The sequence below is a fragment of the Molossus molossus genome, unplaced genomic scaffold (genome assembly GCF_014108415.1).
Source record: "Molossus molossus isolate mMolMol1 unplaced genomic scaffold, mMolMol1.p scaffold_m16_p_15, whole genome shotgun sequence".
Classification (NCBI taxonomy): domain Eukaryota; kingdom Metazoa; phylum Chordata; class Mammalia; order Chiroptera; family Molossidae; genus Molossus; species Molossus molossus.
Window position 1 is genome coordinate 19,472,695 of NW_023425350.1, and position 70,768 is coordinate 19,543,462.

Consider the following 70,768-nt stretch of genomic DNA (forward strand, 5'->3'; position numbering starts at 1 on the left):
TCTCATCATAAGAAAAACAACGTGTAGCTGTGTGGTGACAGATGTTGACTAACTTCCTGTGGTGATCACTTCACAACATAAACATATGTCGAATCATTGTTACATACCTAAAACTAACATAATGTTAAATATCAATTATGCCTCTATAAAAATAAATTCCTTTTAAAAACCGAATTCTAAATTCCTCACCCATGACTTTCAGGGCACGCTCTTGTCATGAACCCCAGCCCCCCCCCCACACACACACACCAATAAGGGCTCTGCAACCTCTTGGGAGTCTGCTCCCGGGGGAGAATCCTGTGTGCAGGTGAAGAGGGACTGTGCCCCCAGGAAGAACCGACCCTCAAGTTGCCATGTCTTACCTTGACTCTGGGGTCTACTCCTTGCTTCAGTTGTACATGACCAGGTTCATCCACTAAGAAATAAGCATGATCATTACAACCTGTCTTTAAACTTATTAGCTTAACACAGATGAAGGCAAACGGTACCCTCCTTTCTAGAAAGATCTTTCTAATCTCATCAACCTTTTCCAGCTAATTCCAACCCAAGCAGGAGGTCCCAGCCCCCTGTCCCAGCGTGTCTTCTGCTACTCCCTGAACAGCCAGCCAGTGGGAGGGATAGCTGAGGTTGACCAGCTGGCTGGGCCAGGAGGCTCTTCCTAAAACTCAATGGGAGTACGTTTAACGTACAGTGAGCTCAGCAGGTGTTCTTCAGTTCCCACTTGGATTTATGACTCCCACATAATCCTCTGCTTTATTAAGCTATCGGAAAAAAAATAAAATCTGTCTGCCAAGATCCTAAAGCAGCGTGGCAGCCAGCAATATATAAAGGCAGTAATTGGAGGAGGGGGGCCGGCGGCTTGGCTGGCCTTGGACGGACTGCCAAGATGCTCCGGTGGAAATGCCCCCTGGGACCAGGGAGAAGAGGAGGACTGGGCTCTGCCCGTCTCCTGTCTCCGGGAGGGCAAGGCAGCTCACCTCCACTTGCGTCAGGTAGAGTCCTTGTCCATCCTTGGAGAGGTTCTGGAAAGTCTCTAAGTAAAGAGGTGGAGGGGATCAGGACAGGTAGACATGAAAGCAACTGCGGTGATTCTGTGTGAGCACTCTGTCTCTCCACAGGGGGTGCTCGCTGGGCCTCCTGGTCTTTTTCCAGCCAAACTCTGTACCCAGGGACCACTTGGGGTTCAAGTCCTCAAACCAGCGCTCTGACTGCCCCCAACCCCACCTCTCTCCCGCTGTCTCCCTGCACCTCCACTTGGCCCTCGCAGATGTGAGCTTGTCTCAGGAAGTATTTCAAGGGCATAGTTTGGGGAACCTCCCTCTTCCAAAGGAGAACTTTCTGGATCAAGATTTATGCCCCAGGCTTCCCACTGACGCCCCAGGGCTCTGTTCTGCTACGTGAATCGCCTAGCTCAGAAGAGAGTTCTTCCCATGGACCCCCCAGGACTCTTCTGCTACGTGAATGGCCTAGCTCCGAGCTCAGAGCAGAGTTCTTCCCACTGACCCCCAGGACTCTGTTCTGCTACGTGAATCGCCTAGCTCAGAGCGGAGTTCTTCCCATGGACCCCCCAGGACTCTTCTGCTACGTGAATGGCCTAGCTCGGAGTGGAGTTCTTCCCATGGACCCCCAGGACTCTTCTGCTACGTGAATCGCCTAGCTCAGAGCGGAGTTCTTCCCACTGACCCCCAGGACTCTGTTCTGCTACGTGAATCGCCTAGCTCAGAGCGGAGTTCGAAGAGATGCGCAAGGCAGGGGTGGTGGGAGGATCAGAGGGCAGCCACACTCCACCACCACAACCACAGCAGCTCCACTCTGAGCCTCCTTATAGCTCGGGGTTTCGTGTAACATTTCATTCACAACGAAGGGGGATGCTGCTGCCAAACAGTGTCAACCCCCTGGCCTGCGCAGCTGAGTTTCTGAAGCGGGGGAAGGCCCCTGCCCCTAGCTGTGCTGTCATGGGGCAATTCCTTCATTCAGGGCAAGACTGAAGAGTAGGGTTAAACCAGAAGCACAGTCCGCTGACCCTGGTGAATAAACAGGGTGGTGAGGAGGTGACAGCCCCAGGGTAGGGAATCCTGGGAAGAGAAGGGTGCAGAAGGGAGGCTGGGACACAAGCCAATGACACCCCTACACAGGCTAACATGGGCTCTGTCTCTTGGGGCAACAGCTCAGGCAGGACTCCAGCCCCCCACCCCACCCCCCCAGGCTGTGGCAGGAGTGCATCCCTGGTCCTCTCCTGAGTTCCTGGTTGCTGCGAGCTCTCCAGGATGTCCCCACGGTGACACTTACTTGCCATGGCTTCCAGCCGCATCAGGAAGCAGACCAGGCTGGGGAAGCTGACTCTGCCGGCGCTGTCGCCGTATCTGAGGACCATGAGATCCAGCAGCTCACCACTGACGGAGATCCCTGCGAGGAAGTCTGGGCCACCGGCGAGCAGTGAGCGGGGAGGGGCCGGAAGTGGGGCGGCCCGCTGCCTTGCAAGGGCTAAGACACCCTTCAGAGGGCCCGGTGACCTCGGGGCCCTCCACCACCACTCCCTACTCAGCCTGGCTCAGTGGCCAGTGTCCTCCTCCTCTTTCGTGTTTTTATGATTCTCTAGTTGCCTCTTTCTTGGTGTCTGGCCAGAGGCCAACTCAAGGTTCTCAAGACCCTGACTGCTCTGGGGACGCCTCGGCCTTCATAATCACCTGATAATGCCGTGTGAGATGGGAGGTGCCTGGACACCTGAGGTTTGCGCCCAACCCTGCTGCGGTCAGACCTGTCTCTACCGGTGGCCTTGGGAACCACCTCCCCCGACTCCGTGACCACATGGAGGTCTTACATGTGGTGCCGCTAATGTGCGTCACTGGTTCCTGGAAGGGGGGGTTCAGTCCCAAATCGGTCACCCAGAGAACAGGCTGGTCCTCAGAGGGAGCCCACCACTCAGGAGGTGCCTCGGGCAGGCAGGACAGAGGTGCCTTGCCCACTGTGGGTCTTGTCATCTCGTGTGTCTAGCTATGAGCCCCAGGGAGGTACCAACCACAAGGTTGACCTTCGAGCTCTAGAGAGCAAGCGGAAACTTCTGAGCCAGCCCACCCGTCTACCAAGGGGACCAGCCCAGTTGTCTGAGGGCCCCACACAGCCAGAGGCTGTTTCTCCAGCAGTTAATAAAATGTGGACTTGGAAGCCTTTAAACAGGGCATGCGCTCTCCAGCTTGCCACGCTCGGCCCCTGAAGGCTTTTGAATTGAATTCCAACTATTCTCTTTCTTTCTTCCTTTTATTATTCTGGAGTCACTAGTGAGGTCCCTTCAGGATTTCATCTGTCACTGGCTCTTCAGAGGTTCTCAGAGTCACCCCCAGACCAGGAGCTTGGCCTCACCTGGGGGCTGCTTAGAAAAGCACATTCCTGAGCCCACCCGGCCTTCCCGAACCAGAAACGTCGCAGGGGGTGGGGGGGGCGGTGAGCCCTTACAGTCCGTCTCAGCGAGCTCTTACACTTGGTGCGGAACCAGCCGGAGAACCCCGCTCTGGGCTAGGAAGAACGGAGGGGAGGCTAGATCTAAGGTGGGCAGGGGCAGCCCGTTTCTACCCTCTCTCCAGGCCAGGAGCCACGGGAAGGAACTATGAAGACTGTGGGACCTGGGGGAATTGATTTCACATTTTATTAAGGAAGCTGCAATTTCCTGACTTAACCTTTTTGCGATCCATTTCCCCCACTGGTGCAGCGGAGGTAGTGACTCCCGCCCTTCCCAGGTCCAGAGCAGTAGAAACAGCCGATGAGAGGAGATGATGGGGGTACAGGTCCTGCGGGACCCCGATGCACTCCTGCACCCTACGGCACCACTGCTATTGGCCGGGGATGGGCGGCTCCTGCGCCCCTTACAGCAGAGACACCGCCGATTTCCCTGAGCCCCAAGCCCTCTGTGAGGACAGCGTCAGCCTGCCTGTGGGTATTAACCCTGATGGCCTGGGTGCTGGGATGGAAGCGTCTCCAAGGGGAGGGTTTCAGTCACGTGGGGTTACTGTCTCACTAGGGCTGTGATGGGGAGAAGGGCAATCGGCCATGAGAACTCAGGAAGATGGAGTCTGAGCCCCAGCCGGAGGCCCGCAGAGGCGGGTGTAGGTCGGGGGAGGACACAGAGCCGCAGCTCGGATCTGTCCCAGCTGCCCTGGCTGTGGCACCGGCTTGCCTACAGCACGCGAGGGCTAACACACACATCACCGCCACCCTCCCTGTCGAGGCTGACAGCGTCCCTGCGTTACCTGCATCCTTTACGGCCTTCCCCAGATCCGAGCTCAGGAAAACGCCAGACTTCTGAGTGTTCTGGAAAACCCTCTGACGTGGGAAAAAGCAAGAAGCCCTGGTGAGGCCCAGGGCCCACCTTGAGGCGGATGTCCTGGGTGGAGGGAGGTCCCGGAAATCCCTTTCCATCCCTGGAGGCCGCTTCGCTGAGACTCCAGGGGCTCAGCTCAGAGGCAGGCAGGGCAGGGCAGCTCCTTTCTTTCGCACCCTGAACCCTCGCGCCGCAGCAGGCCCCGGTAACATCTGCTAAATGGTGGAACGCGCGGGCCCGGCCAAGGAAACGCGCTGGTACCTGGCAGTGGACGAGCCGTCTCCACAGCCTTGAGAACTCCTCTGGGTCGAGCTGCCCATTGACTTTCAGCTGCAGGGAGTTAAGGGTTAACCGTCCAGCGTGCAGTAAGCAGAGGGCCGGCCCCACCAGCAAGCCCTCTGTCCATCAGCTGGTGACACGGTCAGCCCAGCACCACCCGATGGGGACGGGGCCTCACGCCAGCTGGCTCCCGCTGCCGCCGAAAGGGACCTGGCTTAGATTTATTTTACAAGGGAAAATGGAGACTTGGAAGAAGAAAGCCCTGAGCAGAGGGGTGGGCAGCATCTCTTGCATCCGGGGGAAGAGAGCGAGCCCACAACACAGCGTTCGCCAGCCGGAGTGGGGGAGCGCGAGGTCCGAGCCGTGCGCCCGCCAGGTGCCCCGCGGAAGGAGCGCTTGCCGCGGGCTGAGCCAGCCCCAGTCAATCCGGAGCCTGATGCTCCACGAGCACTGATGAGGAGGATGGGTCTCCGAGAGCCTGGCGTGTGAGCAGGAGGAAGGCAGAAAAGACCGTCTGCTTTGCAGCGGGTGTTTCTCCCCTGGGGTCACCTGCCCCAGCCTGTGGGGCTGTGGTGGCCATTCTGATTCATCTGTGGGGATGGGTCGTGTCTCTGGGTGGTTCCAGACCACGACTGGCAGAGATGGGGTCTGATCCAGGATTTCATCAAGAAGCCTTCTGATCAGGCAACGACCATCTTGTTAAGAGTGAGGGAGCTGGTCCGCCGTCCCCCGGAGAGAGCCCACACTGGGGGAACAGCTACAGGCAGCTGGGGCCACGCACACAGGAAGCCGTCTTTCCTGTGTGCCAGGGACGGGGCCACACGGCTCAGCGGAGAGAGGCCAGGGCGGGAGTCAGGAGGCCTGTGCTTGACTCCCAGCTCCGCCCCTGTGGCTGTGGAAATCAGACGAGACTGGACGGCCCAACCCTTGTCCCCCCATCTGCACACCGGGCGGACTGCTGTGCAGACTGGGGGTTCCCCACAAGTTTCAGTAGTTGTTATCTTTGCTGCAGCTTGCTGAGTAAGATATTTCAATAGTGAAGTGTCCCCCGTGACCAGGGAAGGAGTGGAATAGTTCCTATCGGTGCTACAAGGAGACAGAAATCCAGGCACAAATTATGACTAGCTGTGTGATCTGGGCAAATTACTTAGCCTCTCTGAGCTCCTGCTTTCATGGTATGATAGTAAGTCATCACAGGGGTTGTTACACGAATTACAAGGAAAAAAAGCAGATGTACCAGTATAGTTCTAGGCACCGAGTAGTTGCTTGACAGATGGTAACTGTGGTTATTCTGGAGAGTTAGGGAGTTAGTCTAGAATCCCCAGAAACCCAGCCCTTTGGCGAGCTCTTAGAACCAAGATGAGAAAATACTGAGAAAAAGGTTCTCCAGCACCCGAATTAGACTCCCGGGGAAGCCTGCAGAGCAGCGGGGAAGGGCTGGGAGAAGACTGCAAAGGATACATCCATCAGCGCCACGACGCTCCGGCACTCGTCCAACGAGAACGTGTCCCCTGGAGGTCCTGAGATGGGGCAGAACAGGAGGGGCTGCAATGTCAGGGCGGGTGACGGCGGACTGGCTGGGCGGTGGGGATGGCTCTGGGAACAGCAGGTCCTTACCTTTCAGGAATTCCTGGTTGAGAAGTCTCTGAAGCTGGGTGGCATCAATGCCTCGTCCCTGGTCCAAACAAGGGCGGAATGCAGGGGTTATTCAGTGCCCAGGAGCTGAGGCCCAGCGCCCAGCGCTGTGAAACACAGATTTCCCATCCCAGGTCCCACCGAGTGCCCACCTCACCTTCGTCACGAAGCCCTTCCGGCTGGCTCCGGGCCGCAGTGATAGCTCCCTCCCCTGAACATCAGTGGTGCTGACTACTCCTGACCTTTGATACCTTGTGTGAGTACCTTGCTTTTCTCTCTTTACCCGTTATCGGACGGAAAGCCGTGTTTGCTTCCTCCCCACCACGCTTTGCACTTGGGAGCCCCTCGGGAGTGTGCTGAATGAATCAATTGGGCCCTGTAGGTGTGTTTCCCCATCTGCTTCCAGAAAAAGACTAAGAAAATATGGTGTGTGTGTGTGTGTGTGTGTGTGTGCAGTGAGAGGGGATTAATGCTGGAAATCTAGGCTAAGAGAAGGGCTCTGAGCATCAGTCTCCCCAGACACTGGAGCAGAAAGGGGACGTGATCGAGGGTAAGGGGAGAGAAACATTTTCGGGTCTAAACTTATGGAGGCGTTAACTGAATTCCATTGTCTGCTGGGAACACTGAGCGGCTTTATGGGCGGTGTCTTCCATGATGCTTTTACAGGCAAGGGCTGTTCAAATGCAGCTGTTTCTTATAGCAGCCTGGTCAACGCCAAGGGGACGACGTGACCTCAGCACCCTGGAAAAGTGTCTACACGGGGAAGGACTTGGAGTGAGGTTTCCCAGCAGGTGGCTTTGCAGAGCCCCGCTAGGTCAGGGGTAAGAGGGTGCCTTCCTGGACAAGCATCCCGTGGATGACAAACATGCTGTCCCCAGGCTTGGCCTCATCATAGAAACAAAGTAAAGAACAATCCTGTAGCCTGTCCTTATGGGAGTACTTTAGCCAGAAGGATGACCCCTCATGATGCCCCAGAGGAACACATTCTGCCAGAGCCTGCACGTGGCCCTCGGTCATCCATTCCATGTCTCCTGCGTCGGTTACGTCAGGGAAGTCTGTGTGGCATGCCCACCACCAACTGCACGTTTTCCTCAGCTGAATTGTGGCAGCTTGCTTGGCAGAGCAGTTGGCATGTCGACCAGGAACTCGAACAACAAGGAGACGAGCAGCTTCGGGCATTCATCGTATCTCTTTCCTTCTGCGTGTCTCCCAGCCCCCCAGCACAGCCTCTGACCTGGACCGGGACCCAGTAACCACCAGAAGGTTTGAGATGAGGATAGAAATGGAGATGAAATTTGCCTCATAAAATTCCCAAAGAGTTGGATTCTGTGTCTACACCTCAACGTTAGATTCCCAGGACTGACACTGTTTTCCCAAAGCTTAGCATGGTCCTTGGACAGTCCTAGGTATTTGGGACAGGTTTACCAGCTGAATCAATGATAGATAGGTGGACCTGGCCTGTCCCAGAGGCGAACTGCGTCCTTGATTGCCACAGGCAGCCACAGGATTATGGCACCATCCCCACTACCGTGGCCGATGAAGGTGACTCGTGGCACTGGGAGCCTTCCTAGCAAGTCACTGTGTTCGTTTAGGCTAGACGGACACAAGAGATCAGGAGAGAGGACACAGTGAGCCCAAGAACAAATGTTTTGTTTTCAACTTCTCTTGGAGGGCACAACCTCTGAGTATAGCTGGCGGGTTTTGCAGAGTGAGGCCAAGTTGGTCTGCTCGAGGGTGCCCGCGTGAGGGATGAGAAGGGGCTGGAGTCCAGACTGGGTTCTACTTCCCGGCCGTTTGTCATAAAGATGCATCTGGCCCTCATGTGGGCTCCAGTTACCCTCCATGAGAGACATTTGGTTGTTTGGAAAAGTCCTGATTGCAGAATATGTACCATTTATCATCTCATAGATTATAATTTTTATTTCAGATTTGTAGGTGCATAGACCGTATCGAGGATTTGGCCACCTGCCCCTGAAGGAAGCTTGGTCTCAGGAATCCTAGTCAGGCCCTGCTGATCACCTTGGGGCAGTGACCGCGCTTGGGCATCTGCTCTGGGGAAGCTGATCTGTCTTAATTCAATGCAAATTGATAGAGCACCTTCTCTGTGCCAAGGGCAGTGCTAGGTCTTAGGAACGAGGAATACATACGATGTCATCCCTGCCTTCTGGAGCTCACAGGCTGGGACAGTCATTTTGCATCAGGTGAAGAGGCTTTGGAATTCACTCAGATGTGGACCTGAATCCTGGGCCCATATTCATTTCAGGGAGGTTCATACTGAGCTGCTCCTTGCAACGTGTACCCTGCATGCCAGCCACCTTCTCCATTTCTCCTTGTGTTTTCCTCTGAGCCCAGGAATTTTCCTCTGGGCTGCCTCCTGGTCACCACTGCCCCATGGGCTATCTGAGTGGCTGGCATCTTCCTGTCCTTGGCCTCTGCCTGGCCCGAAGCTGGCACCATGCACACACTCATCTGTATCGCTTTCCGCACCAACATGATTGCTAATGGTAAAACGCCCGTTGTGCTGAGCCCTTGGCAGCTGTTTTTATCCTGACGTGTCAAGGCGTTCTTTATAACGGTTTATAAAACCATTAAGGGAACCCCCTGTGCAGGAAGAGCGTGATTTCTGCAGCTGGCCAGCTCCCGGGGGGAATGACGCCAAGGCTGGTGGGAGCTGGCAGGCCAGGAGAAGGAACGATTTCAAGGGGTGTTGCCAACTGCTTGTTTACAGATTTAAAAAGCACTCCCCCCGCAATGAGCCCCTCCCTTTCCAAGCTCTACATTCATCCTGTGTGTCAGCCAGGTGGGACCTCACTTCTCTCCAAGGTTTGGTAGCCAGATCAGTTCTGGAGACGTCCAGAGAAGGAGGCTGATAAATAACCCATCAAGTCACTTTTCCTCTCAGCATCCTGCTAAAAGCCTGGGAGAGAGTCCCTCTCTCTGGTCCCCCCATCACCGGTCCCCATGCTAAGTACTGTACCTGCTGAGCGTATTTGTAGAAAATGCTTTGTTGGGAGTTGTTTTCTGGAAGACTTGCCTGGGTCAAAGAGAATATAGCCATTATCAAATGTCTGGGGAAGGAGGGCACCTGTCTGATTCAGTGCGGGCAAAAGACACCCCCCCCGCCCCGGGGTCTGAGACAGAGGCTTTATCCAGCAGCCAGGGAAAACCTTTAGGGGAGGGGAAAATGGAAGTCTGTGGAAAGAAGATGGTTGGGTCCAGCCTGGCCTTGGAGGCCTGGTCTTCTCCCTTCTGCCCTGCCCCTGTGAGCCATTATCGGCTCATTATGGTGTCTCTGCTTTCATTGGTCAGTGGTGAGACAAGGGGGAGGAGACAGAAGCTCCTAGGGATGGAAGGTGGCCAGTGAAACCCACCCACTGCCTTGCTGCCCACCTACCTTCAGGGCTCTGAGGTTGAAACTGCTGCCCGGGTTCCTAGGAAGTCAGGGGACAGTGTGAGAAGAATGACCAGCTCACTGTTCAAAGGAGACTTGCCTATGGGGGGCACCTTAGGGGGCATTTACGCCAAGGACTGGGTGCAGAGCCCTCGGCATAGAGCAGGATGGGAAGTGGGCAAGGTGACAGCCAGCAGACAGATGAGCATCATGACCCAGTGTTCAGTCTTTTGGGTCATCTGGTCCTTAACCATTTAGGAAGTGGTTCCTTTCACAAGGTGTAGTAACCCCATCGTCAGGATGGCAGAGAAGCTTCGTCCCACGTCGCAACTCTGATTGGGAGCACAGTGGCTGTCTGGCTTGCTGGACCGATAAGGCTTCATCCATGCTCAACTGTAAAGGCTGCCGTGACTACAGTGATGTGTGCCTCGGGTCCGAGAGGGGTGGGGGGCCCGGCAGCCTGTGTACTTGTTGATCCCAGTCTTGACCACTGACATGGCATTAAAGACCCTCCACAATGTGTTTTAATAAAATGAGGTAGGATTTTTACTTAGAATCCCAGAGGTTCTTACCCGTCAGGGTCTGACGTTCTCAGGAAGATTCGAAGCAAGAACTCCACCGCTTCTGTGCCTGCAGACACCACCACCACGTAGGTTCCCGGGCTCAGCGTGAAGCACTTTGTGAGATTGCACCTGGTTTTAGTCACTATGCCCTTGTCCGAATTTCTGAATCGGGAGAAAAAGGTGGATGGCAATCTCTCCCGGAAGTGCTGAAACTGGAGGAAACAGGACCGTGAGAACAGGCGGGTGTGTGCGTCCCAGCTGCGGGGAGAGACCCCGCCTCCAGGAGAGACCCCGCCTCCAGGAGAGACCCCGCCTCCAGGAGAGTCCCCGCCTCCAGGAGAGTCCCCGCCTCCAGGAGAGACCCCGCCTCCAGGAGAGACCCCGCCTCCAGGAGAGACCCCGCCTCCAGGAGAGTCCCCGCCTCCAGGAGAGACCCCGCCTCCAGGGGGAGACCCCGCCTCCAGGGGAGACCCTCCTCCAGGGGAGACCCCGCAGCCAGGAGAGACCCTCCACCTCCTGGACCCCTCCGTTTACCAGGAGAGACCCTGGAAAGGGAGCCGGTGCTAACCCTGACCCTAGGAGGCAGCAGGGTTTAGACTGTTATTTCACACAGATACTGACTCTGCAGTGAATGCAGAGAAATGTGACAGGCGGTTTTACCTCATTGAGTCTAACAGCATCCTGGGCTCTGGGTTTACCTCTCTGCTTATATGTAAAGACGAATCCCATGAAAACGAGTGAGGTCGTTTTAACACTGGATTAGTCTTGGAGCCCCCAAGGCCCCTTCTGTCCTGCACTTTTGCAAAGTGCTCTCGGGTCCTCTGGACTGCTACAGGCTGCAGGGTGGGGCCCCCTTGGCTCCCTCCATGTCATCTTTCCAGCGGAGCCCTGAAATCTTTTCTCATTGGAGAATAATAGGCCCTGATCATTTTCCTTTTATTTCAATATTTTCTTAGAGATAAAACAATAAATATAACGCAGTTCCTATTACTGGATGTCACATACAAATTACATAATAAAAACCCCTTACTAAATAAATTTTCCCCAATACAGCCGAGCATGGGCATTCTATTTAGAATGGTTATGCTGCATGAAATGATTATTTGTGAGCCCTGCCTTGGAGGGAAACGGAGAAGGGGAGATGTTTTTTCAAGGGGTGGGGACAGGGCTGGGCTACACGATGAGTTGGGAGATAGGCCCGTGTCCCAGGAATGCAGCAGGGTTCTGGGTGGAGTCTCCAAAGTGGTTCTGTTGACATTACAGCAGCCCCAGCGGGTTTGGAGCCTGACCTACTGGAGCCCTTCTGGCAAAAGTAACGATGAGATCAGTTCTCCAGAGTCAGCACTGCCGTGCGTGTATGTGCGCGCGCACATGTGTGTGCTTGCATGCACACACGTACACATGTGTGGGCATCATGCCCCATACAATGTAGAAGATAAGGTTTTTCCTGCATCCCTGCTCTCCTGCCCTCCTCCCTCCACTGGACCCTTGTCACCCTGCCCAGGCTCCTGCTCCTGCAGAACAGACTTGCTCAGTGGCAGTAAGATGAGTGCGTGTGAGGCATGACAGGGGCGCCTGGTCCAGCACTCAGCAGCCCCAGCATCAAATCAACACCGGACCTGACCCTGAGGTTCTAGGGATGGGGCTTGTGCCTCTTCCTGGACCAGTTCCCCACTCCATTCTCCAGTTCTGGGAACTAAACACTGACCTGTTCCTTGCACCTGAGTGCTTCCCTTGGAGCCTGTCCACAGGTCCCACTTTTGTGCCGGGGCACCAGGGATCACAGCCTTATCCTAAACCCAGCTCCAGGGCTGGGCCACTGCTGGGACAGACGCGTCCTTGCTGCTTGCTTTGTGCCCAGGGTTCTGAGCATTCCCCACTTGGAGACACCCTGTCTGGCTTCTGTTTACCTGTTGGGACACCCCTGGAAGGCCTGGAGGGGGTATTCCTGTACTTACCAGACTGCTCCAGTCACCACCTACTGGCTGTGGCTACCCGCTCCCTCCCTTCCATCCTCAGTTCCCGGGCACGTGCATGTCTCCCACTGGCAGCAACAGCACCGTAGAGCCCACAGCCATTTACAGGGTCTGAGTGCCCTTGAGCTAGGTTTTCCAAGCTCCATCTGTTCGTCTCCATCCTTACTCATATTTTAAGCCATCTTTCACTAATGAAAACCAGAATATCTACTTAGGACGTAATTTGGTACCTTGAAATTGCATTTACATAGTACACATTCTGCCCAGCCAGTGTGGCTCAGTGCATCAAGAGGGTGCTGGTTTGATTCCTGGTCAGGGCACATGCCCAGGTTGTGGGCCAAGTCCCCAGTGGAGAGCAATGCAGGAGGCAGCCAATCAATGTTCTCTCTCATCGATGTTTCTATCTCTCTTCCTCTCTCTCTCAAATCAATAAAGAAAAACAGTAAAAAACAAATATAACTGGCTATATCAGCCTCATCTATTAGAAGCCAAATGCTCGAGGGTGGTTTCATGGTTGCAGCCCTTCTTGAAGGTTAAACCAGAGAACAGCTCACAGGGTCCAACCTTTAGAACAGTGTAGCTAAAACATTTCCCTCATTATTGACCTGTTTGGAGTTCCCAAGCTTGTAGCTGTGATGGGATGTAGCAAGCCTGAATTTGCAGACACTGAACAGTGAGAGACATATTCAGGCCATGGGTGTTGACAGGAGCATAACACTTTACCGACAGCAAGAGAGGCGTGAGAAGCCCAGTGAGGGAGGTGGTGAGCCATACCTGAGGGTCGACCTGTGGGGAAGAAGAAGAAAGGCAGGTTCAAGAACCCAAACCAATACACAAGGGCAAGCAGATCCCAGCAGGCCGGCTCAGGGCTCTGCGTTCCTTCTGCAGCGTGGGCAGCCGGTTCCCTGGCACACCTGGGGATGAACAGGGACCACTGCACATTCCCTGTGTGGACTGTGAAAAGGAAACCAAACCATTGTAGGGAGCATGAGGGGAAGAACATGGAGGAGGGGAAGGTGCCTGAGAGGAGATTACTCATCACTGCAATGATGAAAATACTGGGAGGAAAAGCAAGATGTTGATAGGGACAGGAGGTAAGACAGAACCTGGATCAAATGTAAATTCTCCAGCATCGGAGCTCCAGTGAGATGTAAACTCCTTTTATCCCATCAGACCAGTGTAAAATGCGATGGGACTTTGTTCCAGGCTCCTGGGGTTCGTAGAGAACGGATGTGTGCATCTGAATGGGGAAATGCCTGCGTTCCAGTCTTTCCGCGTGGCAGAAGGAGACACCGAGCATGCAGACCATTTTTAAGCCTCTCCACAGTTTGCAGAGCATGTAATGTGGGAGGTTGTCAGAGTAACCTTGCAGACAGATGCTGGGCTCCTTATTTTATGGATGTGGAAACCAAACCTCAACAGTGTAAATAGCAGGGATCAGAATAGAGAAGTGGCTCTTTTGTCATTAAGACCCACCACCAGGCATAGGTTGGCACAGCTGGCATGGGTTTCAGTTCCTTTCCACTGCTGCTCCTGGGCCCACCTATGAGTATGGACCACTTGATTTGCCCAGGCCGACTTCTCTGAGACAGGGGTGAGCTGGAAGGGAGGTAGAAAGTGCCAGCCTGGGGAAGGAGCTTTGGGGTGAAGATGAAATGGCGTGTCCATCCTTGTCCGTTTCCTCTGTGTTCTTCCTGCCCACTTGTACCCACCCATGTGCAGGTTGATGCAAGCAGAGCAGTGCTTCCATAGCAGTTGGGGAGCCCCAGGTCCATGGCAGGGCCAGAGCACCATGTGTGGTGTCATCTGGGCAGCACTGTACCCACAAACACCATCAGAGCCTGGAGACTTCTGAGAGCCTGGTTTCTGGCACCAACATAGCCTGTGTTTCAGCCGAACTGTGAAAGGAACCCAACTGTCTCTTGAGTTGTCAAGGTCTGGACAGTTTCTTGGTGTTTAATCTCATCAAGATCCTATCTGAGAAGATCTGGGGTCTGAGTTGCCCCCTTAGCAAAGTGGGCAGCTACGAAATAATGCATCTCTGACTGAAAAATAGAGAAATGGGCTTGGCAGCCTTTAAAAAACGAATCTGATCACAATCTTGCGAAGGCTCCTGAACCACAAAGACTTTGGGCAAATCAGTCAACACAAGCTGCTGTGTCACCAGCTCTGGGGCGCCAGACTCACAGATGACATGGCACACAGCACCCCGGTCGCTGTGCACCGGGGCAGCCCTCACACGCTCTCTGAGCTTCTGCTTCTCATCAGGAAAAGGAAGAGTTGGCTGAGATATCTTTAGTAGTTCTGTCTGGCACCCTGAACTTGAATCCTGGCTGGGTAGACCAGATGCCTCAATTTCTTCCCAACCTGACTTGATTTCTTTTCTGTCTTTGGAGGTGAGAGTTGGGGATCTCTGAGGAGAAGGTCCTCTTAGAAGGCACCTGAATCAGTCAGGATTATTGGCTGACAGCAATGGAAACCAATCAGGGTGACGTGAGCAGAGGTTATCTGTGAGAAGGCTAGCTCACAGAGTCCGTAAGTCTAGAGAACGCAGCTTGGATGGTAGGCAGGACCCAGACGAGACAGCTCCGCAGCTGGGCCCCACCACCGGGCAGGCCCACACTGCTGCCGGGCCCAGCGATTTGCTGTGAATAATCTCTCAACTGCTCCCACCTCCTTTGGTTACTTTTTCAAGAGTCAAAGCCCAGAGTAACAGGGGAGAGGCGGGGGGAGGGGGGAGCACGAGGGGAGCATCTAGTTGGACAAGCCTGGGTTCCTATCTTCCCCTTTGCATCCAAAGGCTTCTCTGGGTGCTGCAGAGGGAGAGGGGTCCTGCCTTCCCCTTGAAGAGAGTTCAGGGGCCTCTGGTGATGGAAATGAAGACTGGCCACTGTCCGGCAGATGTTCTTTGATGGCCTCAGCAGGTTTAAGGCACCTCCAACTATTGCGCTAAACCCCAGTGACTTCTTTTCCATTGATTTCATGCAACTAGAAAGTGGAAACGTGCTCAGACAGGGCAGAACCCAAAGGGGTCTGGAGCCGGAATTACTGTTTTTCTTCAAGCTGTCCGCATCACCAGCAAGGCAAGTTCCTGAGTCCTGCCGAGAGCCCTGGACCGGGACCAGAGGTCCTGGCGTCAAGCAGACACGTGTCACCTCCTCGCTGCACATTGGGCAGGTCATCCTGCTCCCGGCTTTGGCTCCCACAGTTCTAAAGGTGGGGATACTAGGCTTTTTGAGACAATGAATGTGAACATGCCTGGGACTCTGAAGTGTTACCTCAGAGGACCCCTGATTAGAGTGAAATCCACCCCGCACACAGGGCTGTTCTGCCCTGAACGGAGTGCCCGGGGCCCTGCCGGTCCACACACAGGCCCAGACCATGGTTGTCAATGTCACCTCAGTCTCACCGAATAGAAACTGAGGTCATTCCTACAGATAATCAGAGCCCATCCAGAGAGGTGATGCGTGTGTCCGATGACTTGGGGAACATCTGGTACCCTGTCCTGGCTCTGCCATTAACTCTGACCATGTCACTGCACCCCACCGGGCCTCAGTGTCTTCGATTCTAATGCAAAGAGAGAGAATCCCAGCATTTGCTGGTTGCATGATCATCACTGTCCAAGTCATTGCAGAGGCTGTGGGGTGCAGGGCTTAAGAGCATTCACGTTCTCTTTGGGCTGCATTAAATTCTCTGGGGAAGAAGAGGGAGCAGAGGTATCAGATTTCCTTTTGTCACTCTTTTATTTTAAATGGTATTTAAAAAAAACAAATTCCCTGATTACCTACACACAGTTGGAATGCGTGCAAGCTTACAGGCAGGGAGGGCAGCCTCACCAGGAGCTGAAAGGCTGTTGGGAGTGAGGCTGGTGGAGGGGACACGGGCCTTGGAAGTGGCCAAGCAGGTGCGTGCAAGCCAGCCACTGAGCTATGACTGGACTTGGGTGAAAACATGAGCGAAAAACATACCTCCTGGCTTTATACCCAGGATTGTTTCTTTCCTGAAACTTCTCCCAAAGTTTAGCTAATGATTCTCAAGTTTTCATTCCACAAGCATCACCCAGGGAGCTCATTACAATGCAGATTCTCAGACTCTGTTGGCGGAGATTCTGACTCAGAAGGTTTGGGGCGGTCCCAGGAATCTGCAGTTAGGACAGCTGATCTCGGACCAGACCACCTTTTCCGCAACAGGCATTAGAGCCTGCAGCATACCAGGGAAGGCTGACGGGAGCAGGGCGTGTCCCCTTCTAGACTTGGTCTAGTCCAATCTCCTCCCTGTCTCAGGTTTTCCTGCAAATTCACAGAGCTGGACCAGATGATCCCCATAGTCCCGTTGGGTTTTCTCTCCGAGGCTGTGGTTTGGTGAAATCTCCCAGCCTGGCTGGCTGCTCTCTCTCCCAAGGGCGAGCCCTGAAGCAGGCAGCCTTACCTTGAACACCTGGAAGTTGAGTGGAAATTTTTCTTCTGCCCTTAAATTCTGTGGCATGATGTTGAAAGACACAGCGACATTGTTGCTGTCCATGCTCTCGGGCACAGAGAAGATGTACTGGGTGTTCTGTGGAAGTCCTTCTGCAAGAGAAAGAGCTGGTGCTGGAGCTCAGCTCAGCTCCTGGGGCTCCCTGGAGGGGCCAGGTCAGTTCATAGACCCCGGGGGGCAGGGCCAGTTCATAGACCCTGGGTGTTCATAGACCCTGGGTGGGGGTGGGGGGACCAGGGCCAGTTCATAGACCCTGGGGGGGCAGGGCTAGTTCATAGACTCTGCGAGGAGGGGGGGCAGTTCATAGACCCTGGGGGGCAGGGCCAGTTCATAGACCCTGGGGGGGCAGGGCCAGTTCATAGACTCTGCGGGGGGGAGGGGTCAGTTCATAGACCCTGGGTGGGGGTGGGGGGGCCAGGGCCAGTTCATAGACCCTGGGGGGGCAGGGCCAGTTCATAGACCCTGGGGGTGGTTACAAACTTTGGATTTGGACACACAAGGCCTGGCTCCCAGTCCCTACAGTTACTGGCTGTGGAACAAGCTTCTTTATTTTGTGAGTCTCTCCTTTTAAAAACAGGGAGGAGAAGTATATTCACCACTTGGTGAAAATGTTTCTTAAACTATAGATATGAGGACCAGCAGAGTGAAGAGCCTGGGGGTTGCAAAGAGGAACACCCTGGGGGATGGGGTCACTCAAGCAAACCATTCAGACAGGCAGGTGCCAAGGAGCGGGGTGCACATGCTAGGTGCACACGTGCACACACACACATTCACACCCATGTTCTGCACACAGCCTCCTCCCAAGGACGTGTAAGCATCCTCGGGTTCATCTTCACAGGGAGCTATTCTGGTCACTCTCGTGGCCCGCGGGGAGTGGGAGGGGCAGTGAGAACACGTGATACTCCTGAGGTCACAACCAACATGGTTTCTCTCAGGGGAGCCCAAAGCCAGGTTCCGGGGCCTTCCTGGGATCAGCACGCTGCTGCAGGACACACCAGCCGAGGGGGGGAATGTTCTCCCTGGCGTCTGGTGGCTTTGTGGTCTCTAGGGGCAGATAGAGTTTCCAACTCCACTGTTTGCAGGTGGGGGGGCTGAGGACAGAGAGACCTGCTGCACCCCCAGAGTCTCACAGCCAGTATGTGGCAAGGACAAGGGTTTAACCCAGCCGTGACCTTTGTCCAGTGTCCTTTCCACGCCGTCCCTCGTCCTGGAAATTGCTGAAGAGCAGGGATGTGCTTCTGCCCCTGGGCGGTGGGTGGTGGTTAGCTCAGGACCGTGGGAGAGCAGAAGGGTGGGGGGGCACCTGTGAGACTCTCCTGCCCACCCACCAGTGACCATTCCCCTTGCAGAAGTGTAGCTGTCCCTTCAGGCGACAAATCCCTCTCCTTCCAACTTCGGGTTGATGATCCAGAACCAAGAGCCACTGAGACCTGGAGCCAGGACGGGATTGGGGCCGACAGCTTCCTGTCTGGCGGAATCGTGACCAATGTCATAACTACCTGTGGTGTTTCCTGGAGTCACGTGGCTCTTAAACGTCATCTGGGACCATCTTTCATGGGGCATGTTTTTAAGGCCCATGTTGACTGGAAATTGGTTACAGACATACAGGCAGGAGAAGTTCTCTTGGAAATCTCGACATGACATCCTGTTAAAAATAGGCACATGTCACTTAATGAGTACTATTTTTGTCACCAGGGTCGGTTCCTATCACTTCACTGTGCCTTTGCCTGTCAGCTACAGTATTCACTGATGCACCACTGTCCCACCCCCAGATCTGAACCTCATTCTCCTCCTGGGTCCACCGCGGTCAAGTACACTTCTGCTCCCTCGGTGGTTGGGAGGACAAGACAGAGTCAGAGTCTGGTTCTGCCTGTCACCTGGCCAGGGCTTGCTCACTGACTCCCATCTCCTGACCCACTGGTCCAGCTGTGAGGCTGCTGGCGGCCAGCAGGGGGCCGCCGGGCTCCCTCCGCCTGAGTCCTCCACGCGGTGAGAAAAACCCCTTTCCCCGGGGCCCTTCGCAATTTCACTGTTGAGGTTTTTATCAGAAAAAGATGAATTCAAGACCTAGAATCCCACCTTATGCTGTGAGTGAAGTGGAGATACTGGAAATATTTCTCCTTCACATTTACATTTGTTCCTCTGGTTCTCAATTACGTAGACCCAGCCTCCCTTCCCCTAGGCGGAGTCTCATTTAGAGTGTCACTAAGGAAGCCAGACAGCCCTCAGAGAAAGGTCCCTCTTGTCCTTTAAGATGACAGCATACGGACAGAAATGTGTTTTCAAGTCACCCAGTCCTACGTAGCTGCTGGGCAATGCCACCAGGGTGTCCCTGGGAGCTCCGGGACCCGGCGGGACAGGAGCGCAGGGTCATCTCCAGAACTCATGCCAGGGAAACTCTGGAGCGCCAAGGTCCCAACGAACCCAGAAGAAACAGGCATGAAAACCATGCCTCCCGGTTTCTAGGACACTTGGTTTCAAAGCTCCGGGGGCAATATTCCCTTTTCCCATACGTTCCCTGGAAGTTCCAACATTTCAAAGATGAAATATCTGTTTCACAAAGGGAGGCACCCCAGTAACTTCCCACTCAAAGCTTGTGTGTCTCGGTGGAGAAAAAGGCTCCCTCCACACAGGTCTCTGCAAAGCTAATCTCTACTCCACAAAACTTCAGGGAAAGAGAAACGACCGAGGGTGTGGGCAGCTGACAAAGATTTGAAATATAATTTTAAAAGAAGAGTAAATACCAAAACTCGCCATCATCTTTGTCCTTGTACAGCTGGGCTTTCTGCTGGTGGTGGGTTTCCTCCCACTCCGGAGACCTGGGCGAGGATGGACAGACAGAGCGTGAGTCTCCCAGAGCCCTTCATCTCTCCGGAGACCTGGGCGAGGATGGACAGACAGAGCGTGAGTCTCCCAGAGCCCTTCATCTCTCCGGAGACCTGGGTGAGGATGGACAGACAGAGCGTGAGTCTCCCAGAGCCCTTCATCTCGACCACGTATGGCAGGACAGGGACCCTCTGCACAGTCCCCGGCAGTTCCTGGGTACACGTGGAGGGGCCGTTCTACCTAGTGCAGGATCCAGTCATCCTCTGCATGCTGATGGCTTCCAGGCTGTTCCCCGTCTGGTCCTCTTTCCTGAGCTACAGATGGACTCCTGCTACCGTCCACCCCACGTCTCCATCAGAGCCCCACAGTGACCCCGAAATTAACTCGTCCCAAACTGCACTCATCCTCTGCCTCCTCCTGCTGCCCGAGGAGAACATGAGAGTCGTTCTGTCTCACGCCCCCACCTCCAAACCGTCACCCATGAGGACGACGTATTGAGTCCAGCTGCTAAAGCCCTATGAGGCCACCCACTGATTTCCACCCCTATGGCTGTTTTCCTAGGTTAGGGACCCCCCCTTGGGCTTCTAAGTGGTCCCCCTGAACTCAGCCCTGCCCACTTTCCCATCCAGTCCCCCACACTGATCTCAAAACGGTCTTTCTAAACCAGAAATCTGATTATAGCATTTCTCTGCTTCAAACACATCCGTGGTTCCCTTTTACCCTCAGGATGAAGTTCAAACCCCTGAAACAGCACCTTGGCCTCTACCTACCTCTCCAGCTCGGCCGGCCCGCCCTTGAATGCTATACTCCAGCAATAACGAAGGCCTCCACTTCCCCAGAAATACCTGTGCCCTCCCCCACCCCACCTCTTGACCTTCACCTTGATGCTCCTTCTGCCTGGAATACTCTCCCTCCTTTAGGTCCTGCAGCCCAATAGGTTTTACTCATCTTTCCTCCTAAAAGGGCTTTTGTTGGAAGCTTTGCTTGTCCCTGTCTGGGACACTCATGCCACCTCCAGAGTCCGTGCCCCCCTCAGAGCCCCACAGCACTCCTGTCTCAGCACTGGGTACCCTGTTACCTGTTACTGTCTGTGTCACCTGCCACTGAGTCAGCTCTGACTCTGGCCACTTATCAGTGAATGATGTCTCCAATGGCCCGTCCTCAGCAGACTGCTCAGCTCCTGTATGCTGCTGCCTATGGCTTCTCCCATGGGTCACTTCCGCAGCATTCGGTCCTCCCCTTCCCCTGCCGCCCTCCGCGTTCCCAGCGCTACTGCCTTTCCAGAGCGCCCTGCCTCGCTGTCCCCTCGCCAGTCTCCAGGTTCCACGAGATCACTGGGCCTCGCTCACCAGGGTGATGGTATCCTCGCCGGGGTGTGACATGGCACACAGTAGGCATGCAATCATTGTTTGTTTGCTTAATCGATAATTAAAATTATCCACGTCATTGGGGTCATGTGTTCCCAAAGCTAGTCCTAGGGCTGTGGTGAAGGAGGAGACCCTCACAGGCAGAAGGGAACAGGCGCCCCTCCTCAGCTCACCCCGCAAAGTGGAGGCGTGCCCAGAAGCAACATGCCCCGGAGGCACAGAGGGCAGAGAGCGCATCTTTCTCTGCGAGTGGCTCACACCGAGGGCCGGGGTCACCCCTGTGCTGGGAGAGCAAGGCAGGGGCCACCCCTCAGGTGCCTGGCTGCAGGCTGAGCCAGTCTGACATGCTATTGTAAAATGATAATTTTATAATTAAGCGATAATTACATTTTCGGCAGCGTGTAAGGGAAAATAAGTGTAGTGTAAATCAATATGCTATTGATTCATGCAAGTTTGCCTTTAAATGAGTACGGCTGACATTTCAACTGGGACTGAGATTAGACCATCCGGCTCGCTCCCTCCATCCCCATTCTTTAAAGAGGAGGGAGAAAACCCACCACCTGCATGGAAACAGTGACCTAGCAGCCCCGCCGCTTCCTTCCAGCCTGGTTCTGTGGGACATGGTGAACCTCCACGTTCAGCCCAAACACCTGACCCTACAGAGCAGGTACTGCCAGGTCCATCTCCCCGGGCCCGCTGTGCACACCTCTCTCCTCTGCTCAGAGGCCTTCATAGACCCACCGGGTGTAAATCCAAGCTTCTAGGCCGGCAAAGGCTCAGCCCCAGCTCCCAACACCTCTCTCCCCAGTTCCCCTGCATCAGGCCAGCTTGCTGGCCGTGAACACACTGCAGATGCTCCTGGCTCCGCACAGTGGCCTACCTGTCCCCGCCTACAGTGATCCCTTCGGAAGTGAGTCAGACTCTATTTTGGAAGTTGAACTCAAGTTCAATCTCATTCAAGAAGCTTTCCCTGAACAGGTGCCAGCCCGCCACAGGCGTCTCTTTCCTGATCTCACACGTCCCTTGCTGCCTCCCTGGTCATTTGGTATTTGGCATGGGAGATGTGGCCACGAAACATCAACTCCTGAATCTGAGGCCTGTTCTCCTACCCCAGGGCACTGTGGCATTGACGTTTGTCACCCTTCCGGTCCTAGCTCATTGGCCAACTCAGAATAGGGATCTAGCTGATTGTATCACCCCCAGGCTTTATTTGGCAGCTCGGGTGATGATTGAGGAGACTTGGCAAGGGCCAGAGGTTGTTAAGATTTTCATCAGAAAGGGCAATGGGTAGCCCTGGGAAGGAAGGAAGGACAGAGGCAAGAGAAACAGAGGAGGGGCCGCTGAGCAAAAACATTGTCCAGCGGCTCCTGGTTTTGCAAATTCGTTCCCCTTCTTTGGAGGGGATTCGTCGCCCAGGTCTCCAGGGGACCCCTGAGATCACACCCAGGTTTATGCTGTGAATTCCTGTTGCTCATTTCCTCCTGCTCCCTCTCTCCCATACTTCCTACCCTCTACCCAGTGTCTCTCCATCTCCCTTTCGCTGGCAGCCGCCTGGTGCAGGCTCACACCCGCTGCGGGGCTCACACAGGATCAGCGGTCCCCTCCACAGCCCACAGCCCAGCCTGGGCCACTGCTCCACACGCGGAGTGGCTGGGAGTTGAGGCTGGGACACTGGCCCACTCTGCATTCGCCTCCTAGAACCCCCTTTTCACTGGATGATTTTCACTGCTTGTTGGGTCCTGTTCTCCTGTTTGAATGCTTTGCATTTCCTTTCAAATCCTGTTCTTTCCCTCTTCCATGGCCCCACACCCCGGCCCCTCCCCCCACACCCCACCCTCCCCCCACATTCCGCCCCTCCCCCACACCCCACTCCTTCCCACACCCCACCCTCCCCCATATCTCACTCCTCCCCCCACCCCTCCCCTCCCCTACCCCACACCTCCCCTCCCCCCACACCCCACCCCTTCCCCCACATCCTGCCCCTCCCCACCCCCCGCCCCCACCCCCCAAGGCAGCTGTGGCTGGCCTCTTCTTGTGGATCCACACGGGCCCTCAGAGGAAGGCCACAAGTCTGGGCCCCACTGCTGCCCAGAGGAACAAGCAGCAGTCGTCCCCTGTCCCTCTCAGGACTGCCATCTCATTCTCAGCAGGGGTGGGGATCAGGGACCAGTCTTCCTGGCAGCTGGGAAATGCCAGCCCAGCTTCCAGAAACCTCACCACAGAGCCAGGCCCCTGCTGGTCAGCTGGGCCCGAGAGCAGCTGCCTGGGGTGTGGCCAACAGGGGCATCTGAGACCTGCTTGCTCCATCACTCGCACCCTGAGCAAGGTGCTAGTCCAGGCACCGGTCACACGTGAGTCCAGGTCAGCAGGACAGGACATCAGCCCAGCTGGACTGAGTAAAATGATCACCCAGATCTTTGCCTCAGTTACTTGGCCCCCCCACCCTCCAAATGAAGTCTTTCATCCTGAGGACATGGCATCATCAGGACCAGAATTCCTTATGATCCATTCATGGGATGAGACGCCCTGTCTCCAGCTCTCTCGGCCAGGTGGAGCCCTTCCGGAGGGAGGACAGGCACTGGGCCTTCTTGTCTGTGTAGATCCCACAGCACCCGCCTAACAGTGTGCTCAGTACAGACTGTACGAGCCGGTGCCTAATAGGTGTTTGGTGAATGGCATCATGGGAGTGTGAGATGGACTGACAGACACGCAGTGTGAACTGGAAAAGCCCGCGGTGAGATCCACAGCAGGGGAGACAGATGCCACCCTCTGGGGCAGGGGACTCTCTGAACACGGGTGTCAGTGACAGACAGACAGGTTTTCAGAAACCATACCCGTCACTCCAGCGCCCTTGCCATTCGGTCTTGCCCCAGGGGTTCCACAGGCAGACGAGGTCTTCCTGGCCCCTCCTGTACTGAATCTGGAAGAACAGAGAGGAAGCTGTCAGAGATCTCCAGCAGAAGTCCGCAGAAAGAGGGGCGATGAATGCAGCTGCTTTTCACCTCCAAGGACTCATTTAACTTCTGACCTCATTTGGCTGCAGCCAGAAAAAAAAATATTGAAAGGAAAAATAAAAATCAATGTGCCCTGCCTGCATGGGGTCGGAATGAGACAGAGGAGAAAACGGCCCCTTTCTGCTCAGCGCCTCCTGGGGCAGGTGCAAGGTCCGTTCCATGAGGCTACATCAGGGACTGAGTGGCCGCGACTTAACGGCGGTAAGTAGCCCGGGATGTCGCCTCGGGCTGCGGACAGGGTAACTTTCCAGCTCCCTAGCCTCCTGCAGGGCCTGTCGCAGCTGGTATCTCTACCCAGACCTGCTGCTTCCCTTCCAGTCCCCACTGGGAGCTGTGCCGGGTCTCCACAGCCCTGAGCAAGGAGGACGGGAGCAAGACTGGGACCACGGGGGATCCAGAGGTCTGGGGCTGCCTCATCCCGCGCGCCTCTGGTGACGAGCAGGGCGCCTTGATGGCTGGGACGTCCCTTTCCTCCGGGGGCCTCCTCATCACTTACTCCCAGACCAGGAAGCTGGTCCATTTGCTCCTTCAGACCACTGAGGCCAGAGGGCAGGTCTGTTGAAAAATTACAATGAAATTATGGCAGCCTTTGAACCCTCAGTCCCGGATGCAGGAGCCCTCAGCCTGGCGAGAGAAATTAAAGTATGATCGAGTTGTAGCTGTGCTATTGATCTGTGCTAATGTCTGCGGAGACAGAGGCCTGGAGGGCGAGGGAGGGGCGGACGTGGTTAGTGACTCCAGGTCAGAGGAGGCCGAGCGGAACAGCGTCCCATGGAGAAGAACCTGTGTGCTCCGCACCAGGCTCCAGCTGAGTTCCTGATGTGGGTTACAGCCTTCAGTCCTCCGAGGTAGATTTGTATACAATCTGGTCTGGTAGAGGAGGAAATTGAGCATCAGAGGTTCAGCCACATTCCCAAGGCCACAGAGTAAGTGGCAGAGGCAGAATTCTGACCCTAACCCTGCCAGTCTCCAAAGCCCAGGCTCGTAGTTTTAGAACTGCGGCTGGATGGCGTCCAGCCCTTGCTTCGATGTGGCTGGGAACCTGATCCTGCACAGAACCCGAAGCCACCTGGCCAAGGCCACGTGATCACCCGCAAAGCATTGCCACGGAGGAGCAATGCAGTCAGATGAGGGTCCGAGAACCCAGCTTGGGTCATGATCTTTTCCGCGGCTTTTCCTGATCAGCTTCTCTCTTTGGCTACATCGCAGTGGAAGGTACTCTGGCTTTAAATGCCACACGGGATAAGGGGCTCCTGGCACAGACCCTGTTTCCTGCCCCTCTCTGCCCTACCATGGAGTGCTGCGGGCTTTGCACACAATGTGTTGACCGCCAGCACCGGGTGGAGCCCATACGCAGGACAGGAATAACGGTCGCCCAGTGGCCCGGAGCGCTTAACGAGCCCCCCTCAATGCCTAACAGACAGTCAAGGGCTCAGCTGGGCACAGGGGAGAACAGCAGCCAGTGATTGGAGGGTGCTGGAGGGGCTAAATGAGGCATGCAGATAAACACTCACCGCTTGCCCAGGGGAGTCACGGACCAAGCTAGGTACATAATAAAAAATGCCAGTTTCACTTATCTTCCTGTCCGTGTCCCGCCCAAAGGGAGGATGAGCAGATTAAAAAGCACACCGCATTTATGGGCTGGTTTAATCTCAGCGCTTGCAGAGTGACAGCCTCCTCTCTCTGGAGGAGAAATGTTTAACCAAGTCAAGTTCTTGGCTCCTCATCTGACTGCCCTGTTTTTTGTCAGTGCTGGTGACCACAGGGACCGTGGCCGGGTGGTCAGGGGTCCGTCTGAGATGACAGCTAATCTCTGCCCCGGTGTTTCCTTAAATGTGTTCTCTCAAATGGTAGTTCCACAGGCTGTCAATACTTATTCCTAGAAAAAGTTCTCATGGTTGATTCAAACTAAGGTGTACCTGTCTGGTTAATACAGGCCTTCTCAAAGCCTTTAAAATGTTCATGCCCATTGTGAATATCCAAGTAGTATTCACTCTTCACAGAGGGTCTCCCAGGCTGGTGAGCACAGAGCAGAGGCTGGGAGTGGCAGCACGGACCCTACAGGATACGCGGTTTTGATCACCGGCCTTCACAGGGGAGGTGCCTGTTCGGACCACTGACTGCATTATAAGAACAGCTCACAGCATGTGCTGTGGGGGTGCAAACATTCACATTGTGACAGGAATCATTTGGAGCCCACACCCCAGTTGAGCCCACAGCCTGACTCCTGAGTTCACCTCCGTGCCAGCCTGTGGTGTTCACGAGACGGCTCCTAACCTGACGGTCGCTGCCACCCCCATGCCCAGACTGTGGGGACCATATCCATCCATGGCCACCTGGACCTCTCAGCACACAGGTCCCTCCTCCTCTGTGTTCAGAGGAGAAACAAAGGCTTTTCCATGTGTAACCAGGGCCTGGCCAGCGATGGAGATGCAGGCCCTTCCAGTCCATGCCCAGCACAGATATGGTCCCTCTTTCCCGGAATGCGGACCAGAGCCACGGTCTTGTCGATACAGCAACCCAGGCAGCTCTGCCACCTGATCAAGTCTGACACACAAGGAAACCGATGCCTGTCTCTAGCCTAGACTTGTCCACATTTGGGCCAGGGGAGTTGTGGGGAGCAATGTCTGTACATGGCCAAGCGTGAGGATGGTGCTGGCTGTCCCCACAGAGACTTCAGGGAAGGGAGTCTGGAGACCCTGGGTTCATCAGGACAACGTCTTCCTTGATTGTGGGGAAAGTGTTTTGAGCTCATCACATGTGATCTGTGATGAAGGATCAGTGACATCATCTTCATGGGCCGAGGACAAATGCATTCATTCGTTCACGCGAGTGCACTGGCTCACGGACCCACCACCACTGGCGGTGCCTCGTTTCCCAGGTGCAGTGCAGAGGAAGCAACTTGTTCCTGATCTCTGTCGGGCGACGGAAGATATTGTCCCTGTTCCGTGGATTGGAGCACTCACCAAAACACGAAACAACAGAGCAACGGCCTTAGGTCACAGGACAGGAGAGAGACAAACTGAAGCAGAGAGAGGGACGGCAGGCGGGAGAGAGCGGGCCCGGACCCCACACTGCCTGCCTGGCCCCGAGTGCCTGTGAAAGTGTCCCCTGCAGTTTGGAGTGCTCTCTCTCAGGCCCGGAGGACACGGTTAGACCTCAGATTTGGGGGAATCCGGAGATGGGGGAATATTTGTGGGAAGTCATCACAGCCTGGCTGCATGACACACACAGAGGGGCCTGAGGAGCTGTGGTGTCGCGGCCCGGCCACTTCGGGTAGCTGTGTGACCTTGGGAAAGACAGTCCCCTCTCAGCTCCGCTTCTTCATTTATGAAGGGAGGAAGCTGGCCTTTGGGAGTGTTTTCCAGACCAAGCGATACTGCACGCAATAACTGCGCGTTTCTGTGCACCCAGCTCTGCCGCCGGGAAAAGACTGCCCTCCAGTGGCCCCCCTCCCCCTCCTTGGGAATAACGTTTCAGCACGTGGTGGCCCAGCCTGACAGCAGGTTTTCCAGCCTCCGTGGGGCCGCAGTGTGGCCACATGTTTGGGTTCAGGTGATTGGGATCTGGGAGGACACGGTGTGTGCCTTTTCCGAGGTGTGCCTTGCAAAAGGATGCAGAGGTTTCCCCTGGCCTCTGTCTCTTCCCCGGGCTGGGGGGAGGGCACCGGGAACGGCCAGCTGACCGGGGCTCACAGGTACAAGTCCAGTGTTGTGGATGGTGGAGCCATCTTCTGGCTCTCGAATCACCTGCTTACTTGAAAGAAAAACGAACTTGACCTTGTTTGAGCCCTGTATTTTGGAGGGTCTGTTAGTTACAGCAGTTTGATTGGTATGTTACAAATAAAACCCTTGAGGGCAAGACTTCCCCTAGAGGCGACTGGCTAGTTCATTCTGCTTTCCTTTGGGTACCCTCCCAGTCTGGCTCGACACCCTGCCTGAGATCACCTCCAGGACAGCAGGACCCCTGGGGGCCTGGGGGACGAGAGTCCTGGGCACCCGGACTTCTGGGTGAGTAGAAGGCCCGGGCTGTCTGTGATGGGTGCCGCCACGGGTACGTGTGGTAAGCACTCGGTCCAGCTTTGCTGGGCTTGCCGAAGGCATGCGATTCTGGCTCGTGTTCCGAGGAGCAGAACACGGGCCCGGGGAGCCTTACCTGCCCGGCTCGGGTCACGGTGTAGGCATGCTGACTCACCAGGCCGTTCTCCATTCTCATGGCCTCCCCTGTGGGCTTACAGGAGAACAGCAGACCATGCATTAGACTTTCAGAGGTTTCTCCAAGAAACAAAGCACAGTTCACGGCAGCGGAGCCGAGGCTGGATGAAAGTGTCCCACGGACTCACGTTAGGACGGCACATACTCCTGGACTCTTCCGGGGCAGAGTCAAAGGCTGCTGGGGTTGAGGCCCCAGGCATGTCACACCTCAAGAGACCACCCCACCACTGACAGAGCCCCCGTGGGGTCCTGAGCATGGGGCTGCTTGCTCCTCCAGTCACTCGTGGCCAAGGAGACAGCAGGAAGCCTGTCTGCGGGGTGTACCCCCCTGCTATGAGGAATTGGGGCTTAGAGTGCGTCTTAGTTTTGGGGTGGCATTTTGGGTTAGGGATGTGTGACTCAAAGGCCACATGTTTAAAGAGTGAAGGAAGCATCCTTGTGAGTAGGGGACTGGCCATCTCAGAACAGACTAATAATTTGGAAGGTTGCCCCGACTTTTTAAGATGGGACGAGCTGCCCTTGGAAGGTTGCCTTAGAAACAGTGAGAACCAAAGGGCCCCGTGCCGGCCAAAGAAATGATTAGGCCAAGGCTTTGGAGTCAGACGGCAACATTCAGACGGCAACCTGCAAACCCGCTCAGCCCCCGGCGGAGTGATGAGTGTTTTCCTTGGCCTCTGGGCCCATTTCCCCTTCTGCAAGCGAATGGTGCAGCCCTGGCTCAGAGGGAGGCCGTCCTGAGAACGAAGTGATGTGGGCTCGTCAAGCACAGTGTCAGGGCTCCCGTGGCGCTGACCATTCCCCTCCCTAGTGGAATGAACCAGCGGCCGAGCACTGCTGGGTGAGGAGAGACTCGAACCCATGCACAGGCTTTCTGGTCTACTCACCCCGGCTGGCGTGCCGCAGGTCATCAGGGAGCCTGCCTGAGCTGCTGCCTGTATCATCTGCACCAGGTCGGAAGGGGAGGCGTGCAGGTCGATGCTGGTGACCACCCCTCCCGTGAGGTCCACCAGCGCATCGGGGAGGTGGCCGTAGTGCAGGTGGAAGTAGGATCCATGAAACCTGGGAGGGAAAGTCAGACCGAAACTCCTGTGGGGCCGTCAGTGAGACCCTTGGGAAGGGAAGCTAACACCTGAGCTCTGTTTCCCAGGTGAAGGACTGCCCATCCCCCCCTCGGGCCACGGCATCCGTGTGCCTGGATGGAGATTCTAGCCCTGCCGCCCGCAGCCCATCCTTTCCCTGGCGGCTCGGGCCCGGGCAGCCCAGGCCGGGCAGTACTGTGCAGAGGTCAGCACTGCAGGGGCTGGAGCGCAGCCAGGGCTCAGGTCCAACCTCACCATGTGCTTAGTTGCTTGACCTCGGACAAGTCACTTAACTTCATGGGGCTGGACTTGGTGTAGTGCCTGGCTCGTGGAGAGCCCTTGATAAATACTAGATGTAATTATGATGAGGACCCACTGTTGCCTGTTCAGTTTAACAGCAGTGGTAAGTGCTTACCGTGTGCGGGTATCACGCTAGGCACTGAGCACTCAGAGATGAACGGGACCCCATTCCCGCCCTCGGAGCGCCCACAGTCCACAACCCCGATGCCTGCCTCTGTCCTCACGCTGTCCAAACATGACCCAGGTTTCCCGTTCCCGTTCTCAGAGGTAGCGCCCCAGCGTCATCAGGGAGATAACATAGGTGACGGGTGAAGATGCCAAGCCCTCCGTAGGCCTGTGGCATAGGGACATTCCTACCACAGCCTTCTTTCTGGTAATACAAGTCACACAGGGATCAGGGGCCTGGGCCATCCCTGCGGCTGCCTCTAAGGGGGCTGCAGCCTTGGACAGACCCTTTCCCTCCCTGTCCTCAGCCTTCCACCCGCAACAGCGAGGTCGACTGGATCTGGTCTGGGGCTCGGACACCCCTTTGTCACCCTATTTCCACCCCTGTCATCCTCTCTTCCGAGCGTCACCAGAATTCACACAAACTCGCTTCAGCAAACACACATCAAGCCGCCATCAAGCAGGACACCGTCCCAGGCACAGAGGCCGAGGATGGCTTAGAAAGTCTTTTCGTAAAGACAGCTAAGGATTCATAGGACAGAATGGCCATGCTGCAGGACAACCACGTGACCGAGCTCAACTTGTCAGCAAACTGGTTCTAAATCTTATCTTTCCCTCCCTGTCTGACTCAGGGCTATGCCTAGACTCTTATCTGTGGGTATCTGCTTGACCAACCACAAAGCTCACCTTTGATCTTGACTACGCCTGGTTGGGTCTGACTGTCCTGATTTCCCACAGGTTCGGTGGCTCCAGGTCGCAGGTTAAGAGGGCTCTGCTGAGGGCACTGGAAGTTCACAGAGACCGGGGTTCTGGAACCCACTTCTGAGCCCAGCAGCATGACCTCCTGCCTGCAATAGCCCTTCCCTGGCAATACACTCAGCCCCCCCACCCGCCGCTCAGTTTCAGGAGGCTGCACAGGGGTCAGTCCAGAAAAGCACCTCCAGGCTCTGTCCTGTCACTTCAGCCTGTGTCCTCAGGGTCTGTGGACCTTGTCTGACGTCTTGCACCCACACATTCTGCAGTCACCACGGAGACAGTGGACAGGAGCCCCTGCTCAGTACCTTCCACGGCCTCTGTCTCTCTGCAGTGCCCACAAAGCCTGTCCCAGCAGCTTCGGGTGTTTGGACGAGGAGCTATCGCTCTGCTTCACACACACGAGCTCACAAATTCTGCTGATGCCTCAGACACATGGCAGCTATTCTTAGCCCCCTTTGCTGCCGGGAGATAGAAAAGGAAGGAGAGAGAGCGAGAAGGTCGCTCACCCCGCCTGTCACTGCGCCTGGTCCCCTGAACCCAGAAATTCTGAGAAAGCCTTGTTCTCACCCCTCTGCTTCGGCCTCATTTTGGGGGACATGTCTCTTCCCCGAAAAGATGGGAAAGAGGGGAGAATGCAGATGTCTGAGTCAGAGCCAGAAAGGATGTTGAAATGCGGCAATTCGTAACTGCAGACACTCTGGAAGGGTTGGCAGGCAGCGGCCCGCTCGCCCCCTCCCCTCTCTGTGTTATGACCTCGGGGGGAAAATCTGCAAACACAGATCCCCACTTCAGCTGCCTTGACCAGTGCATTTCCATACTCCCAGCCACAGGGACAGTGGGAAGCTGGAGTCCACCTATTCACTCGTCAGTGCCTCTGCCCCGAGGGGAGGGGCCCTCTGCACCTGGGCAGAGGGGTTCTGCGCTGGTGCTGTGTTCCCTGGTGCCGGACTCTGGGTTCCGAAGAAGCAAGAGACAAATCCTTCTTCTGTAGGACTGACGGTGTGAAGGGGTGAGAGAGGAACATGTGACCCGGGAGGACCAGTCTCCCTCCAGCTTGGCCTCAAACACCCGGTGACCTTGGGCAAGTCATTTCACTCTCTGAGCCTGTGTCCTCTTATCTCAAAGGAGGAGGCAGAGCCAGGTGCTGACGGCAGTGGCTGCAGCTCTCACATGCTGTAATTCTATTTGGTTCACCCTGCGTTCTGTAACTTCCTCCTTCGGATAGAGGGAAAAGCTTCTAAACAGCTTACTAGTTTGAAGCATTTTATCCTCGGCTAGATTTCTTTAGGCAGTGGAATGTGGACTCGGGTCCAGTTTACCGTTTCTTTTCAAGCCCAGTGATTGCCTTAGGTCAGCTGTTAACAAAATGGGGTCAGAGTCATCATTTCATTCCACAAGCTCTCCAATTCCCCAGGTGAACTGCCAGGCCCTCCGCCCCCTTTACATAAGGAAAAAACGAGGCCCGAAGTGTGAGGCTGACTCCACACTGGAAAGATAATGCAACGTGTGTGTAAGTAGCTTAGACATGAATTAACCTCCCCGAGCATATGAATTGGTGCAACAACCTTGACTGTGATCTGGGCTTCGTGCGCAAATCCTCATGAATAGCTCTTCTCGACACTGGAGAGAGCAGCCGTGTTACTGTTCTCACGAGGCAGCTCACAAGGAAGAGTGCGAAAGGAGGGGCCTTGAGGCATCTTGCTGTTGAGCTAGTGACCTCCAGAAGGACAGGGCCAGGACAGTCTGCAGGCTTGTCACCCTCCTCAGGGCCCCGGATGGGGTTGGGCAGGGCCTGTGGTCTTCTGTCACGTGGCCACAGACCTCAGCAGAGCCTCTCACCACATCACCACTCAGAGCCTGGGCTGGACGGGTTGGGTAGGATGGGCTTTAGGAAACTTCATAAGGCAACACTCTCCACCACCTACTTCCTTCTGAAAGACGTGGTCCTCCGTCCTTTCCTCTCCTAGGGTTGATTTCTAGCTCTGATGTGTCCCTCACTTGTGTGGGTCTTTAGAAAGTGACGTCGTATTCACACACGTGCTCTCACACTCACCACATGAGCCAGTCTGAGACCATCCCAGTGCCAAGCACAGCGCCTGGCCACTGTTAAATGCTCAGGGAACATCTGTTGAATGAAAGCAACCCAAAGAGTCCAAGGAAAGCATGGGAACCAGGGTGCTTGTAAATTATGAGCTTGTCAACCAGACGACAGCCCCTGAATCATGGTGTTTGGACGATACAATAACACACAATTTCTCCCCCTACCGGCACTAAATGTGATCTCACAGAAGCCACCGCAGGCCCCCACCATCCTGACCTCACTTCGAACCGTCCCACCCAGACTTCTCTGTTGGAATTGTTGCCTTTGTTGGGGATGCCTCCCCCACATATTTCTCCCTGTGCTGAAGTTCTACCCGTCCTTCAAGGCCTCACCCAATGCAACTTCCTCTGTATAGCCTGAGACAGATTCTGAGTCCAAAAGTTAGAATTATTTTCTCTCTCCTCTTCCCTCTCAGCAGACTATGACCATGATATTATATTTATTTGGGCCCTATACCAGCCCTTGCAATGATATAGTGTGTATCTCTGTCCAGCCCCGCCCTGCCCAGCCCTTGCTATGCGCCTCTGGATCCCTCCCAAGGGCTCCAGCACAGCCTTGCACACAGTGACTGCTCGTGGAGGGTGCCCAGCTGGGCGGCAACGGCTCTGATGCTCCCAGGGGCACCGCTTGCATTGAGCAAAGCTGTCAGAAGTCCCAGGGCCGGCTGGGGGGAAGCATCTCTCAGGGCAAGTAGCTGCACCAGCAGGGCCAGCACCAGGCCCTGGGCTGAGGGGCGGGGGCGGGGGCGGGGTGGGGGCGGAGCGGGGCGGGGCGGGGCGGGCCAACCCTTACTTGGCATAGGCTTTCTCCAGCAGGCAGGGCCAGAACTCTTGGTCGTTGAGAGGATGCACAAAAAGGAACTTATTGTTCAGGATAGGCAGGCGATCGTCAACCACCACCTCCACCCACTGGCCGCACTGCCAGAACTGGAAGAGAGATGATACGAGACCAAGTCAGTCACAGAAAGTGCAGCAGAGAGGAAGCGGACTTGGGGTCCAGCTCGACTCTGCTACTAACTCTGGCCTCACTTTGGCAAGGCCTGTGAGCTCCAACCAGGAGACTCCAGGTACAGCTGGGCACCAAGTGGCAGTAGGGGAAGCAGACGCTGAATGACAAAGGAGATGGTAGATACAGAGGCTATGGCCGACTGGGAGCAGAAGGCCGGGGGGAGGCAGGGTTTGGGAGGTGGAGGAGAGGCGGGGAGGGCATCCAGATGGCAGGGACAGCGTGGGCAAAGGCCCAGAGGCCGAAAGATGAGAAGAGCTCAGGAGGACGGAGTGGCTACAGCCTCCTCCGGCCCCGCCGTCGGAGCGACGGCAATGCAACCAGCTGGCATTGCCCTGCTAAGAGCACACAGGGAGCAGATGTCCTCTCCAAAACAGACCGTTTTGATCCTCAGCATTCAACTCTTAATGGTTCACCCAGGACATCGCCAAATGAGGAAAATTCATAATAAAGCCAGCCTTTGGAGTTTCTTCCCTGGTCTCCCCTGTGCTGAATGAGCAGCAGGCCTGTCGGCTTCAGGCCTGAGCCTTGATGAGGGCGAGTCTCTGACAGGTGGGCTCCGCGTGAGCCCGGGTGGATGCGCTCGATCATCTGCTCGCACTGACAGGAAGCCATCCACGTGGCCTTCTCCACAGCTGGGTGTCCCAGATGTTGGGCTGTTGTATCCAGCTGAGGATGCACTTTCAAAGCAGAGATGGAGACCAACACAAAGGTGTCAGCGGAGACAAAGCAAAGATGTTTTCACGGTCACTAATGAACCCCTGTACTGCAGCCGGTTCCCGCACAGCTGTGGACTCGTGTCCCTATTGCAATAAGATGCACCGGCAGGTGAGGCCGAGAGCCAGCGAGGATGTCATTAGAGGGAGATCATGAGTGTGGCTGAAGCACCAAGGGAAGCTAATCCGAGCTCCTAGAAGGGGGTACTGGAAGGATAGCCTAATCTGGATGTGGATTTCATGGGATAGTAGTGTCGTAGACAGTAACCATTCAGTGGAACGGTGCCTGAGTCCTGGTTTTGCCACTAGTTATCTGAGCAACAGACATGGGGTAAGACACTGAATTCTCTGTGACTCAGTCTCCTCGTCTGTCAAATGGGGGTAAAAGAAAGAACTGCCTCATACTGTTATGACTGGGACCAGATGAGGCTGTGAACGTGAGACTACAGTTTTGAAAGTAGAAACTGGTTTTCAGTAGCCTTTTTGTTCAGCACCTCCTGTGACTGAGGCACTGCAGGTCATCCAGAATGAACGAGTCCTGGCTTGAGTGAGCTCCCCGGTTGGTCCCCCAGTAAAAGTCACCTTTACCCCACCTTCCCACACTGGTAATGTTGACCAGACTTGCTCTCCCTTTATCAGATGTGATCATGTCCCAGAGATGTTGCAAATGGCCTGACTGGTCAGAAATGAGGCTTCAGACCTGAGTTTCTGGAGTCACCTCTCTGGGCGAGGACAGCTGGCATCCAGACAATGTTTGAACCCTCCAAGAAGCATGCTGGTGCCATTCTGTCCACACCAAGTGTCTGAGGGAAACAGGAAGTGTGTGGCAAAGCATCCACGTTGCCCGGGCCCCGGGGCCTTTTCCAAACAGCAGGGCCCAAGCTCAGAGTGTCGAGAAGAGATATACAGAGGTCAGCACTGCAGCTGTTTCTGGGCAACTGGGGGACTTTCGTCAACACCCCAAAATGCAGAGCGTGTCCTGCCTGGGCCTCGAGTTGTCCTAACCCCTTGTCACTCGACCAACACTTGCAGCCCCGAGGCAGCTCGGACACGGCTGAACCCTGTGCCTTCTGGCCTATTTCTCAGTGTGACCCTTGGACCAGCCACATCAGCATTACCTGGGCACTTGTTATGAGACCCAGGATGCAAACAACTGGACTTCACGAAGAGTGAACGGGACGGAGGAGGATCCCAGAAACAATGGGGGTAATTAGCTGGGCAGAAAAAGGAGGCAGGTCTTCAGAATGAAAGGGCTTGCTGAATTCCAGGCAGGATACATTTTTAAAAGGCATCATTTGAACATACTCCAGAAAAATTTTTAGGAGAGAAAGAGCCTTCCTACTAACTTGTAGTTTGAGAGAACCAGTTAGATACAAAGTAAGGACCTAAATTAGCATTGGGTTTTTTCTTCTGTAACATAGGAACCTATACGACAATGGGATAATGTTTATAGACTCTTGAGGAAAGGGAATTTAACCCAAGAATCCTAAACCCAACCCAAATATCATTCTTAAGAAAGAACAAATGAAATACACTCGTGTAATCTGAGGAAGTTATTCAAGAAACTACTCATATCTAATGAAGATGAAATTGGAACAAAAGTCTTCAGATAAGGGAAATGAAGGGTGAAAGAAACAACGGTGAGCGATAACTTTTGAGTGTGCCTTGTAGAAGAAACACCCAACAGTAAACATGAAATTGATCGTGAAGGGATGAGCACAGAGATAAGAAGGAAATGTAAGTAACAGGGAACTGGACTAGCAATATGAATATCAGATGAAGAGGAATTCAAGGCCCAAAGCATTACTTGTGACAAAGGGATGTATCTGTCACCTTGATTTCACCAACCAGAGAGCAAGAACCTTTGGGCACGAATGAATACAGCAGGAAGAATATAAAGTCAGAACATCTGAAAACATAAGAGAAACAGCCAAACTACGACTTTGGGGAACTCCATTCACCTCTTTTAGAATCTGACAAATCACACAGACAAAAAGAAGCCAAGATAAGAGAGATGATTGCTGGTAATAAAACATTTACAAAAAAACTGTGGTGGACTTGACCGTAAATAAAACTTCACAATTTGCCAAAACACAGAGATTTTATGAATTATATTTTTTGGTCATAATTTAATAAATCTAAAACTCTACAACCAAAAGATTACCCTCTACAAAACTTAATCAAAACTAAAAAATATGTTATCTTAAGATTAATAAAAGTAAGATATTTTATATCAAAACCTATAGATACAAATAAGATCTCAGAAAATTTGATAGTCAAAGTTTTTGTTTAAAAAAAGACTGTGAGGCCCTGCCAGTGTAGCTCAGTGGTTGAGCATCGACCCATGCACCAAGAGGTCACCGATTTGATTCCCAGTCAGGGCACATGCCCAGGCTGTGGGCCGAATCCACAGTGGGGGGCGTGCAGGAGGTGGCCAATCACTGTTCTCTCTCATTGATGTTTCTGTCTCTGTCTCCCTCTCCCTTCCTCTCTCTCTAAAATCAATAAAGAAAAAATATTTTTTTAAAAAAGAAAGTAAAACATAGTAGTTAAATCATCTGGATCGACTTCCTATTTAAATGTGATTTCTTTAACTTGCAATATGTTCAGTAACAACTGATCTGCTTGGGTCTCTTATTTATCTTGGAGTTAATTTTTGAAATTCATGTTTTTGCCAGGAAAACCAACTGTTCCTTCTATAGTTCCAAATTTATTGTCAAAAAGTTGTTTTCATGATTTTCTGAAAATTTATTGAATTTCTTCAGATCAGGGGTTAAATCAACTTTATCAATCCCAATGCTATATTTTTACATTTTCTTTATTCAACCAATCTGTTGCATTGGTTTTTGATTGGCCATTGATTTTTAGAGAGAGTGGAAAAGAGGGAAGGGGGGAAGAAGAAAGAGAGAGAGAGACAGAGAAACATCGATGGGAGAGAGACATATCAATTGGTTGTCTCCCACACGATCCCAACCGGGGCCAAGGATCAAACCTGCAACCCAGCTACGTGCTTTTGACCAGAATTGAACCCACGACCCTTAGGTCCCTGGACTCTAACTGCTGACCTAACTCAGCCAGGGCTCATAGTCTTTTTGTTTTTCTTTATTAATTTTAGAGAGAGAGGAAGGGAGCGGGAGACAGAGACAGAAACATCGATGACAGAGAACATTGATTGGCCACCTCCTGCATGCCCCCCACTGGGGATCGGGCCCACAACCTGGGCATGTGCCCTGATTGGGAATCAAACTGGCAACCTCTTGGTGCATGGGTTGACACTCAACTACTAAGCCAGACCAACTGGGCAAAATTATCTTTATTTGCAGATAATATTAGATAACTAAAACATCCAGACTCCACTAAAGAAAAAAATTAGAACAAATAAAGGAATGTGATAAGGTAGCTAGAGAAAATTTAATATATAAGGAGTGGATTTTCTCTTTTCAGCAACATCTAGTTAGAAATGAGGAGGAAAATCTCATTCACGTGAGCCACAAAACTGTAAAATATTTGAGACTACATTTACCAAGAAGGGTATAGCACCAATATGAAAACATAACCATAACATTTTATTGAAGGGCATAAAACTAGTTCTGAATAAATGGAAAGATAGACCATGTTTCTGGAAAGAATCATTAACATAATAAAAGTGCAATTTTTCCAAATTAATACATAAATTTAATGCTGCTCCTTTTCGCCTCACAGTGGCTTTTTTTTTCATTAGACACACTGATTTTAAATTTCTCATTGACAATTAAATGTGCAAGAATTACCAAGATATTTCTGAGTAAAGAATAATGAGTAATAAAGGAGAAATCATCCTACCAGATGTTATAGCTTACTCTAAAGCTACTGTAATCAAAATAACAAGATGCAGCACAGGAATAGACAGAGATAAAAGCTCAGTGGTGATAAAAGACTCTTTTTTTCTTCTGCTGATTGTTTCTGCCATTTAAAAAAAAGTACATGAGGGCTCGCTCCCCTCTCAGGAGCATGCCCGTGTCTTCCCCTCCCCCGCCCTCCCCCACAGGCACGCACCTCCTAAACTCTAAGGGACTCAGGAGACTTGCAACCAGGGGAGCAATGGGCAGCAGCAGCTCGTCCCAGGCAAACCCCTTGAACCTGTCTCCAGCGCCCCATTTGCTCTGATTCCTCCGTGAGCCAAAGCAGCCCTGCCTAGGCTCTCTCCAGCTGCTGCTTCTATCCTAAGCCCTTCCTGGTTCCACTGCCCCAGCTTTAGTAAACGTGCTCTCAAAATCAACTAAACAAACAGATAACTACAAATAATTTGCATGCGAACGTTTTAACTGTCATCTTTCCCACGTGCTGTCAGATCGTGAGCTCAGACCTTTCCTGAGCGCGCAGTGTGACTGACGCACGCGCCCCTTCCCCGCCTCGGGCGGCCAGGCCAGGCCAATCTTCAGGACGGTCGCCTCCCCGTGCTCCGAGAGAACCATGTGGGAGCACCCCAGCGGCACACGTACCCAGAAACAGAAAATCCCTGCATACTGGTGGGAGAAGCTTTGGTTCCTCAGGATCTTCTGCAGGTGCTGTGGGTTCTGGGTCAGGGAGCCCAGCGCCGCCAGGAACCAGCAGTCTGCTGTGTGGGGACACAAGCCAAGTGTGAGAGGCCCCCGGGACACGCCTGAAAGCCCACCCCACGCACCGCGGGTCTTGTTACCAGCGCCCACATACATCCTTCTGAATAATGCGGTGGTTCCCTGCCAGAGAGAGAATTGAGGAAGATTCACTGAGGACAGTTCTAAGCCACATAGAGGAGGAGCTGGTGGTGATGGTGGAGGTGAAGGCGGTTTGAGGGAAGTCAGGAGACCCCAGACAGAGGTGCCCAGAGCTGAGCTACACGTCTTTTGCTGTCAGTATTGGTGACAATGGTGCCCTCTACCATTTCAGAAAACAGATTTGTGCTTTTCTTCGCTGATACTTGTTCAGCCCCTCCCTGTGTCAGGACCCCTCTAGCCCACATGGGTTCTCTCCTCTTCTTCCTCCTGGAAGGACACGTGGCCTTGAGTTTCTCCTGGGATGTCATGATGAGCCCTTCTCCCGAGTCCCCCCTCCTTTATCTTCAACACAACCAATGGTTTGAGTGGCACCTCGGTCAGGCACTGTGGCGGGGCAGGAGCCAGAGACGCCCTTGGAGAGGTCCCGTCTTCAGTTAGGGGGAGCTCTCCTAGGAGGATGATTGGCTTCTGGGGCTCTCCCCAACACTGCAAACAAGCCACAGAGGCTTCTATCGACTTAGCCCAAGACACCGCGATTCCATCCGGTGAAGTCCAAGTGCAGGCATCGCTTGTGAACTGACATTTTAAGGATATAGTCTGTCCTCAGAAGAGTTGCTGTCTCCCAACTCTCTGTCCACTTCCCCCTCCCAGCGAGTCCTTTCCCTCCACTCCCGGGCTTCTGGCTCGGGTTTCTCTCGGCCAGTCCTGGTACCAGCCAGGGGCCTCCTCCCAGGCAAGCCCTCCTGTCCCCTATCCACACTGCTCAGCTCTTAGCAACAACTTTGTCCACGGCTGTCTGGTGGGTGGGAGGGAGTCAAACAACCACAGCCCTGGATTCAAACCCAACTCCGCCACTTGTTGCTTATGTGACTTAAGGAAATTATTTTGCCTCTTGGACCCTTTGTTCCCATACATCGAGTGGGGGTGTTACCAGGCGCCAAGGAGGGAGCACACACAGAGCACGGGCACGGCCGAAGCTCACGAGTGTCACGTCCCGTTCTCGGTCTCTCTCCTCCCGTCTTCCTGACGTTTCTCCACTTGGCGCTCAGACTAAACCCTGTCCGATTCCTCCCTTCCTTCGACAGTGCCCCACTCAGAGGGCTCTGCGCCCCACTGCTGAGTCAACCTGCAGGCTGCAGAAGTGGGCGTGGGCAGTCCAGAGTTCCGAGGGTTTGCGTGGGCATCACCCTCCACCCTCTCTACCCGGAGGCTGACTGCGCAGCCAGCCCTGATCCATGGCCAGGAGAGAGGAGGTTGAGTTCTTACCTGCCTCCCCTTGTTGGATGTCAAATCTGCTCACACCTTCCAGGATGAAGTGAGGCTCTGATTTACCCATCAATATATCCTTCGGAAAGAGGGAGAAGAGCCATGAGCATCTTTCATTCCTCTGTGACCCACAGTGGTACCCAAGACATCACTCACTTTGTCTTTGAAAAGTAGAGGTTAATTCTTAAATAGGTGCTTAAAAGTTCCCCTCATTCTTCAGGTTTTATTGCTATCAGGAAGGCAGATACGAAAGGGGTGTATATGTAACTGACAAGACCGGCAATAAATACATAAGCAAAATGCATGAAGAGAGAACATAAATAATGTCTCAGCCGTGCTGGTCCTAAAAAGCAGTGTTTTATCAAGAGGTTATAAACAAGGGGGAAAAGAATCAGGTACATTTATTAGAGGAAACTTTTACAAACAATAAAGCTTCCCTTGTGAAATGTCCTCTCTTAGAAGTCAGCGCAGGCCTTCTGGGCCCCGGGTTCAAGTGCAGCCCGTGCTGTACCGGATGCAGGGTGTCGCGTTACTCGGATCTTGCCGGCTCCCTGGCCAACTCACACACTGGTTCGGGAAGACCACGGCCCTCAGCTCCGGTGCTGTTACTCAGGGCCCAGGGCTTCCCCACCTCTAGCACCACAGACTCTGTTGGCCATAGAAACGGGTTGCTAGGGAATTCTGCAGCGCTGCAACATCTGGGAGAATTGGGGGAACTTGCAGCAGACATGAGGATGGTGAGTTTCTGAAGGGGCTCCCAGGCCCTTCAGGCCAAAGGTCTGGCTCCTGCTGCAGCCCCACCAGCCTCCAGGCCTGCCCCCTGCGAGGAGCCCGCAGGATTACCCTCAGCACCTCTGCTGTGCCTAGACTTCCACTGCGTACATTTGCAGACTTAGGTAATTGTGCCTTTATCATTTCTTTTTACATCGACAAATAAGTCCCCAGAGAGCAGGGCTGCAAAGTGTAAATAGATTCATTTGCTCAGCAGCCGTGAGTGTGCTGCCAGCCCTTCATAAACCACCAGCTTCCTGGTGGAGCCGCCCAGGGGCAAGCCAAGGTGTGCGTGTCTGCAAATACGGAGGCCCGGCCGGCTCACTGACGCACTGCCCCTCCTCCCACTGCCTTCCCACAAATAGCTGGCCCTCTCAGGAGGCCTGAGGTGCCCTGGGCCCAGGCCTGGGGGTAGAGGCACCGAGTCCAGCGCCCTGCTGTTCCCATGGCTGGGCCGAACTTGGGGGTCTCTCCCAACACAAGCAAGTAGGGCAGAGCTCGCTGCAGTGCCATAAAGGGAGGGACTCTTCCAGCTGCAAAACGACGGGTCACTTCAACGACTTCTACTGCCCCCTCCCCTTCCCCTGGAAAAGGAAGCAAAGGTCCCCATGGAGGCCTCTGTCGGTCAGCAGATGCTCAGACACGCCACCTGTGGGAATTGAAGAAGAGGGTGGAGGCCAGGGGTTACTGGACCAGGAGTGCAGTGGACGTTGCTCAGCGTGCTCGGCCACCCCTCCTACAGCTCCTCACTGGTTTTTCCTGGTTCCCAGCAGCGATCGGCAGAGGAGGGGTATGTGTGCGCTCCAGAGTCGCTTCAGACAGCCCAGGTGTGGAGCCCTGCTCTGCATGGCTCCCTGGGTGACCTCGAGCCACTTCCCTTCCTCTGCTGGGCCTCAGTGTCCTCGTGTGGAAAAGGGGACCCTGAGCCACTTCCTTTCCTCTGCTGGGCCTCAGTGTCCTCGTGTGGAAAAGGGGCCCTGAGCCACTTCCTTTCCTCTGCGGGGCCTCAGTGTCCTCGTGTGGAAAAGGGGACCCTGAGCCACTTCCTTTCCTCTGCTGGGCCTCAGTGTCCTCGTGTGGAAAAGGGGACCCTGAGCCACTTCCTTTCCTCTGCTGAGACTGTGTCCTCGTGTGGAAAAGGGGCCCTGAGCCACTTCCTTTCCTCTGCGGGGCCTCAGTGTCCTCGTGTGGAAAAGGGGACCCTGAGCCACTTTCTTTCCTCTGCTGAGACTGTGTCCTCGTGTGGAAAAGGGGCCCTGAGCCACTTCCTTTCCTCTGCGGGGCCTCAGTGTCCTCGTGTGGAAAAGGGGACCCTGAGCCACTTCCTTTCCTCTGCTGAGACTGTGTCCTCGTGTGGAAAAGGGGCCCTGAGCCACTTCCTTTCCTCTGCGGGGCCTCAGTGTCCTCGTGTGGAAAAGGGGACCCTGAGCCACTTCCTTTCCTCTGCTGAGACTGTGTCCTCGTGTGGAAAAGGGGACCCTGAGCCACTTCCTTTCCTCTGCTGGGACTGTGTCCTCATGTGTAACAGGGGAGACTCCAATGACAAAGCTATCCAGACACTGGCTGCCGTTGTCAAACCCTTTCCGAGGGCTGCACGCCCTTCATGGGCTGCCTCCCGACAGCCTTGCCAAGCAAGGGCTCTTTCGTTCTACAAAGGAGGAAGGAGGTAAAATGCTTAGCATAGCATCGGGCAGGGTATGTGCTCAATAAATATTGATTCACTTTGCAGTATTTGCAAAATTTAAAAAGCCATATTCATAGACAAACCCAGAACCTCAAATCCATTTATTATTAAACAACATAAAATTTAAAAAAAAAAACATGAATTAAGTAGTTGATTCACACATGTTAGAAAGAAAAAGCCAAAAAGAGCCTGGTAAATATAGGAGGAAAGACATGATGAAAGAGCACAATTAGTTAATTATAAAATAGAAAAACAGCAAGGTCAATAAAGCAAGTACATTTTTCTATTTGGGGCAGAAGGCCCAACCTTTGGCAAATGTGGTAGCAAAGCCCCCCAAAAGGTAGTAAAAATGAGGTTTTAGCAATATAAATACATGATGTAAGATTCCACACTAATCAATTTAAAAGTGCTAATGATTTTCTGATGAAAATTAACATTGCCCCAACTCAGTTAGGTTGGTGCATAACCTGAAAGATCAATAACCTTGGCCCAGTATTTTAAAATGATCAAAGAGCATCTCCCTAACATCTCTGTAAAGGCTTCCAAGTACACTTGCTTTTCCTGCTGAATTGTCTCAGACTTGCAAGGGATAGACAACTGCAGCATCACTTACAGTTTCCATGTTGTTTTTTTACAAAAGTGTGTGGGGGGAGAACCCTGTCACACTTTATTCTAAGAAGTCGGCATAGCCTGGAGGTCCAACCCAAGAAACAGAAAACAAAGAAGCACACGCACACTAGACTGTTCACTCATAGAAACACTGAAATAAAACCCCCAGCCAGTGAATCTGCAGTAAATGGTAAGACAAACCTGTGCTTGCGCGAGGTTTTCCATAGAAATTCAGGATGCCAGGGTGGTTTCATATCAGGAAGCCAATACTGTAAAAGTATTTACATGGGCCAGAGAGGAGACACTTTATATCCTTCCATGAAGGCATTTGATAAATGCACCACTACCCAAGTGATGAAAATTAAATAAAACACCCAAATTCTAGCTAATCAGGAACAGAAAGATATTTTAATGTTATGAAAATTAAATGGCAATTATTTCAAATCGAAAGTCAATAGTCAGCATCCATCAACACGGCACAAAATCAGCATTTAAGCCCCCTGCCCTCTGAGCTGCCTGGTCCTCCTCCACACTGGGCTTCCTGGGGGTGCTGGGGGGTCTCAAAGGAGGAAAGAGAGGGGATTATATCCAGAGGCATTGTCATCTGCCAGTCTGACTTCCAGGCCCCGGGAGAAAATGGGGGAAGACGGCTGGGAAGATGGTGATGCTCTGGTTCTGGGTGGGCCGGGATCACCAAGGCAGTGAAGTCACCAACAAGGGGCCAAGAATCCACCCAGAGCATGACTCAGAGTCACCGGGAGCTTTGCAGGCCTGGAGACGGCTGGGCCCCACCTGCTGCAGCTGGGATTCAGCGGTCACCCAGAGGCGGAGCTCAGGATTCCCACAGCTCCTCAGGTGAGTCCAGCAAGGCCGAGCGAGCAGGTTCCGAGAAGCAGAGGTTTGTTCCGGGGCCCCCAGGAAGTAGGCGGGGGTCAGGCGACCTGCCTCCACAGTGCCCAGCTCTTCCCCACGACCACACCGGCAGGCAGGGGCTTCTGGACTTCAGTGTTTGCCGATTCGGTGAGACGGGCTGGCCTTTGGAGGGTGCTGAACTACCCACGTGTGCAGAAGGAAGCTGCGATGCTTGATTTTGCGTCAACTTGACGGAGTCATGGGTGCCCAGAGATTTGGCCTAACATTATTTCTAGGTGAATCTGTGAGTGTGTCCAGATGACGTTAGCGTGCGAATCAGTGGACTCAGTGGGACAACTGCCCTCCCCATTGTGGACGAGCCTCCTCCAATCCACAGAAAGGAGACAGAAGTAGAGGCAGGGAGAGTGTGTCCTTCTTGGATGACTGCTGAGCTGGGGCATGGGTGTCCTCCTACCCTCGGCCTGGGGATTCCACCATCGGCTCCCCAATTCTCAGGCCTTCCCTCTCAGACTAGACCGCGCCACTGGCTCTCCTTGGTCTCCAGCCTGCAGACAGTGTGGGGCTTCTCAGCCTCCTTGACCACGTGAGGCAACTCCTTGTGGTAAATCTATCAATAGGATATAGCCACATATTTCCTATTAGTTATATGCTATAGGATATAGATAGCTATAGAGAGAGAGAAAGAGAGAGACAGACAGAGACAGAGGCAGAGACAGAGACAGAGACAGATAAACCTCCTATTGGTTCTACTTCTCTGGAGAACCCTGACTGATACAGAAGCCATCAGCAGTTGTCAAACTAAATAAACTTAGGACCTTAGTTCTGAATTGGTGGGACTCTTTCTCAATGCAAAGTGTGGGGCCATCTGTTATATTAGTTATGCCAGAAATGCACATAATGCAAGAGCCCCTGGAATCTTAGGAAAAAGGACCCTCTCTGGATGGCACCAAAGCCAGCACTCTACCGCATCATTTCTGCAGGGGTCTCTTCCAATGTGACATCACTTGGCCTATTTTCTATAGTGACTCCTGCATTCTTCCCAAAGGCTGCTGGTGCACATGCCACTCCTGCACGAGGGAGCAGCCCCCTGGCGTTTAGTCACAGGCCCTTGGGTGGGTAGCCAGAGTTCAGGCTGGGCCAGGGAGAGCATCGCTCCTTCTAATTGTGCGACAGAGATCGGCTCTATTGGTATCAATGTTCTTTGGCTCAAGGGCAGCTGGCTGTTGGCACGTGCACTTCCTGTTATCTTCTGTTAGTTGTTGCTTTCGCAACCTACACTCACATCTGTGTTAACCCCTTCCCTTCCAGAACTCATTTTGGTCCCAAGGTGAATCATTTCTGGTGGATGATCCTTTCAGAAACTCTGTCCTGGCTGCTGGGAAGGAGAAGGTCACTGCCCGGGTGGGTGACGCTGCATTCTGGGCGGCCAGGGCCAGAGTCCAGAGAGAGGCTGGGTGCTGAGCTCCGACGCCCCCCAGACAATATGGTTTCGGCCCACAGTCCATTCCTCAGTTGAGAAGTGAGATGTTTTTCACTAAAGAATGGGGACAAGGGTGACATTTTAGTCCCCAAAGCTAACATACATTGGTGACTCTGCTGTTTCCTCCAAGAAGGTATAGTAAATTAAATTCAGGTAAATGGAGTAGAAAGAAAACTTCAGAACCTCAGTCACCAACCCACACTCCATGTGCTCGGCAGCCAGGCGACTGGTGGCCGCTGCAGGGGCAGCGCAGAGGAGCCTCCTCGTCACTGCAGCGAGTGTCCGAGTGTCCGAGGAGTCCGGACGGGGCGGAGCTCCGCGACGGGGGCGGGACTCCTGTGCGCCTCCCAGGCCTGCGCGACAATGGGATGAAATGCCACATGGAAAGTGCTTAGACTAATACCTAGCATGTGCACATACTTGATCCATGGGTTTATTATTATTATCCATGAAATGAAAAGAACACAAGAGACAAAGTAAAAGAAGACTCATGGAAAGCTCTAGAAAGTACTGTACAAAAGTAAGTACTGCCAGTTGCAAGAAGGAACACAAAGATCTATGATGTGGCCACATATACATTTTATTTTATTTTGTTATTAATTTATCTTTGTTACAGATGTTTCTCCTTTTTTCCCCCACTGACACCCTCTTCCCGAACCAGCCCCGCCCCACCCAGCATTGTTGTTTGTGTCCATTGGTTATGTGTACATGCATATAAGTTCTTTAGTTTATCTCTTCCCTTCCCCCATCCCCCTCCTCTGAGGTTTGTCAGTTTGAACCCTAATTCCATGTCTCTGGGTCTATTTTGTTCATCTGCCTATTTTACTAATTATGTTTCACAAATAAGTGAGATCATGTGGTATTTATCTTTCTCTGATTGGCTTATTTTGCTTAGCATAATACTCTCCAGGTCCTTCCATGTCATCTCAAAGGATAAGAGATCTTTCTTTCTTATAGCTGCATAGTACTCCATTCTGTATATGTACCACAGCTTTTTTATCCACTTATCTACTGATGGACACTTGGGCTATTTCCAGATCTTAGCAATTGTAAGTAGTGCTGCTATGAACATAGGGGTACATATATTCTTTCTGATTGGCATTTCAGGCTTCTTAGGGTATATTCCTAGAAGTGGAATCACTGGGTCAAATGGCAGATCAATTTTTAATTTTTTGAGGTAACACCATATTGTTTTCCATAGTGGCTGCACCAGTCTGCATTCCCACCAGCAGTGTACTAGAGTCCCCTTTTCTCCACACCCTCGCCAACACTTGTTGTTTGATGATTTGTTGATGGCGGCCATTCTGGCAGGTGTGAGGTGATACCTCATAGTCATTTTAATTTGTATCTCTCTGATGATTAGTGACGTTGAGCATTTTTCATGCTTGGCCATTTGTATGTCCTGTTTGGAAAGGTGTCTATTTAGATCCTCTGCCAATTTTTTTTTTTTTTTTTTTTTTTTTGGTACGTTCCCCAAAGGGAACCAAATCTGGACTCTCTGGTCTGCAGGCCGACGCTTCAACCGCTGAGCCAAACTAGCCAGGGCGTCTTCCCATTTTTTAATTGAATTCTTTGTCTTCCTTTTGTTGAGCTGTATGAGCACTCTATAGATTTTGGAAACTAACCCTTATCTGAAGTATCATAGGCAATATACATTTTAAAAGTAGTGCTGGAATGAAGAGTGAGGCCCTGGAAGAAGAGAAATGGGAATAGACTGTCTTTGGCCCCTGGCACCTCTATTTCGGGCTCCTGACATGATGCTGCTCAAGTCATCTCACTTTTGTTTGCCTCAGTTTCTCCTTGACCTCAAAAGACACCAGAAGTTGAGATGCTGCTGGAATTAAGATGATAAGAAACTCTCAACCCTTTCTAAATAGATGTTATAAATTCTTTTTTTTTTTTTTTTTATCCTCACCCGAGGACACTTTTCCATTTTTTGTACAGATAGAGTGGGAGGAAGAGAGAGGAAGGGAGAGAGAGAGAGAAACATCAACGTGAAGGGACACATTGAGTGGCTGCCACCCGCATGACCAACCAGGGCCGGGGACAAACTGCAACCAAAGTACGTGCCCTTAGCGGGAACCGAACCCGGGTCTCTCCAGACTGCAGGCCGACGCTCTAACCGCTGAGCCAAACTGACCAGGGCGATGTTATAAATTCTTAAACACTATAAATATGGTCTCATGTCTATTGCCTAGCACCTTATGAAAAAAGAAAAAAAAAAAAAAAAAAAAACGCTTTCAAAAAGAATGTCAGCTTTTGAAAATAACCAAGGGGGAGAAAATATTTAAGCCTTCCAAACTTTTTTCTTTATCCTCACCTGAGGACACTTTTGCATTTATCTTCAGATAGAGCAGGAAGGAGAGATGGGGGAAGAGAGAGAGAAATATCGATGTGAGTGAGACACATTGACTGGCTGCTATCTACACGACCCCAATCCGGGCCAGGGGCAAACTGCAACCGAGGGACGCGCCCCTAGCAGGAACCGAACCCGGGACTGTCTGGTCCATAGGCCGATGCTCTAACCGCTGAGCAAAACTGGCCAGGGAACCCTTCCAAACTTTTAAATGGTGTTCTCTGTTCAGCTATCCTTAGGAGGTGAAGGCCAGAAGGAGAGAATCATTGTTGGGGACCTGTTGCCTCTGGCTGGGACCATGGATCCTAAAAGGCTGAAGCACCCCATATTTCTTTAAGCAGCATCCAAGCTCCACCTGCTCCCCACTAACCTTCTCCTTCCCCAAGGCTACAAATCTGTCCTGAGGCAGGGCAACAGCTGGCACCTCCGGAGTTTGTGTCTTGTTCTGTCACCAGGAAATAGCTCTTCTGGCTTGACTTTGCTGAAAGCACTTAGTATGTGCTCAGTAATTCTTGCTGATATTACAATCGTTAGCTTACTAGACATCATATTGTTTGCTCTTGTTTTGGGTTCCGCTGGCTGCTTTTGGAAGCATGAACAGAAGATTGAGCATCAGGGCACTCACAGGGGTCCTCAGCTGGGTCTTCTTCATCAGCAGTAGCCTTGATGAGATTATGAAAACGTTAAGTGGGCTGAGAAATGTCCTCCGAAGCTTCACGCCCTGTAACTGAGATGGTTCTGGAAAAACCAACAGGGCTCACCTGGTTGCACGGTGGAATTAGTGGCCATCTGCTGGGATGGGGGGTTTGGGGGAGCTGGAATGTTACCCTAAAATATCTTCCTAGTTTTACAGCTGATGTCTGAAATTCTTTTGTAGGTGATGGAGCCTTTGCAAGATTGGAAATACAAATGAAAGTGAGAGAGTCAAGTCAGTTATTTAAATTCATCCTATTGTATATGTGACTGACATGGTAGCTTCCCTTTGAGTAAATTCTAATAGAAAAAAAAGGACTAGAAGATAAAGACAGTGAAACCTGAAGAGAATAAATAGTGATGATAAACAGGCTCAAGTATGGAGACAGATGAGACCCCCGAGACCAACCACTACACTCCTCATACCTATGTCTTCTCATTTTTCAGAGGCATGAATCCAGCGATGTGCTCCGTATTAGAGCTAGGTTAGAACTCAAGGGCCCTGGTTCCGGTGCAGGGTTTTTCCATCCTGCTGAGGATGCGACACTGCAGCTCCGGAACCGCATGAATTCCACCCTGAAAACCAGGCCTCAGGCCCCTCCTCCTTTCAGTGGGAGGGGCCAGGCAGAGGCTCAGAGGGCCCAGGAGCTGGGTGAAGCCTGGGGGCTCACTCACCTTCGGGCGCTTCCACTGCAGGCTGAAGAAGGGTTTTCTCCGGAGCAGCGACAGGCCTATGGAAGAAAGCTCGGCAGGGAATGTCTCATCCTCGAACAGGAGACCTCTGCTTAGGCAACGATCTCGCAAGGAGTTAAAGTCCTGGTCCTTGAACTTGATGACAGGGGTCTTGGAGAGAGATTCCTGAGTGTGTGCCATGACTCTCAGAGGACCTCCAACGTCTTTCCTTCTGGTGAGAAAAAGAAAAGGTATTTTTAGAGATGAGCCATCAAGTCCTTCACATCATCAGATATGAGCCCTGAAGGGGCACTCAGATGTCACCCCACCCCCCATACAAGTGAGGGGACTGAGACCCAGATCCGCGCTCTCCCTGGTGACACAGCCAGATGGTAGGCGAGCCCAGACTTGAACTTAGTGATCCTCTCAGTTCAGTTGCCAATATGCTGTACCCAACAGCTTCTTAGTACGCTCTGGGTGCACCCGAGACACGGGAGTACTTGCACATGACTGAATATTTATTAAGAACTGACCTCGTGCCCAGTGCTTTTCTGAATACTGGCAATTCAAAGAAAATACAACTTGCTCTTTACCCTCAGGTGCTCATTATCAAGTGGGAAAGACGAATTAGACATTTCAACAACAACATTCAACATTCGTCACTCAACAGAAACTGTCTGATTAAGAATGTGTTCATAGTCCTGTGGACATGAAGGAGCTGGGATGACTCTCCCACAGGCTGTGACCTCTGAACTGGGCCTCGAAGGAAGACGAATTTGCCAGGTGGAGAAATGGTAGGTATTAGAAGAAAGAAAAGTCCCTCCAGGTGCCCTGAGTAGCAAGTGCAAGCAGGTTCAAGAGTTGGGTCGGAAAGGTCCGAGTGTTAGAGAAAGTGATGAGGGCTGGAGGGGTCACTGGGGGGGGAGCTGGGGATAGAGGGTGTTGGCAGAGAAGGCCAGAGAAAGTTTCTGGGCCTGAAAATCTACATCTGAAAGTAGAGAGCTGGGAAAGACCAAGAAAGAGGCTGGCCACTCCTGTCTGGTAACTAACAGAGTTTCTTCAGGGAAATTTACATGAGGCATGTCTTGTGCAGCTGCAAGACAAAAATGGGCCCTTGTGCCACTTGGCAGGCGCCGAAGAATTATATAGGGTAAAGGGGGGGCAGTCACAGATACCAGTATGGGGCCGCTACCAGGTACGGGAAATTACATGCTTGACCAGGTCAGGACAACAACCGGTTCCAGGGACCAGCACTTGGCAGGAGGCAGTGGGGGGGTGCTGATTTATATCAGAATGAACACCAATTAAGACTACATAGTCTCTAAGGGAGGTTTGTGGGAAGCAACCTCTGTCCTGGCCCGGATCCAGCCTGTGGGACAGACAGTGGTCATGCCACGGAGGAGCAGTCCCTCCCCTGCAGTTGGAGAGCTGATCTGTGAAATGCTTTCTACCGTGTGAGCACTGCAGGGCCCTTGAAGAGGTGGCTGTGATCAGAACTGTGTACAGAATCCTGCAACAAGTGGGAGAGCGCGTGGGGGATGGGTAGGGACTGAGACAGGGAGGACTGGGAGGCCGCTGCGTGTGTCCATGGGAGAGATTGTTTCTGAGCGTTAATGGTGAAAATGGTGGAGAGACAGGTTCCAGAGTCATTTTATAGGTAGAGCCCATAGGATTCGATGATGAATTGAATATGGGGCAAGGGGTACGGAGGAAAAAGCAAAAACAGTGTGGTGAACATTGAGATGGGTTTTGAAGTTTGCTTCCGGTGCTCACCACCTGTTCTCAACACTGAGTTGGCATTCAAGCCTGTGAACACTTTCTCCACCAGCACAGATTAATAATAACCGACTTCCCAAGCTGCGTTGTGGTAGTAAATGAGGTTTGACCTGACATACCAAGCAGAGTGACAGGCTACAGTAGGCATTCAATAAATGCTGGTGACCTAATTTCCCAAAAGAGATATCAAGGAAGTCCAGGCTTTTTTGTTCAGGAAGCTATAGAGGTATAACTGATGTCATTTACCAAAATATGCATCATTTCCTCTGTCGGGGGCAAGCTGACTTGGATCTGAATCCTGAATCCACACTTACTAGTTGTGGGGCTTGGAAAACCTCCTTGGCCCTTAAAGTTTATGCTTTTTAAGTTTCTTTGACGAGCGTCTGTCTAGGTGGCACAAAAAACCCCAAGGTCCACACGTCCTATCCATTCCCACCTCACAGTGAAAGAGGAATCAGGTGATCATAAAGAACGAGAGGGCAATAAATCAACAACTCATAGGAAAAATATGCAAACTTAAAACAACAGCAATTTTCTTAGAGTTCACTTATAATAATAGTATGTTGCAAATGATTTAAAGCACAAGAAAAATGGCACAGGAAGAGCTAAAAAAAAAAAGGTAAATAGTTGATTTTAAAAAAAAGGCTTAACGTGAGAAGCCGTGTGAGCTAATGAACCCAGACTCAGAACCAGGACGAAGCAGGCGACAGGTGCAGCACAGGCTCTGTGGCTGCTTCTAGCCCCCCTCAGTGTTCATAACACACGTGTGGCCAAGTCCTTCCCTGTGTCTCCTGCTGAGCTGGGTGACTGTCTTAGTCTGCTTGGGCTGCAAAAAAATACCACAGACTGGGAACTTAAACAAAAGACGGGTCTTTGCTGACAGTTCCGGAAGCTGAAAGTCTAAGGTCAGGGTGCCCGCACGGTCAGGCTCGGGTGGGGACTCTCTCCCTGGAGGACAACAGTCTCCTTCTCGCCGTGTCCTGACACGGCAGAGAGAGTGAGGTTTCTCTCTTTCTCTTCTTATAAGGCCACAGTCCTACCGGGAACTGGGGGTAAGAGGCTGAGAAGGGAGGGAGCCAGAGAACGGGGTCCTCTGATTCTGTGTATAGACTGGCGTGAGCCTTAGCCTAACCCATCTGTACAGTGGCCGTGTGGGACAGATCCGAACCAGCAAAGCAAAGGCTTACAGAAACAGACTGAGATTTGATCACCACCCACAGAAGATGCGCTAGAATGCACACGCAACTTAATTGAGTGGATTGACAAAATGTTTTTAATCAATATTCTCCAGAGGATTCTAACAGAACACAAAGTCTAAACAGCGTAACACTCAGTTTGTCCAGGATAATCCCAAACTACCCAGAATAAAAAGAACTAAGCAAAGGCGACCACTCTCAAGAGAAACACAATCAATTGGCAGGTGCCCGCTCTGCAGGTCGCCAGCTGTAGAAATCATCAGATAGTCCATATTCAGTGAAAATAAATTTCAGGAATAACAATAAAATAAGGCCATTCTGGACAAAGTAAAGCTAAGAGAATTCATCATGCAAAGACATGCTTCTGCAGAAATGATAAAGGAAGGTCTTCTGTTTGAAGGGCAATCATAACAGGGAAAATTGAATTTCCAGGAAGGATATATAGTAAATATCTGAGTAAATATATAGGACGATTTTTTCTCTTGAATTCTTTAAAATACCTGTATGTGTTTAAAGCAAACATTATAGCTTTTTTTCTGCAGAGGTTTCAACATATGCAGAAGTAAGTCATATGACAACTACAGCAAAGAAGAGTGGGGAGGAATTGGCAGGGTCTATGATGGTTGCGGGTTTCCTGTATTTTACATGAAGTGGTAAAATAGAGTGTGAAAGGTCAGGTGCGTGCATTATAATCCCTAGACAATCACTAACAAAATCATAAGAACATAGCCAAAATACCAATAGATATGCTAAAATGGAATGCTAAAACATATTCAAATAATCAAAAGAAGTCAATAAAGGGGAAACAGTGAATAAACAAACAACTAAAAAGCAGACATGAATCCAACCACATTGATAATTAAATTCAATGTTAATTTAACTCCAATTAAAAGGCAGAGATTGACAAAGTAGATACAAAAGCAAGACTAAAATAATATGTTGCCTATAAGAGACGCACTTGAAATACAAAGACACAGATAAGTTGAAAATAAACATATGAAAAGAGATATACCATACAAACATAAGAAGCCTGGGATGGATATTAATAGATTGATCAAATAGACTTCTTAGCCCGGCCGGTGTGGCTCAGTGGTTGAGCGTCGACCCATGGACCAAGAGGTCACCAGTTCAATTCCTGGTCAGGGCACGTGCCCAGGTTGTGGGCCCGATCCCCAGTGGGGCACATGCAGGAGGCAGCCAGTTGATGTTCTCTCTCATCAATGTTTCTATCTCTCTTTCCCTCTCCCTTCCTCTCTCTCTAAAATCAATAAAGAAAAAATATTGAAAAAAAGAAAAGAATATACATTCTCTTCAATGTATGAGATACATTCCCCCAAACTGACTTTGCTGGGCCATAAAACAATATGTTTCCAAGTACTGAATCACACAGAGTATGTTCTACCTAAAACAGAGTTAAGGTTAGAAATCAATAACAATAAGGTATTTAAGAAAATCTCAAATATCTGGAATTAAACACTTACAAGTAATTTATGGGTCAAAGATGATATCATAAGGGAAATTAAAAAAATAAGTAGAGGAAGTAAATAAAAAAGACAAGAGAAGAATTATTAATAAAAGAGAATACAGAAAATTAACAAAGCGAAAAATGATTGTTTTGAAAAGACCAAAAAAACTGAAAAACCCAGAGTCAAACTAGTCAAGAACAAAAGAGTGAGAATGCAGATCACCAATATCATCGATAAAGGGCTTATCACCCGACCTCCCATAGACATCAAAGGGCTAGGAAGACACTACTATGGACAAACTAATGCAAAAAAAAAAAAAAAATCAATGTTCTATGAAACGGATACATTTCTTGAAAAATACAACTTACCAAAGTTGATACCAAAAGAAATAGAAAATCTGAATTACTCTACATGTAATAAAGAAATGGACTTTGTCATGAAAAACTTTCCCAGAAAGAAACCCCCAGACCCAGAGAGTTTCACTGGTGATTCTATTACACCGTCAAGGACAAACAAAACACTGACTTTACACCAGCTTCTTCAGATGGTGCAGCAGGAGGGAAACACGCTGAACTTCTTCTATTGGGTCATTGTCACTCTAGCAGTAGCCCTCTTAGAGAAATCTGTAGCTCCCAGAAATTACGATCAACAGCCCCCATGAGCACTGACGGCAAAAATCCTTAACAAAATTTTAGCAAGTTAAAACCAACAATGTAAAAAAGAAAAACACAAGGAAAAAAATATATCAAGACTAAGTTGAATTTATTTCAGAAATGTAAGGTTGGTTTAAGACTTAAAAAAATCAACCAGTGTAATTACTATATTAAACAATTGACATAAAATTACTTGACAAAATTTAAAGTATATTTATGACAAAAACTCTCAGAAAATTAGAAAAAGTAGGTAACCTCGGACTGATGAGTGGCATTTACAAAGTATCTACTGCTTACAACACATTAATGACAGAAGAGCGTATTTTTCCCGCTTACGATCGTAATTAAGGCAAGGGTGTCCACTGTCAACACTCTTATTTAACATTGTACTCGAGGCCCTCATCAGTTTAATAAGAAAACAAAGTCCAAAATATCAGAGAGAAGAAGAAAAATGGTCTTTGATATTTTGATTGTAGAAAATGTTAGGAAATCTACAAAGTACTAGAACTAATAATGGAGTTTAACAAAGTCAAAAGATACAAGGTTAATATAAAAATCAGTTGAATTAGTGTGTACCAGGAGCAAACAATAGATAAATAGTAGCACCAGAAAAACTACTTGGGGGAAAAATCTAACTACAGACATCCATGATCTCTACATCAAAACTGTAAAACATGGCTGAAAGAAATCAAAGACCTGCACGGATGGAAGACGTATCAGGTTCACTGACCGGAAGGCTTGGCATTGCCACAGTGGTGATGCTCCCCAGATTTATACATAGGTTCAATATGATCCCAACCAAAACATTTTTGTTTGTTTTTAGAAGCTGACAAGCTGATTCTAAAATGTACATATGCAAAGGACCTGGAATAACAAAAAAAATTATTCAAAAAAGAAAAATTTGGAGAACTTAACCTGACTACACTGTTTATTATAAAGCTATAGTATTGGCAAAAAGATAGATCAATAGAGATCTATAGACGAATAAATCACTGGAATGGAGTAGAGAATCCAGAAATAGACCAAAACATATATGGTCAATTAATTTTGGCTAAGTTCTCAAGGCAATTCAAATGGGAATAGATACATCTTTCAGAAAAGGATGCTGAATTAACAGGACATCCATATGAAAAACAAACAACAAGAACCTTTACCTACTATATACAAAAATCAACTACAAAGATCATAAACCTAGAAATAAAAAATTAACACTTTTAGGAGAATATACTTGCAAACTTGGGATAGATAAATTCATAACACATATATCAAAGGACCTGTATTCAGAATATACAAAGAACTCCTATAAATCAATAACAGAAAGATGATCCTTTTAGGAAACATGAAAACAGAAACTGTCATATTATTGGTGGATATGTAAAATGGTACACCACTGAGTAAAATTGTTAGGTTTAGGGTATGCACATACTGAACCTCACTTAAACATGCCAAACTATTTTCCAAGGTTGTACAGAGTTTTAATCTCAGTAGCAATGCAAATGAGTTCCCAGTGCCGTATATCTGCACTAACGCTTGGTATTGGCAGGCTCCTTATTTGTACCCATCTGGTGGGAGTCAGGTGGCAACTCCATGCAATCCCAACTTATGTTTCCCTGATTACTGGTAAAATAGAGCATTTTTCAATATGCTCATTCCTCATTCATATTCCCTCTTGTGCAAAATAAATTTTCATATCTTATACCCATTTGTCTATTGGGCTGTCTTTTCCCTATTGATTTGTAGGAAATTTTTATATACTCTGGATAGTCATCTTTTGTTGATCACATGTGTGGCAAACATCTTGTCCTGGTTGGTGGCTTACCTTTTCACTTTCTTGACAGTGTCTTTGATTAACACAGATATTCTTCACTTTATACAAATATAAATGAGTTATAAATATTTGCTTAGAAGTTTAATTTTTATAAATTGAGACAAATTTTAATTCTTATGGGAACTTAATACAAGAAACTTCCTGAGAGATTCTCTTTTTAATCCAGGAAGTTTATTTGTCATTAACCACATTTATCCTCCCAAAGCACTGATACTTAAAATGTTTGTAACTCTACAATACTTTTAGGAAGTGTACTATTCATAGCAAAATTCTGACATGAACGAAATAAGCTTCATATTTCTAGAAGCAAATATAGCCTTACCAAAACCAATTACTTAACTTTCCCTCTCTTTTTCTGTTTTTTGTTTTGTTTTTTTTTCTCCAAAAATAGAGTTCCTATTTTGGAGGAACAGGAGAATGATATATATATAGTCATGTGTGTTTATATATAAAACATATCTTGATTTTTAAAAAGCAGTCAATAAACTCTCTTTGTTCCCTATATATAAGATGGTGAAACCAAGTAAGACTGCTAGACTGGGTAGGCTGTGTCCTATAGTATTATAAGGCATAGAAGAACAATATACATAGTTCAGTAGAATATAGTAAATAGAATTTACAGTTTGAAGCAGATTGCTGATAAATGATTCTGGATTATCTTGGAATTAGTGTACTGTAATAGTCAGAGAACTCTGTTCCTTGTCCTGACCTGTTCAACATTTTTATCTTGGTCCTGGATATAGATGTTGAAATGAAAATGGTGGCACTTTTCAATCTTTCCATCATTTTTAATGATAGAAAGAAAGGAAGAAGAATTAACCAAGCAGATGGCAATATCAAAATTTGAAAAGATCTCAAAACCAAAAAGATGGAATTTCACCAAGGAGACTGTAAAACTGTCTTCACATTTAAAAGTTAATTGCACAAGTAAATAGTGAATCTGCTTTGGTTAAATTTCATTTCAAAAATATTTTCTGTGGCCTACTTGATTTCCTATTTGAAATGAGGCAATATGGGGAGATTCGGCATGATCTGAAGGTGTTGCTCGGGACAGGATAGCTCCACCCTCTGTGTAGAGATGCTCTGACCCCACATGGACATCCGATCCACTGTGTTCAGTCCTGGGGGCTGCATTTCAAGAATATACACACCGCTATGACCGGTACCCAGAGGGGTGTTGCGTAGCGTGGGGCACCGGGCCAGGGAACGTTCTTGTAGGCAGGGGTTCCTGGCCTGCAGTCATATCCCGCCTGGAAAAGCTGGGACTTTTCTCATTGGCACAAACATGCCATTAGTTAAACACACCAGGAACCTAGAGATCACTTCCTGGGAAGTTGGAAACCCAGAAATGTTTAATGGGAGAAAGACAGACTAAGACCCAGCCCTGGAGTCCTGTTCCCCAGCCCTCCAGGATAACCCTGGTCTGAGAGAGCAGAGATTTAATCACTTCTGGTCCAGAACTAGGATCCCCTTGCTGTTTCTCTGACTCCCAAGGTTATGTTCTTGTTTGGAAAACTGGGCTTTTCCTTGTCCCTTTAAAAAAAAGCATACGCGTGGACCGCACACACGCGCGTGCGCGCGCACACACACACACACACACACACACACACAAAACATCATGGAATGGTGGTCAAGAGCATGTGGAATCAGGTTGAAACTGGTTTGAATCCAGATGTTGCTTAGTGACCAAATGATCTTGAGCAATAAACTTAATATCCCTGAGCCTCCTTTCGTTACATATAAAATGGGCTGGGTGGGGTAATAAAACCAGCCTCATAGCACTAGGTGGATATTAAATCGAAAGATTCCCATAAAGGGCTTGGCATCAGACATAGTAAAAGCTGTGTGGTAGGTCTCGTGACCATCACCCTGTCAGAATCTCCCCAGGTAGCCTGGCCCTGAACTTGAGCCCAGTGGCCGGACCCTGTAACAGGTGGTAGACACCCCAGGCATCAGCTTGTCACCTGCTGGACCTCCAACAGTAGGTTTCTCCAGGTCCCCAGAGTTCTGTTCGATATAGTAGCCACCAGCCGACGATGGCTATTGAGCACTTAAAATCTAACAAGTGCAACTAAGGAACTGGATTTTAAATTTAGGTTCATTTTAATTAATTTTCATTGACATTTAAATATCCACACTGCTAGTGGCTGCGGTTGGACAATGCTGAAGAGCAGAGCTGCTAAGCAATGAGTGGCCACAGACTAAGGAGGCCATGTGTACTCGTCAATGAAATAGTCAGGTTGAGGTGATTACAGGAAGGGGGACAGAAGCATCCTTAAAGTGGGCAGATCCCTTCCAACTTTCACCAGTTGGGGTTCTCTCCACTCAATTGCTTTCCTTCAACATCATAAATTCGCCGCCAACCCACCTAGCCACTTTCTGCTATGATAGGACCAGGGCGGCAGTCCCCAGCCCTCCCGGTGGCCGGTGCCTGGCTTGCCAGGGCGTCCAGGGTGAGCTCAGCATCTCCAGCCACAGAGGGTCTGCATTTTGTTTTCAGGCAGTTGGGAAGCAGGAAGCAGTGCTCAGTCGCTCCCTGCCCAGGAGTGGTGAGCACAGCTCTCCCGGTTGGCGTTTTTTGGAACAATGGAAATAAATCTGATGTAATGTAGCAGAACATGACAAGGGACGGTTTTCCCCTTAACAAATACTCGTTTGAAATGGTGCCCGAGCCCCGCACGAGGAGCGATCTATTTCCCTCAGCAGTGTTCCGGCAAAACCCATTACTAATTCCACAACTCAAATTAAAACTAACAGAGCTTGAAGGCTAGGGCCCCCACTCTCTCTGCTGACAAGGAGCAGGGCAGGGGGAGGGGCCGCGCACCGCGTGTGTATGTGTTTAATTACACTGTTTAACACATCGAGAATAATTTAGCCACCCAAGTGGAGAAAATAAGGCACTTAACTGCTCTCTGGTGGGGGGAAAAGCCCCATGCAAACCACTTTTAGCTCTTGCCACCTGGGCACACCTCAGGGCTGGGAGGGAGGGAGGGAGAGAGCGAGAGAGGGAACCAGGGAAGGAGTAAGGGACAGAGAGGGAGGGAGAGAACGAGAGAGCAAAGGAGAGAGAGGAAGACACGGAAGCAGAAGGAGGGAGAGAGAAGAACAGAAGGAGGGGAGAGAGGAAGAAAGAGAACGGGAATTTTCCGAATGTGCAAGTCCACCGAGCTGGGAAGGACTCCTCCTCCGGGAAAGCTGGTAGGAGGCAGTGTGCGGGTGAGAAGGGACGTGTTTCCGGTTTTAAAACAGACCTGAGCGCCTAGCCCAGTGCTTTCCCCGGGTCACCCCCCATTCCAGAACCATCGCAGCAGGTTCCCACGCCCTGAACGCCACCAGCGAGGTTTGTGGCCCTGGAAAGGCAGGCCGCAGAGGACCACACAGGGCCCACTTTGCAGAAGGGGAAACTGAAGCTTAAGACCCCGGACTGCGCCTGGGACAGACTGCTCCCCGCCTCCGGCTGCGTGGCTGTGAGCTGGCCTTCGAGCGGAGCTTGTCGCTGTCCCCGCCAAGGGCCATCTTACTTTCTGCTTCATTCGGGTCCTGAGAGGGGTCCGAGATACTCTCTGATCCATCAAGGGCCATGGAAGGGGAGACATGGAAGAACCTCTCACCGGGCTTCAGATTTAGAAAGCCTCTCAGGTCTGGATCAGGCACCAGAAAAGTAAGTGCACAGAACAGAACCATCCATGTCCTGCCAGCGACTCTGGGCTCAGCGGCGGGGCTGACCGCCAAGGAGATGAACAGCCTGGCAGGAGAGAGGCGAGAAGCAAAACCACTTTCTGTAGGCCACAGACAGGGCGACCTCTCTCCTCGGCGCCTCACCCCGTGCCCCCGGCCTTTTTGGGGACTCAGGATCCCAGGGAGCTCAGAGACCTCAGCTGAGGGGTCCCTCCCAGGGGACCCTGTGGGGTAGGAAAGAGAATTCCTGCCCAGCAAAAAGGAGTGTGTGCTGCCCACTAAGTTGTGAGCTGTGGGCTCGCTGCTCAACTCCAGCCTCAGTGTCCCCACGGGGACACCAGGAAGGTTGGGCACACTCTTTTAAGTGCTTTTCAGCAGTAGAGTTCTGTGTTTCTAGAACTGAGAATGTAGGTTCTCACGTGCCCTAAAAGATATTGTTGGGCAGACATAATATAGGAACCCAGTGAATATTTATTCCTTTCAGTTAAACGTGGGTTCGTCCTATGGAAACAGAAAAATGAAGCTTGTCTTTGCATGAAAGGATCCTCCTCTGGCGCCCCCAGGTTCTTGGACATGTCATTCACTAATGTGAGGGAGCCTAGAAGTTTGAGGGCACAGCGGGCGTGTTCTGAGGACAGGAGGGTGTTCTTTCTCGGGTCTGTAACTAGGTATGTGTCCCAGAAATGCTGCGTGATATTTGAAGTGATCTTGGATTTCTGAGGATGGATTTCTTTTTCCATCCATGAAGAAAGGCGATACCTCCCACTTAGCTAATCCAAGCTCCCTCTTAAGCAAATTAGGGGGCTTTATGAAGTTGGGACCCGGCCTGTAGCAAAGTGGGGTGTGGGTGTAAGAGGTACCGTTCGCCCAGGCAGCCCGCTCCAGATGGCTCACTCCCCAGAGCAGGACTCGGGGAGGGCCCAGGCAAGCACAGTGGGTGTGAAGTTGGGGCCTTTTGAAAAAAGGTTTTCTTGGAAGTTGATAACACATTCAGGTAATTTATTCTTAAAGGATTTCCTCTTGGCCTGTCTTCGTAGCGTTTCAGGGAAGTGAGACAAAGAGAAATGGAGAAAATGAATGTGACAGAGACGAGGACAGAGAGACCAGGCAGAACGGGGTAGAGAGACAGTCGGTGGAGACGGGGAGCTTGAGGGAGAAAGGGAGGGGTGAGAGGGCCGAGATGCGGGGAAGGACAGAATCACTAATGAAGGGCATTTCTGTGGAAGCCCAGCAGCACATGGTGCTGAAATATATCCAAATATCACAGAGCTTCCTGACCCCTTCGATGTGAGCACTCAAGGCACCCCTGGAAATGTGCAAGGGTTGAGACCCCTGCTGGGGCTCTTTGAAGTTCCCTCCTGCTCTGATAGGGGTGAGATCCAGGGCACTGTCTCTGGCCACAGCACAGGGAGAGAAAAGGACAGGGACACCAGCAGCTGGACCTCTGGCCCGGTTGCCTTGGGCATCTCAGTCTGTACCGGGCATTTCCGGGCATCTCAGGCCTGGGGGCTGCAAAGGTGAGTGGGCAGAGCCCTGCACTGGGAGCCTGGTTTTGGCTCTGCCAGCGGCCCCTCCCCACTGTGGTGTAGGGGTGGCAGGGGTGGGGAGAGAGCCACAGCGTGGGGATGGAGGTTGGGGGATGGACGATTTGTAACCTTGTGATATGCGTTCTTGCAACTTGGCCAGTCTAGGATCAAAGTATGCATGTGAAGAGATAAGGTTTTCCTGAAGGGTAGGAACGCCACCCTGTCTGAACTGAGTGTGTTGTATATATGTGAATAGATAAGGTTTGCATGACAAAGAGTTGGAAGACCACTCAGCAAGGATAATGGGCCGCAGGCCCAGGCGTGGCTGGGTTTGTTATTTTTTAGCTTTAAAATCTCTTTCCGCTGTAACAAGCAAGAAACAAGGCTAGGCTGTATGGTTTGCAGAGATGCCATCTCAAGGAAATAATTTACATAAATCCACTTGTAACCTGGGGGAACCAATCTGCAAATAAATGGGACTGTGTCCAAAGATCGACAGCATTTGCTCCCTTGCAAAGCTCCCTCTCGCTCCAACCAGCATGTGCTTGCAGTTCATTGTGTGGCACCGATCCCGGCAAGCTGAGACGGCACCACGGCAGCACCAGCAGCCAGGCACTGTGGCTAAGGGACACCCTTCCTGTTCTGACCATCCGGGGGACATATGATCATGATATGCCCCAAGAAGGCCCAGGCCAACTTGCCTGCTCTGAGACTTTTATGAATGCAAGCTTCCATCCAAGCAAAGGGGGTCACACTTGTGGGGGCAGAGTCAGTCTCTTGACAACGAGAGCTTTCTGAATTACATGTCAAAGAGCATCCCGAAAGAGGAAGAACGTGGAACACAAGCGTGTGTCAGCGTGTGTGTACAAGAGTAGGTGAGTGATGCGGAGGAAAGCAGGCCGAGGGGGCTGGTGAGCTTCCGAGGGTTCCACGCTCCAGTCTTCATTCTCCCCACCCCAGTCCTCAAAGCTCCAAGGAGTCCGAGCATTTGGAGGTGGGGGCCAGGGTATGAGGAGAGAAAGACAGAGAGGAGCAGACACGGTCTGCTTGGGGGGGGCCTTTGGGAGGTGGGGGAGAGGACAGCAGGATGAGGGGCACGTGAGAGCTAACTGGATCCAGATGTGGGTCACTGGCTGTGTCTCCTGAAGGCAGGTGTGCGGCCAGCTCGGATAGAGACATGCCCCTCTGGTCTTGGTCCACAGGCTATGATGGGGGCTGCTCGGTTCCCTGAGCTGCATGGGAGGTCTGGTCAGGCTTGGTTCTCCCACAGAGGAGGGGGGCACAGCAGGGCTGACCCAGCCAGCGGACAGAGGCCAGAGTACTGCCCAAGGGACCATCCTCTCAGCGAGAAATCAAACAGAGGTCCTGGCCACTCTCAGCTTTAAAGATCCCTTGGGGCCGAGGTGGCAGAGTTAGAATGTTAACCCCAGTGCTGGCTCTCTTCCCTAAGGACTCGGGGGCCACCCATCACCGGGGCCACTACCTCGGTACAAGATGCTTCTCTCATTAAGTACAGCTCTACCAGAGGGGTACAGTGGGCAAGCCTCCGCTTCCACACCCCTACAGCCTCTCTCAGAAATGTGCTCATTGTCTCTGAGGTAATGCAGAAGCTGGAGAAGGTGACCTTCAGCTGCCTTGGGACATGCGTGTCACAGATGAAAAGGGGCTGGAAGGCCCCTTAGGGATCGCGTTGTTCAACTATCTTAATGATTAAATCGAGGAAATAAGGTTTGGTGGAGGTTTCCGGCTATTTATGGGGAGAACCAGTTTTGCAGACTGGAGAGCATGCACCGCCTTACATTATACTGCAAACATTTTTATTCAGAAAGGTTTGTGCAAAGCAAAACGTAGTGCATGGTAGAGAAGCGTCCCCTGAGAATTTAGGGATCCAGACCGAAGAGAGACCGAACCCAGGGCTGCGGGGTCCCATGCAGCGCCTCCAACAGGTGGGTGGCACACAGCTCGCCCAGTTTCTTGGTTTTGCCTTCTCGAGACTACATGCGAATCTGAACCATGACTCTCCAAGGAGGGGAGAGCAGGAGGCCACCTTCACCCGCGTGTTTGATCACAGAACCTAGAGGTCCCGGCAACAGCCAGAACCGGTGCCCACGTGCCCTGCTTCAGGAAACGCTTGCCCAAGAGCTAGAGCCTGTCCGTGCCGGTCACGCTCTGCCCGACGAAGGTCGGAGAGAGTGCGGGGCGCACTCAGGCTCACCTCTTCCAGCACCGGGGACAGATGGAGCGGTCCTGACAGGAGACAGGGCGACTCCTTGAGATCAGGGAACATGAGTGTCTTGCACAGGTCCAGCAAATATTAACATGGATAATTTGATCGGGTTGGGACAAATCTTATGTGCTGTCTCAGGTTCTCTTCCTGTCACTTGTCTCTGGGACTCTGTGCCCCCTTCTGGGCCCCAGGCAAAGCAGTGGCTCTCCTGACCACTTCTGGACTCAGAGGAAGTGACAAGTTCCAGGAACAGGAGCTGGATTTCGCAGAGGCTGCCAAAGGGGCCAGAGGGCATAAACCGGTTCCGGAGAGTCAACCCCCGACAGGGCAAACTTTGAGTAAAGAAAGATAGGAGCCAGACTGGGACCAGCATGTACATTCCCTCCCGGCCTCTGTCCGTGGACCAGCCCGAGGCCTGGTGTTCCTGCACAGCTAGGCCACAGGTGTCCTGCTTTGGCCAAGGGGCCAGCTGTCTTTTTGTGAAGGTGATACGTCTCCTTGTATCACTTCTCGTTCTTCTCTCCTCCTTACCTCCCTCACCCTCGCTGCCCTGCTCCTGCACCCCCCAGTGCGGCGTTCACACCTAATCTTCATCCCGAGCTTTGTTTTGTAGAGAAGCCAGGCTCCAGCAATAGCAGTAGTGCTAACCCCAGGTTTTTGAACATTAACTATGTGCCAAGCACTGCTAGTACTTTGTATATATTATCTCACTGAATCTTCTTAACACTTGCATAGACGGATGCTATTGTTATCACGGTTCAGTGACGAGGAAACTGGGGAGCTAGGGAACATAGCCACATGGACTGACAGCACGAACAGTAGGCGCAAGCATGGCACTGGCCAGAGGAAGCCCGTGGTGGCAGTGGCTGTGTCATTCATTTGTAACGTCTTGTCAGCGCCTTTTCTTCGAAGGTGTACTTTCAAGTGAGTCACTCACCGATGACAGCCAGCCACCCCGGGGAGAAGACAGTGCGCATACAGGAGATGACGTAACTTTAGTTCTGTCACTTGTGTTTGGTGTGAACTCAGCGGCAAGTCCCTCACCTCACCTTTTTCATCTACAAATTGGGGATATGAGCTCCTATGACACATAACTCTTCTCCGTTACACTGCTGGTAGATCATTACATTGCCATCCACCCACGTGCTAACAGTTGAGTCCTCCTGTAGCTATCACCCACAAAAACAAAGTCCGGGTCCAGCAGGGTGCAGGTGGGACAATTCAGGAGGGTACAGTGACCGGAGACCCAGTTAATGCCACCCTGGGGTCAGCAAAGTTCTGTGTGCGTTCCAGGGCAAACAGGCAGTGGGCAGGTCATAACCCCACTGTGACTGCAGAGGAAAGACACCTGCACTTACTCCAGCTGGTGAGCGTGGCTGCAGCGAAACCGTGGCGCTGTGTCCCTGAGGACAGCCTCCATCTCTAAGACCACCTTCAGCAGCCGCAGAGGTGCAAGCGGTGACTGCGAAGCACCGGGGGGGCCGGGGGGGGGCACCTGAACCTCTGCAGTGGTGATCAGTCTTTGTGACGAACCCAGATTTGTCAGTTTTGTTTGTATAATTAAGCTAGATCATTAGAAAACAAAAGGCAAGGCCTGGGCCCCATTCCTCCCCTCAGCAAATGCTTATTAAATACTGTCTGTGTCAGAAACGATACATGGGGGGCAAAGACGACACTGTTCCTGCCATCAGGGTATCCTCGTGCCAAGGTGGCCCTCAAGGCTGCGACTTGAATGAGCAGGAAGCGAAGGTGTCCCAGCAGTTCAGAGAGGCTCTTGCCGTATGAAACATGCAAGGTGGAGATGGTCTTCTCAGGGCATCAGTTCATCCTGGGTTCCCTCGAAGCCCACCCTGGGACCGTCATCAGGAATACCCAGGTTTCAGAGCTACTGAATACATACTTCTGGGGGTGGAGACCAAGAGGCTAATCATTTTCAGATGCTCTCTAGGGAAAGTCGCACTGATGTTCAGGGCACTCTCTTGGTGCAAAGCTCTGGGAGGTCACAACCCACACCTTACCTGTTTCCCAGACAGGTGCTTCTGATGAGTAGTTCGAGCAGGTTCCCAGGGCAGGTCCAAGGGCCGGTCCGGAGGCTCGCCGCAGGCAGCAGCCAGTGGGTGGAGAGCGGCCCTCTCTTTGGAGCCGAGGCTGCAGGCAGGCTGGCACCTGTTTGCTTCTTCCCCTCGGGCCCTCCCTCATATGGGCACACCAGGTGCTGCCCCGCCTTAGTTAAACAGCAACCAGCACGCACTGGGCGCCTCCCCACACCCGGCCCAAGGCCACCTCCCCCGATCCCACCTCACTTCCGGGAGCCCCAGCTGCTCGTTCCTCGGTTGTCTGGGTTTGGGTTTCTCATTTCCAGATATTCCATTTCTTTATTTCACTTCAGGGAACTGGGGCTTCTACAGAACCACCTGGGGACCGAGCTTCCCGCGTGCCCCCTGCTCCTGCAGGGCAGCGCGTTGCCGCGGGGCCCACGTCAAGAGTGGCCACGCAGAGTGAGCCCTGGCACCCGCTCTTTCTGCGGGAGGGAGCATCTCCCCAGTAACTGCAGGGGACATGCCCCGGTGTCACCCCTGCCCATGGGTGGGGAGGACGCAACGAGGGGAGGAGAGCGGGTGCTCCTGACCCGGAGCTGGCAGCGGCGCACAGGAGGGGACGGCAGAATGGGACAGCCAGGGGCGTGTGCAGGTCACCAGGAACACACGCGACTGGGTTCAACCCCCACATCGGGGTGTGGGGGTGGGGGGTGGGAAGAGATGGGATTTGGAGCGTGGAAGGAAGAATCAGAGCACTTGGGAGATGTGGGTTCGCCCCAGCCCCCGGGAGGCAGGACCATGGGTGAGCAGGACTGAAACTGGCTTTTAATCTCAGCCCTACAATCTCTGGCCGACTTGAGCACGCCCCTCCCCCTCTGAAGCTCCGTTTACTAATCTGTAAAATGAGGGTTTTGAGGGTAGCCTCACCTCCCTCAGATTTATTTATTGGGGTGCCTATATCCCAGGGGACATACTCTGTTAGGACTTGGACTATAAATACAGTAAACAATAAACACTATTGTATAAATATACTAATGAATACGTATACATATATTTGTGGCATGTGCTCAAAGTGATTTACTAATAGGGTGTGCAGTCAAAAGCATTTGAAAGCCATAGCTTCAGGAAAAAGGGGTGCAAAACGCTTCAGCAAGCCGCACCCCAGAAGTGTGCACTGAGGCAGGTCTAAGGAAACAGCCGGGAGTTTTCCTGCTTACTGACGGAGGTTTGCCTTCTCCGTCTCACAAAAGGAAGTTGCCCCTTAGAGCGGGAGCAGTCTTTGGGAATGTTGAGTTAAAAAGGGAAATATCGCCCAGCCGGTGTGGCTCAGTGGTTGAGCGTCCACTCACGTACCAAGAGGTCGCTGGTTCGATTCCCCGTCAGGGCACATGCCCAGGTTGTGGGCCCCATCCCCAGAGGGGGGCATGCAGGAGGTGGCCAACTGATGTTCTCTGTCATCGATGTTTCTATCTCTCTCTCCTTCTCCCTTCCTCTCTCTCTAAAATCAATAAAGGAATGTTCTTGAGCCAGGAGCCAAGCGGCTTTGGGTGATGCTCTGCTGTAAGGTCCCCCCCTCCCCGGATGAGGGACTCTGGGAGGAAGACCTGACACGAACCCAAGGGCTGTTTGCTTTGGGGCTTCACTGGTTCTCGGTGTTCCCTCTCCTCCTGCCTACGGGCTGCTCAGAAGCCACGTCCCTGTGGTCTGTGTGTCCTGGAGAATCAGCCTGGGGCTGGGAACAAGCTGACCTCTAGCCGGAACTTTGCAGCCGGACTCCGGGTGTGGGTGCAGTGTGGCATGCCCCTCAGCGCCTTCCCGCCCGGGCAGCTCCTTCTGCTCCGAGGTGTGTGGGGCCCACCTCCCCTTCCCCTGAGCCCGCCTGCCTTGTGCAGACTGTGGCCTCTGTCACAGGCCAGTGGAGGCCTCCACCGTCGCTGCCAGGGTGCAGACCCGGCTGTGGCCGCCCCACGCTTCTGCCAGCATCATGCTGTCCCCAGAGCTGCCCCCTGCACCAGGGGCTCACACCTCGTGACTCGGTGTCCTGCAGAGACACAGAGAAACTGCTCTTTTTTTGCCACGTGGGGGTTCAGAATGAGTCACCCCAAATGCACCTCTGTGGAATGTGGATTGTTCTGAGCTAAAGGCAACTTCAGCTATAGCTCCAGAGAATCTTCCGCCCTCCCTCACTACAAAGGAGAGCTGAGATTAGGGGTCTTGCCCACAATAAGGGACCGTCAGAGATGACCTCTCTGGAGCCATCAGGGGGCAGGACAAACTTCTAGTCACTAAACATCTGCTCCCCTCATGATCCTGAAGGGGTCCTGCGAAGCTCCCGAGGCACCTTACTGGTCCCTAGATCAGAATGTCTTACATACGCAGGTGCCTTTCCATCTCAGGCCTCTGGTGCATGTGGGGTCTCTGCTCGCGCATATGCAGGGTCCCCACACATGTGTATGCATTAACTGGTCATCTTCTCTTGTCAGTCTGTCTCGTGCTTATTTGATTATTAGACCACCCAAAAAACCCTGAGGGTAGAAAAAAATTTCTTCCAACCCACAGCAACTCTCTCTAAACCAAGAGAAAATCCGAGATAGACGGTCTCAGGGTCCCCACCTGTCCTGTGAACCTAGGCTGTAGTCCTTGAGCCAGTCTTGCCTCGGTGAGTCTACCTTCTGTTGGAAATACTTTCTCAGGAGACTCTTGACACATCCATTTAATATACTCACAATGCCCCCCCGCCCCCTCTAGCTATGCCTCAAAACACCAGATCCTGGGAGACGTGTCTCTTCCCCTCCCTCGGTCCATCATTCCTTCACCACCCGAGCCAGGCCCAGAAGACGCAGCAGCAGACCCGGTGGACACGCACAGCCTGGCTGCCTAGTCCAGCGTGAGACACACAAGGAGCCAACGGCCACGGAAAGAGCCGGGTGGTTTCATTGTGGCAGTGCTGTGGCGGGGTTTACAGACCTGTGAGAACCTAAGACAGGGCCACCCCATCGCCACAGGGACTCCTGGAGGCCCTGCTGAGGAGTGAGAGATGAGGGGAGCCCACCAGAGAAGACCGTGGTGGAGGAGTCCAGGCAGGGGTGAAGGGCGAGAAAGTACACACCCCAAGTGGACAACTTGATGAACTTTCTGGAAGTGAAACCCAAGTTACCAGAACCCAGGATAAAAGACATCATTACTGTCATCTAAAGACCCCTTTGACAACCCCTCCCTTCACTGTCCCCCAGGATACCCCAATATACACTACCCCCAGCTGGTTCAATATGATAAGCTCCACCCCCCCCCTTTCCTTATAAGAAAACAAACCCAGTGTTGATTTAGAGGATTAAACAAAATGTCCCCGCAAAATATGGCAAAGGGGACTATTGTGGCAGAGAAAACCAGGTCGAGAGTGTTTGCCACCTAGGTAAAGGGATTAGCTCATCAATTTCATGTCTTTTTTACATTACTCTATGGGTAGAACAGCAAAATCCACAAAGCAAAGTGATTTTCGTTACTGCCAAGAAGTATGAGTTGGCTGTGCTGTGGACTGCATCCTGGGTGGGTCCTAAACCATCCAAGTCACGGTCTCAGCCTCTGGGCCACAGGTGACAAATTTAACATCGCCTCCACGGGAAGCATTACAATCACTCAGATTTCAAATCAAAGTGCCCTGGCCCTTCCACCAACCTGGGAATTTGGACAAACCACTTACCTCTCAGCCTGTCTCCTCAACGCCAAAATGGTGTTGATAATAGAATCGAACTCATCCGGCCTCGAGAAAATGAAAAAAGCAAAGGCAGGTAAATTGCTTAATACTAACTCGGGTCCTTAGTAATTGCGCAGTAGAAGGTGGCTGTGATGTATTACACCAAACATCCATGTGGCTGTGGACGTTCAGGAGAACTGGGAGAGAGGCTGGACTTCTAAGTTGCAAACCACAGACTCTTAGGGACAGGACAAAGGTGACAGCCCAGGGACTCAGCCTGGCACACTGACCACGAGGAGATGCGGTAAGGAAAAGCAAGTCATTTTCACTTGTTTCTGAAAGTTATATTTCAATACGTAAGGCCACGCACTGGGAGCATCGCCCGGAAAACCAACAGAGAAGGGTGTCTTTTGCTTCTGCTGTCGCCACGTGTTGCTGAGCTGAGAAAGATAAACATTTGGCAGAGGAGAAATGAGCTCAGCTACTCACGTAGAAACCTGAGTCCTGGGTGGGCTGAAAGGACACGAGCCCCTTCACTGCCTTCTGATGGGATGGCCGTGGTGGAGGGGACCAGAGAAACCGCCGGGAGTGCCGAAGGGGCGGAGCCAGCACTCGGGAGGTGTGTCTGTGCAGCAGGGTCGCCAGGTGCTGGCCCCGCCCCTTTCAGTGTCTGGCATCCCTTGTGTTCACTCCTGCAGAGGACACCCGGTCCACGAAAGCACGCTCAGAGGGTGGTCCCTGTCGTTGCAGCCTGAGGAGGCCGTGTGGACCGTGTCCTGTCCTGGGACTACTCATGGGTGAGGGGATAAGAAAAGGGACTCTGATTGCTGCTTCCTTCTTGGACGGCATCCCCAGCAGACAGGCTCGGAGAACGTGAGGCAAGAAGGCTCAGGTGAGCCAATGCCAGTGGTAGGTTAGGGGGCGGGTGGAGTACACTGGACTCCCTACTTTCATCCTGTAGCTAACCCAGGGGCCTGGTGGAAAACCCTTCATTCTTCCTGAAAGGTGACCAATGGGTAGGGACAGGTGCCCATTAGAAATACTCAAAGTTGGTGCATAATGGCTTGAAGACAGAGGCAGGGCGCTTGGTAAATTGGTGGGGGAAATTGTCACTTGCCCAGAAAAGTCAGTGACCAACCTTGCAGGTGAGCAGACCTGGGGAGGAAGAGGCAAGGCAGTGTGCTCAGGACAAAAAATTGGCAGGCAAGTCCTTGCAAGGCCTGGGAAGCCAGCGAAGGTGGGGGCAGAGCTGACCAGAATTCACATGGGGCACAGTGGGAACACTTAGTTCTGCATCAGTCTCCTGAAAAGAGACTCTCAGTCCTGATGGGAGCCTCTGAGAAAACCATCTGGGGGAGCCTGTTAGT

General features: G+C 51.8%; 1 protein-coding gene across 1 annotated transcript; it reads right to left on the reverse strand.

Moving 5' to 3' along the window:
* Positions 1-353: 353 nt before the first annotated feature.
* On the reverse strand, positions 354-49,519 carry CAPN13 (calpain 13). The gene is made up of 21 exons (XM_036263563.1): positions 49,322-49,519; positions 40,181-40,259; positions 38,660-38,775; positions 33,250-33,383; positions 28,921-29,115; positions 27,998-28,052; positions 23,663-23,748; positions 19,380-19,454; positions 18,135-18,280; positions 16,588-16,727; positions 12,934-12,945; positions 10,193-10,395; positions 9,624-9,660; positions 9,207-9,263; positions 6,212-6,269; positions 6,056-6,114; positions 4,577-4,645; positions 4,245-4,317; positions 2,290-2,418; positions 978-1,033; positions 354-415 (listed from the first exon to the last, which is right to left on the reverse strand). The coding sequence occupies exons 1-21, from the start codon at positions 49,517-49,519 to the stop codon at positions 389-391; spliced, it is 2,004 nt and encodes a 667-aa protein (XP_036119456.1). The 3' UTR covers positions 354-388.
* Between the last annotated feature and the right edge of the window lie 21,249 nt (positions 49,520-70,768).

Excerpts from the sequence above, each read along its gene's own strand:
- CAPN13 (XM_036263563.1), bottom strand. The coding sequence starts at position 49,519 with ATGGCACACACTCAGGAATCTCTCTCCAAGACCCCTGTCATCAAGTTC. Across the intron at positions 33,384-38,659 it reads CAGGGATTTTCTGTTTCTGG|TTCTGGCAGTGCGGCCAGTG; the intron begins GTACGTGTGCCG and ends TCTCTCTTCCAG. Across the intron at positions 1,034-2,289 it reads GCGGCTGGAAGCCATGGCAA|AGACTTTCCAGAACCTCTCC; the intron begins GTAAGTGTCACC and ends CTCTTTACTTAG.